Source organism: Lutra lutra, chromosome 4, assembly GCF_902655055.1.
Source record: "Lutra lutra chromosome 4, mLutLut1.2, whole genome shotgun sequence".
NCBI classification, from domain to species: Eukaryota; Metazoa; Chordata; class Mammalia; order Carnivora; family Mustelidae; genus Lutra; species Lutra lutra.
The window spans coordinates 43,281,293-43,353,381 of NC_062281.1; the positions used below are offsets into that span (position 1 = coordinate 43,281,293).

General features: G+C 38.0%; 2 protein-coding genes across 11 annotated transcripts; one reads left to right on the forward strand and one right to left on the reverse strand.

Moving 5' to 3' along the window:
- The first annotated feature begins 215 nt into the window (after positions 1-215).
- On the forward strand, positions 216-18,304 carry RBM12B (RNA binding motif protein 12B). 9 transcript variants are annotated; one of them, XM_047727857.1, is made up of 5 exons: positions 276-475; positions 940-1,572; positions 4,005-4,124; positions 4,214-4,261; positions 4,826-8,527. In XM_047727857.1, exon 5 carries the CDS (start codon positions 4,854-4,856, stop codon positions 7,881-7,883), a length of 3,030 nt encoding a protein of 1,009 aa, XP_047583813.1. In that variant the 5' UTR covers positions 276-475; positions 940-1,572; positions 4,005-4,124; positions 4,214-4,261; positions 4,826-4,853; the 3' UTR covers positions 7,884-8,527. The 9 variants fall into 9 exon arrangements, 8 of the variants coding, with proteins under 8 accessions (XP_047583813.1, XP_047583814.1, XP_047583816.1 ...); XR_007126943.1 differs by lacking the exons at positions 940-1,572; positions 4,826-8,527 and adding an exon at positions 18,214-18,304 and having other exon boundaries at positions 216-475; XM_047727858.1 differs by lacking the exon at positions 940-1,572 and having other exon boundaries at positions 276-493.
- Positions 10,792-40,582, reverse strand: CIBAR1 (CBY1 interacting BAR domain containing 1). Of its 2 annotated transcripts, XM_047727863.1 has the most exons (9): positions 40,444-40,582; positions 39,683-39,917; positions 37,306-37,374; positions 36,075-36,176; positions 33,279-33,284; positions 31,993-32,097; positions 21,868-21,981; positions 15,069-15,188; positions 10,792-13,259 (listed from the first exon to the last, which is right to left on the reverse strand). In XM_047727863.1, exons 1-9 carry the CDS (start codon positions 40,467-40,469, stop codon positions 13,170-13,172), a joined length of 867 nt encoding a protein of 288 aa, XP_047583819.1. In that variant the 5' UTR covers positions 40,470-40,582; the 3' UTR covers positions 10,792-13,169. The 2 variants fall into 2 exon arrangements, with proteins under 2 accessions (XP_047583819.1, XP_047583818.1); XM_047727862.1 differs by lacking the exons at positions 33,279-33,284; positions 36,075-36,176.
- Between the last annotated feature and the right edge of the window lie 31,507 nt (positions 40,583-72,089).

Below are 72,089 nucleotides of genomic sequence, written 5' to 3' on the forward strand. Positions count from 1 at the left end.
TCTGCTTTTCTCTGCTTTCCTTAACTCCTGGAAATCACGAACGTTTGTGCAACGTACCTCAGGAGTTATTTGTTGAAGCTTCTCATTACCACAATGAGTCGACCCCGAACTTTGTCTAGGAATCTCTCCTCTCTTTGGTGGAGACTCCCGGATTGGATGGAATCTGAGCATGCGCAGAAGCTCATCAAACCCTGGGCGGGACGGCGCGCTCGCGGGCTCCGCCTCCCTTCCCCTGACAACGGGAAGCGGGTGAGCGTCAAGACGCCTGCGCAAACGTGGCCGGGGTGCCGGGGTGGTGGGTTACGCCTGGAGAGCGCATGGGCAGACAAACTGTACGTCCGTTTGTCCGGAGCGGAGGGGAGAGTGGGCGCCATCTTCTTCTAGGCTTACTGAGGGCTCCACCTGTACTGGGCAGGCTGCTGCGACGAGGAGTGCCCCCCGACTCCGGCCTTGTGTGTCCGACTCGGCAGCAGTGGTGTGTGTTTATTACCAAGTGCGAAGCAGTTACCCTTCGGGCGTCGGGGGTGGGGCGGGGTTGGCGATGGGGAAGGAAGAACAGGGAAAGGTGGGGTCCGCAGCCGCGCCAGGAGCTAGCGTAGCTTCTGCCGTTAGGGCACCCTCATTCCTTGCTAAACACCGACTCTCCCGTCAGTCTCCATGTGGTGTTGTGTGTGCGCTGCCCAGTTTTCTTAAGAGTGAAGATATCGAAGGATTTTATAGGTATTTTTTTCTTTGCTATGTCATCGTAGTCAGTGGTGGCAGAAAAGCGCTGAAGGCCCGGCTCGTTAGGCATTAGAGTGGCCCAAAGTGTTTGAGTTAGGTATGGGGCAGTACACCGTGTGGCGAGTTAGGGTGGAATGTTTGCCCTTGGGACGGCGTAACGGAAAGGCACGGAGGTTGGGCGGTCCAGGTTAATTTGAAGGCTGATTGTGGCTGAAGGTCTGGCGACAGCATCGGATCCCACGTAGCAACTTTGGCCTGGCGCGAAAGAAGGAAGCTCTGACCCCTGGGAGTATGGACAAAGGCTTTGGGCTATAGAAGCAATGCCTTCGGATGATCCCCATTTGAGGATGATGGATGTTATGGGAAATCCTGTGCCGTGTGGATTCGTCTTCATTTCCAGTTCCTGTTAAGGACTATGGCTCTGTGTCGTCATACCTTTGGTTTTTATTTTAACCATCTACATTATAAAATGATAAAAGGCAGATTTTCATAAAGAATAATTGCGGACTGGGCCAGATTATTTTCTGCAGGGGAAACTCCTGTGTTTAGAATTTCGTCATAACTTTGGGTTTTAAAGAATAGTCATTTTCTTTCCCCCACCATATCTGGAAAATGACTTGTTATTCGCTAGTTAAAATCAGATAGGTCTGAGATAATAATACCTATTTAAATTTAGTCTCTTGTTTCCCTTCAGACTTGATTAGAAGATGCACATTTTGTATTGTTTAGTGGATAATGGTGATCAAGTGGGATGAATCCTGGATAAAATCAGCAAGATTATTTAAAATGAACTTATCAGTGACTTGCCCTTAAAGGAGCTTTTAAGGACTCACTTCCATCTTTTCATAGGTTAGAAGTTCTAACATGATGGTCTTTAAATCAACACAGTCAAAAGAATATGTGTGTTGCCTTCATAAGTAGAAAAAATTTTAAGTGCAGTGATCTTTGGGTATTTTGTGTATTTCGATTTTTGTGTAATGTTCTAAGGGTAGAATTGCTGAGGAGTTTGCTTAAGGAAATAACATGGGAACCACAGGAAAAGTGCTCATTTTGAGAACTGGTCTCTTATAGGTGGTCTCTCAGGTATGTCGTTGAGAGAGAAAATAGTACATTTCCCTCCCATCCAAAGGGCAGAAAAGTTAGGTGTTAGTTATATGTGACAAATTAGAAAAAAATATATTTTCTGTTTGAATAGGAATCATGAGATTTGTACTCATGGAACTATTTAAAATACTGTTTGTAAGTAAGGGAGATAAGAAATTTTGAAATTTTTTGAATTTGACATATTCCTTGAAACATCCCTAGGTATCTTGTAGATATATTTATGTTCTCTGGGCAAATCCGTTTTAAATCTTTGAAAAAGTTTAGGAGAGATAAAATGGTGTGTATCTTACTTTCTAAAATATAAAAGTAAAGGAGCTAAGTCAGTTTGCATAGGAAGGAATCTTGAAACTTTAGTGGGGACTATTCTAGAAGCCATTTATAGTTTTTTAAATGTTGGTGTGGATATTGGTTTGTTGAAGGAAACAGGCTTGTACTCATTTTTTATTTTTGGTACTGTGCACGTATTTTTTTAAATAGACCATTTTTTAGAGCAGTTTTTTAGGTTAACAGCAGTATGGAGCAGAAGATACATAGATTTCCCATATACCCCTGGCCCCACACATGTATCATGTAAATATATTTTTTTAAAAGATTTATTTATTTAACCGAGAGATACACAGGGAGAGAAGGAACACAAGCAGGGGGAGTGGGAGAGGGACAAGCATGCTTCCTGCAGAGCAGGGAGCCTGGCACGGGGCAACTTGGGGCTCGATCCCAGGACCCTGGGATCATGACCTGAGCCAAAGACAGATGCTTAAGGACTGAGCCAACCAGGCGCCCCTCATGTAAATATTTTAATAATAAATGTCATTAATATTTCAGTACCAATTTGGCATTGGTAATTCAGATGTAGAATATGCCAAGTAATTTCTTGATAACTTTGTTAGTTTAGCTTGTAGTTTAAAAAGTTGAATCATTGGGCCATTTTCAAAGGAAAATAAACCTTGCAGACTTCAAAGAATATGTCTTTGGACCACCCTTTGTGGAAGAGTGATACTTAAGTGTAAATACTGAATTAAAGCAGCATTTATTGGCACATCAAAAACAAATTTATAATTATTTAGCACCTCTTAAAGACTTATTAAGACTATATCGCATATTGTTACTTTGGGTATCTCTGAAAATATTAGATATAAATTTCCTTAAGGAAATACTAAGTTAAAATTTTTCAGCAGTTAATACTGATAATACCTAAACATTCTAAATAAATGTGCTTTTATTCTATTTTCTATATGTCATTTGGATTTTCTCAATGCAGGACTGTTTGAAATGGAATAAACTTGTTAGCATAGTAAGATTCTATATTGGAACACTCTCGGTTTGGCTTAAGGTGAATTTTAATAGTAATTGTTTTAGGAGTTTAAGATAACTAGTAGTTGAGATTTTTGTTTGTTTTAGAGGTATTTTATTTTCTTTTTAAGGATTTTATTTATTAGAGAGAGAGCAGTGGGGAGAGGCAGAGGGAGAGAGAATGCAAGCAGACTGCATGCTGAGCCTAGAGCTCAATGAGGGGCTTGATCTTATGACCCTGAGATCATGACCTGGGCTGAAACCAAGGGTTGAATGCTTAACCGACTGAGCTACCCAGGTGCCCCAATTTTAAGGGTGTTTTAGTATTTGCCTTAATTATCTTAGAATCCGGAAACTTGGTTCCATGTTTGAAAGTGTGAGCTGTATGTGTAGAACTTAAAATTGTATCCAAAGGGGTAGTCATTGATTTTGATACATTGCTTTAAATATTGGCTTTTGAATTCAAAACATTAGTGTCTTGTTCATTTATTGTATCATTTTGAATCGTTGCCTTACTAGTTTGATTTGGTCTTATATTTTAAAAGGGAGGAAAATTGCAAGAGAGTTGGACTTACTGAGCTAGGTGCTTGGTCTTTCTTTTCCTGAGTGGAAGTGATAGGCTTTTGGGGAATTTTTGGTAACTTTAAATTGTCATTTTACTTGTAGAACAGCTGCCTTTTTTTTTTTTTAAGTGGATGTAAAATTTATATACCATGAAATGCACAGACCTTAAGAATAGTGCTCATTTAGTCTTGATAAGTTTATACCCATATAACCAACACTCTAATCAAAATGTATAACATTTCTATCACCCTTTTCCTTGTGCTACTTCCAATCAAGGAGCTGTTTAATTTCCAGAATTTTTTTTGTTTTAAAATAATTCGCAGATGTCTACTTGGAATTTGTACTTCGTTTTTGCTGAAGGATGATTAATTTCCTCTGGAACAAAGAAGACCATTTTGTAATGCCCATAGTTGTGGTTCCTATTATTGCTTCACTTTTAATAGGTAATTCTGAAGTGAATATCCTAATCTGGCGTTGTTTAAGATCAATTACAGGGTCAGAGGATTAATTATATTTCATTTTCTTTCCACAGTTAAGTTGCTTTTACAGAATTAACAGGTCTCCAAGAAATTTTAAAAAGGTAAGATATTCAGAGCTTAAGGCTTTTCACAGAAGCTTGACAAAAAAATGTAAAGTAGAGTAGGACATGTAGGTACACGTGGTTTCTGTACTTTACCTCTGGCTAGTAATGCACTAGTAGACCGTTTATTATCATAAGCAAAAATTATATACTGACCATAGATGGCTTTTCGAATATGTAAAACTCATTTTGGTTGGTAAAATTCCTTAACCCGCGAAGCTCTCTCTCATGCTTCAGTAGAAGATACGCTTCTAAGTGAAAAATAGTTTGGTCTTGTTGTGAAGCAGTGCTTGGCAGACTTACAAAGATTTGATATTTTTGATGCTCATATTGTATAGGATAGGTGATATGAAAGATCTTCGAAATAGTTGGTTTATTTGTATGTTTAGATGGGAGAAGGTTTATTCTTTAAGAAATTAGATATAGCCTATTTTTTGTGAACTCGTACCTTGTTTTCATTTATAAATGCTGAAGAAGGTAGGAACCAAATAATTATTAAGTTTAGTCTGGGATAAGGGACTTCAAAAATAAGACTTGCTATTATGTGTACCTTTCTGTCTGCAGGTCATTATTGCTGTGGTTTGAGCTCAGCATGGCTGTAGTCATCCGTTTACTGGGGCTTCCTTTTATTGCGGGGCCTGTGGATATTCGTCACTTCTTCACGGGATTGACTATTCCTGATGGAGGAGTGCATATAATTGGAGGGGAAATTGGGGAGGCTTTTATTATTTTTGCAACAGATGAAGATGCAAGACGTGCCATAAGTCGTTCAGGAGGGTTTATCAAGGATTCATCTGTAGAGCTCTTTCTTAGTAGTAAGGCAGAAATGCAGAAGACTATAGAAATGAAAAGAACTGATCGCATAGGAAGAGAGCGACCAGGATCTGGGGCGTCAGGGGCTGGCAGCTTGTCTAACTTTGTTGAGGCTATTAAAGAAGAAGCAAGTAATTCTGGATATGGCTCTCCAATTAATCAAGATGCTGGGTTTCATACTAATGGTACAGGACATGGTGATTTAAGGCCAAGAAAGACACGGCCATTGAAGGCAGAGAATCCTTACTTGTTTCTGCGAGGTTTGCCTTACTTAGTAAATGAAGATGATGTACGTGTCTTTTTCTCTGGTTTGTGTGTGGATGGCGTGATTTTCTTGAAACATCATGATGGCCGAAATAATGGTGATGCCATAGTAAAATTTGCTTCATGTATTGATGCTTCAGGAGGTCTTAAATGTCATAGAAGTTTTATGGGTTCAAGATTCATAGAAGTAATGCAAGGCTCAGAACAACAGTGGATTGAGTTTGGTGGTAATGTAATTAAGGAGGTTGACATTCCGGTGAGAACTGAAGAACATTCTCCACCAAGAGGAATTAATGATCGACATTTTCGAAAACGATCTCATTCAAAATCTCCCAGAAGAACACGTTCTCGTTCTCCTCTTGGATTTTATGTTCACTTAAAAAATCTGTCCCTAAGTATTAACAAGAGAGATTTAAGAAATTTCTTTAGAGATACTGATCTGACTAATGAACAGATTAGGTTTTTATATAAAGATGAAAGAAGAACAAGATACGCCTTTGTGATGTTCAAAACTCTGAAAGACTATAACACTGCTCTGGGTTTACATAAGACTGTTTTACAGTATCGTCCTGTTCATATTGATCCTGTTTCTAGAAAACAAATGCTGAAGTTCATCGAATGTTATGAAAAAAAAAGACCAGTGTCAATAGAGAAAGAAAGGCTTGGACATACTTCACAAAAATACCCTCAAGAAGGCTACCCTGGCCAGAAACTGTGTATATATATAAGAAATTTTCCTTTTGATGTTACAAAAGTGGAAGTGCAAAAGTTCTTTGCAGACTTTTCTCTTGGAGAAGAGGACATTTACTTACTTTATGACGACAAAGGAGTTGGTCTGGGAGAAGCATTGGTGAAATTCAAAACAGAAGAACAGGCCATGAAAGCTGAACGTTTAAACCGGCGGAGATTCTTGGGGACAGAGGTATTGTTAAGACTTATATCTGAGGCACAAATGCAGGAGTTTGGTGTAAATTTTTCCTTGATGCCCACTGAGAGAATGCAAGACCATTCACAGTCATGTGATAGAGATGACCATTCCCATTCATTTGACTCAAGTGATCTACCAATATACTCAGTTGGCCCATCTGAAAACTTTAGGCATCAGCAAGAGGACTTGAGGCAACTGGACAATTTCAGGCAAACCCAGGCGGATTTCCGACAGCTTGAGAGGAGCCTTCCAGAAGACTTTAGGCATTCCCCAGAGGACTTCAGGCACTCCCCAGAAGACTTTAGGCGCCCTCGGGAGGAACATTTCAGGCGGCCTCTTGAGGATTTCAGGCACCCTTGGGAGGAGGATTTTAGGTACCCTCGGGAGGAGGACTTCAGGTACCCTAGAGAGGAGGACTGGAGGCGGCCACCTGAGGAGGATTTCAGACGGCCTCCCAAGGAGGACTTCAGGCGACCCCCTGAGGAGGACTGGAGACGGCCCCCCGAGGAGGACTGGAGGAGGCCCCCCGAGGGAGACTTTAGGCGGCCACCTGAGGAGGATTGGAGGCGGCCTCCGGAGGAGGACTTCAGGCGGCTTCCTCAAGGGGAATGGAGACGACCACCTGAGGAGGATTTCAGACGACCACCTGAGGAGGACTTCAGACGACCACCCGAGGAGGACTTCAGGCAGCCCCCTGAGGAGGATTTCAGGCGCCTTCCAGGGGAAGACTTCAGGCGACCTCCGGAGGAGGATTTCAGGCGTTCTCCCGAGGAGGATTTCAGGCGTTCTCCCGAGGAGGATTTCAGGCGACCACCCCCTGAACACTTCAGACGGCCGCCCCCGGAGCACCTAAGGCGGCCACCACCGGAGCATTTCAGGCGGCCGCCGCCGGAGCACTTCCGCCGGCCGCCTCAGGAGCACTTCCGCCGGCCGCCCCAGGAGCACTTCCGCCGGCCGCCCCAGGAGCACTTCCGCCGGCCGCCCCAGGAGCATTTCAGGCGCCCCCGAGAGGAAGATTTCAGGCACCCACCGGATGAAGATTTCGGAGGCCCTCCTGATGAAGACTTTAGGCATCCTCCTGAGGAGGACTTCAGGAGCCCCCAGGAGGAAGATTTTAGATGCCCTTCTGATGAGGACTTCAGGCGGCTCCCGGAGGAAGACCTCAGGGAACCTCCAGAGGAGGACCCTAGACTTCCTGACAGTTTTAGACCTCCTGGTGAGGAGTTTAGGAACCCACCTGATGACTTTAGAAGTCATCGCCCTTTAGTGAATTTTGGTCGCCCAGAAGGTGGCAAGTTTGATTTTGGAAAGCGCAGTATGGGAAGTTTTCCTGAGGGGAGATTTATGCCTGATCCAAAATTAAATTGTAGTTCAGGTAGAGTAACACCTATCAAGATAATGAATCTTCCATTTAAAGCTAATGTTAATGAAATTCTAGACTTTTTCCATGGTTATAGAATCATACCTGATTCAGTTTCGATACAGTATAATGAGCAAGGATTACCTACAGGGGAAGCCATTGTTGCTATGATAAACTATAATGAAGCTATGGCTGCTATTAAAGATCTAAATGATAGGCCAGTTGGCCCTCGAAAAGTTAAGTTAATTTTGCTCTAGAGAGCATTTCTAAATTCAGAGTTACTTCCCCACAGTATTGATGCAGTAAAATGCATTCGTTTTTTTTTAAGTGTTTATTTTTAATGATCTAATGAAAAGAAACATTTTAATTTGACTTGTGAGTAGAACAAATGTAAATATTAGAATGTGAATCTGGTTTTCTTTTGCTTGCAAACTGCCACTCTTTCTCATTTACAATTATATATGGCTTTTTTTTTTTTTTTTTTTTTTTGGACAGTTGGGGAGAAAATTACAAGTGCATTAATTTTTGTTGATGTCATGGGTAAACCTCAAAACTTGTATAGTAGAGCTGTATTTGGGGAAGATAAATTTTATATTCGCTTTTCGTTTCCCTTCTGTAGTCTACATCTTATACTGTATAAGGAAATGGTCAGTGACTGATTGTTCAGGTTTAGCATTTTTATTGCTAATTTGCCTGCAGAATTAATGCCCTCTTCTTTGTCCAAGATATTACTGTGTTAGCCTCCCATTAATTATAAATAGTTGAAAATAGACTGTGAATTTGAAGTTTACTTATGTAAAAAGCTTAGGAGATTCTTGAAGTTTCCATGTTCATAACTTTGCAAAGTTTTATAAAAATAAAAAATTGCAAATGTATAGACCAACTAACTTTACTTGTATTCGTATAAAAAAAAAGAATTACAGCTTCTTCTGTGAAGTTTTCAACAGCTACCTTAGTATTTATGATAGAACGGACCAAACATCCTATAATAATAGCATAGAGAGTTATGTGTAGATCTGTGGTTTCCTCTACATTTCATCAACCAAACTGCTAAGTTTTACTCAAAATACTTAAAAGACAAAAAGTAACTGTAGCTATAAAGGATATTCAGGCTTCTGCTGGGAAGAATCTTGATAATGGATATAGTTTGTTTTTAGGAAGAATTTAGAATTTAGTCCTTTAGTAGGTTTTTTTTTTTGTAGTTTTTATTAGGTTCTCATTTTTAAATTTCAAGACTTTGAATCCAAAGACTCAATAACTAAATATAATCAGACTTTTATGAGACTGAATTTTGACTTCTTCGATATTTAGTGTGGGCGTTTATATTATAAACACTGGATTTGGCTTTTTTTTATAACCCATAATATAATAATGGCTAACATTTATTAGGTACTTACTGTATGCTAGGCAGTGAAAGTGCTTTACATGCATAATCTCAGTTTAAATATTCCCTAGGAAGTATGGACTATTATATCTATTTCAGCAAGTGAGATCATGAAGTTTAGAGGTTAAGTAACTTGCCTAAAGTCATAGCTAGTAAATCATGGAGCTAATTTCAACCCAGACCACTGATTCCAGTTCATGCTCTTAACACTTTTGCCTACTAACTTTGTTAAGTGGTACTTCTAATTTTAGTAAGATCATGCTGAAGATATTTTGAAGAGTAAACCAGTATTTTCTTTACACATTGCTGCTTTAAAAATAGCATTAAAAACAAAATTAGTATGCTCATTGTTCATAAAAGACAAATTAACTTTAAAAGTTTTTATGTATCCAGGGCTTTCTTGGATAATAACATTAGAAATTGACTCCTAATTAAAAATTGTTTATCAAATATGATTTGATTTTGGTTGACCTTTTAGTTTACATAAAACCAGGTTAATTTTTCTCAGTTCTGTGATCCAGAGGTTTCCTATTTATTCTTACTTCCTGAGCAAGTAAGAATAAAATTTGAATTTACATATGGTAGTTTAGTCACTTAATAATAGGATATAGCAGAAGTAGAATACTTTGTCAGCACTTAGCTATTTACTACCATTTTGGATGAATCTTCAGTGATTTAAGAAGTCTAAGAAAAACCAACTCAAGTTTCTGTGTGTTTAATTCTAGTGAATACAACTTCTAGTAGAATGAATAAACTGGTAATTTGGTTTGAAAAAGCACATCAGTACGGCTCTTCAAACTAGTAAGTTTATAAATAGCTAGGAGAATGATAAATTAAACTAAACATCAACAAAATAGGAAAAAAATTATATTTTTGAATGCTCAGATTATATAGATGAATCAGTCAGTCTTCTTGGGGAATGTATGGAAGACTTTAAAATACTTCTCAAATAAATATCAGTAAGAGCTAAGATGAAGCCTAACAGTGAAATACCCCATAATATGGAACTTTTTCTTAAAATGGGCTGGGGTATGATGGTGGTAGTAAATAAAAGGTCAGCAGTAGTAAACACAAGCTTTGTATTTTGATTGTAAACTAAATGAATTGATAGGAACAGTTAACGTTACCCCATAATCATTTAGTTCATAACCTTTAAAAATTAGAAGTTAATTACAGAAAACTGGCTTCTATTGGTTAGGAACCATTTATGCGTATCTTTTCCAACTCTGCTTTCAGTGGTATGTTGGTGACTTAAATTGGCCATGGTAGAAGTTCTGATGCCACGGAAGTTGGCAAATGCAACAAATCAGGGCATTTTCCATGTTGGAGAGCCAGTTTACGAAGCACACCACCAATTTCAAACACATAAAAGAGAATACTGTGCTAAGTTCTTATACACCCATTGATACAGTTTACCTTGAACAACCTGGGTTTGAACTGCAAATATCCATTTAAACGTAGAATTTTTTCGATAAATACAGTGTAACACTAGGTATTTTCTATGATTTTAATGATATTTTGTTTTCTCTAGCTGACTTTATTGTAAGAATACAGTATATAATACGCAAAATACACGTTGATTAACTGTTACTGGTAAGGCCTTTGATCAAGAGTAGGCTATTAAGTTTGGGGGGAATCAAAAGTTATGTGGATTTCAACTGCACAGAGGTCAGCACCCCTGACCCTGGCATAGTTCAAGGGTCAACTGTATCAGCCAGTTTTGCCTCCTCTTTCCTACTCCCATCAGGTACACTAAGAGCATACTGGTTCTCCAGCTAAATATCCAGCGGCATTTTAATTATCTTAAAGCCAGACGTTTTTGTCAGAAGGTATCTGGAAAATACAGTTTATGTCTAGAAAGTAAAAATAATCCCATAAACAAAGAGGTAGTTAATCATTACATTGGGAGTACACTTATCACTCATTGAGAATACTGTCCAGAGCAGTGGCTCTTGGTTCACATATCACCTATTAAGTAGTGAACCCATTACTTCCATCTTTGTATTAAATGTTAGTTATTACTGAGCTGCATTAGATACTACATACTTATGATCTATAATTATGAATTAACTATATCATTTATTCTCAATAACGCTAATAAACTTATTTTGGAGAGAAGAAATGGAGGCCTATATGGACCATTTACCCCAAAAGTAACTGGTTAGGTTACCTGTTTTTTTTTTTTTTACAAGGAAGCTGAAAGAGGTTTTACGTTTTTAAAGGTGGTTACATTTTTCTGTGTGTGTGAGTAAAGCAATAGAAGTTTATTAAGTGAAGATACAGAAAAAGCCTTCAAGAGTGAGAGGTGTCCCAACAGGGTTGCCTTGCTGATGAGGGTCTTTAGGGTTGGTCTTTTATAGAAAGCTAACCAGGGAACTTGGATCCTTTTTAACATCTCTATTGATAACCCCTTCAATGGCTTACTTCCTTTTTAGGGGCTCAGTTATTTTTTTTTGTTGGTCACAGGTGATTATCATAAGACATCCACCCCAACCACCTAGGGTATAAAGGTGGTTACATTTTAAATGATTATATAAGTACCTATGTAATAGCGTTGATTGTGTTTTCTCAGCACACAAATACTTACTTTAGCCCTTTAAGAAAAAGTTTGCCAACCTAAGTCTGATCTACAAGAAAATTTTGCATTGCTGGAAGTATTATGTATAGTAATCCTTTTGTCTTTTTTTTTTTTTTTTTTTTTTGAGATTTTATTAGCATGAGCAGGGAGGAAGGGCAGAGGGAAAGGGAGAAGCAGACTCCCCACCAAGCAAGGTGCCTGATGTGGGACTTGGATCCCAGAACCCTGCGATCATGACCTGAGCCACCCAGGCGCCCTACAATATTTCTTTGAAGTAGGCAGAGAATTCATTTTATATCAGAACTATTTGCTGACTGCTTTATGTATCAGGCACTATTTTAACTTTATAGATAGGGCAGCTAATGCTCAAGAGACACGAGCTGCTATTACAAACAAGAAATACTATAACTTTTTTTTCCTCCCAGCTACAACACCACAGTTACATACCAAAAAATAAAAATGCAATAGCTTGAGTGTCTTAATTCATTTAGGTTTTAAAACATTTTGAGTATTTTGTTTAGAAAGTACTGAAGTAATTTTACCACTTAGGACTGTTCTCAGGAAGCAATGTTTTGTTAAGAACAGAACCATGGAAAACAAAGTCAAAAAGCTTTCTGTAAAGTCTTTATTTGTCTGTTATGAATAATTGTTTTTTGTGTTATCCCAAATGATTTAAAAATTTCATTATTTTTATATGCCTGACTAGTATCCATGAAATATCAAAAGTGCAGTCCCCGTCCAAAGAAACAAATGGGCATACTGAAAGGCTCTGATTAAATTGATTATTTTCAGGAATAAAAGTAACTATATCCTCTTTCATTAATTAGATGGTGATTTGGTTTAATGATTTTCCATGATGTTTTCTTAGCAACATTCTACCAAATTACAGCTTTCCAAAAGTTGTAGTTTTGGGTATAATTCTTTAGTCTGATAGCATTTTCATTCTGAAACCCGAATCAGGCTGAATGTAGCTTTCTTTGTCAATCTAAAATTTATGCTAAATTTTAACCTAAAATTTAAGACACTGATATCCTAGTGCCCATTACCTTTAATCAGAAGTAATAACACTCTTGTTGAAAACTAAATTATCAAACAATGAAACTTAAGGTTATAGTAAAAGTGAAAATGAGGAAAGGAAAAAAACCCTTGTCTTTTTTATTAAGGCTTTATGGAATAGAATTTGTATTTAATCAGAATGACTAAAGACCCTTTTTTGGCAATGAAAGCAAAAGAAACAAGTCAAATTGTTAGATCTCTTGTTTTTTCTCACCTAGTTATATTGCAACCTCAACTACATTTAGTGCATTAATATGAAATACTTTTGAAATACATAATTTTTTAAAAAATGAAACCTATACAAAAATCACATACTGTTGGATAGGATGTTGAAATGACTGGTGTGTACTATTTTTTAAAACCTTCAGTTTTTGTCAGCACAAATTTCCTTTAATTTTCATTTCCAGTGGGATTTCATTTTGAAGTTTATCATGTATGAAGCCAGTATAAAGTTTTACATTGTATTAATTCTGGATTCCAAGTCATTTAAGATGAAAACTGAAAGGTGGAGTTTACTTAAGAAGATTAATTTTCTTCTTCTGTGACATCTAAGTCTTCATCCTCTTCATCATCATCTTCTGCCTGTTGATCCTTTCTTAGTCGACAGGTGGATACCTGTTAGAAGTTAACACATTAAAAAATATATTAACTTAAAATATTTTTACATGCTTACCTTTTTAATATGCCCCTACAGAGAAGGGCACATAGAACATATTTCAGGAAGTTAATTTTTAGTAATGAAACTTTCCTATGAATTACTGTATTTTTTTTTTTTTTTAAGATTTTATTTGACAGAGATCACAAGTAGGCAGAGAGGCAGGCAGGGGGTGGGGGGTGCTGAGCAGAGAGCCCAATGCAGGGGCTTAACCCACTGAGCCACCCAGGTGCCCCTAAATTACTGTATTCTAAGGCTGAAAACAGTCACAGAGTTTCTTCATTCATTTATCATGTTATGTTTGAGCAAAAATAGGAAATTAACCATTCCATTTCAGTTGGATACCAGCACTTCAATAACATAAAATACTTCAAAGAAAGGGTACAGATTCAGGATATTATGTCAAATATATTTTAGGTTAAGTAATTCCTCGGTCACAAGGTTTTTGTAAACCGGCATTTCAGTGAGAATCATCAAAGGTATAGGAAAAACTTTCAAGAATATTTCAGCTATGTAGCTGAAATACTAAAATTTAATACTGTGATTTAAATGGAATGAGTTGAGAATCTGAATTCACTACTTGGCTTTAAGTCCTGATCATTGCCACTTGGGTCATCTTGCTTCAGACCTTTCTGAGGGTCATCTGGTAATGTCTGGAGTCATTGCTGTCACATCTAGGGGGGTGTGTTTGTGTGTGTTACTAGTATCTTGTGGGTAGAGGCTAGTGATGCAGTTGAACATGTTTAGAATGCACAGGACATTACTCCCCATTCCCTTGCCAAATTATCTGGCTCAAAGTCAATAGTGGGAGGTCAAGAAACCCTAGAATGATGTACTTTTAAAGTACTACACAGATGTTAGCTCATTTTGGTAACATTAGTACCTGGAAATGGAAACAAACTTTGTATGTACTATGATACTAGGTATATGGAACTCACGTGTAAGAAACTTTACGCTGGAATAATAAAAATGTTAAAAAGTTGGTTCCGGGAGAGAGGCATACAAATAAAGCAGTAAATAAATGCGTAGAGGAAAACCAAATGAAAATAGAAGGTACTGGGTCACATTTACCGAAAAGTTAAATTTTGAAAGTATTTTGCTCTATTTTAAATTCTGAATACTGGATGTGAAAAAGGGTATAGATCTCTAGATCAGAAGTTGGCAAGTGTTATACCCCAGTTTCCCTCCTGTTTATGTAAATAAAGTCTTACTATAACAGCCCAGCGGACTTGTTAATGTATTGTTTATGGCTGCCCTTACTAGGGACATAGACCATATGGCCCATTTTTTCTCCAGCTTCTTAGAAAGCAAGGTTGTTCACCCCTCCCCATTTTAGATCTCAGATAACTCAGGCTTTCTTGATGTGGAAGAAATGAGAAAATTGATTCTTATCTAAAGATATGTGCTTCTGTATCTAAGATAATGTTCAGCAAAAAGATCTTTTTTAGGAATAATTTTTAGTAAGTCATGATAGTGGAATTTTTAAACCCTAAGCAGTTTGACTTCAGAATCTGGCTCTTCATATTATACTGCAGAACAAATCTAGATTAGCATTCTCCTGTCCTCTCCACCTCTGCTCTCAAATGTATACTATGTGCTATAGTATACAAAATAAGAAGAGAGCTGCACCTAGTGTAATCTTCCATCATTTTATATAAGAAGGTAGGAGGGTAAATATTAAGTCAGGACTTAAGGTAAACATTTTTAGTACTGAACAACAAAGGCAGCTGCTTAAATTCCTTTAAAATTATGTATGGTTTCTAGCTTACCTGTCCTGTTCCAGATATACACTTAGCCGAGAGTGATCTTTGAAGAGGCGACTTTGAATTTGCTCTTACAATATCTAAACGGGATGAATAATCTGGTGGATACACAGAATTTCGGAAAACCTGTTGGGACGATAAAGCAACATTATAACAGATAGGAAACACTGGGAGTCCAGAAAGCCATATTAAGTTCCTCTTAGTTCAGATTTTTTTTAAGCAACGACATCCACCCACCCACTTCCACCTCCCAGGACAAAATTTCTATTACTATTAATTTAAAAAATTAAATACAAAAAATGTATATTTTAAAACATTTATTTACTTGAGAGAGAGTACATGCACAAGCAAGGGAGGGGCAGAGGGAGAGAGAGGATCCCATGCAGGCTTCATGCCCAGCAAGGAGCTGGTTTCTCAGGGTTCCATTTCATGACCCTGAGATCATGACCCGAGCCAAAATCAAGAGTCAGACACTTGACTGAGTCACCCAGATGCCCCAAAAACAAACAATATTTTCAGTTGTAAAGATGAAAGCTAAAAAGTTTATTTGAGCCAAGTAAAGTGACAATGGGTCCTAAAACCATCACATGAGAGCTTTTACTGAGGAAATGTGTAAGTTGCTACCCTCAGGATTCTTGCAAGTACTGAGGCTTCAAGTCAGTCATACCTTTGATTCTTTGTCTTCTGCCTATCTCAACTCTTACCAATTTAACTTCACTGCAGTATTCTGATAGTATATCACCTAAGTTGGAGCCAGTATAATTTATGCATTCCAATTTCACTAGAAACTGGAATACTTTTGTCAGTTTTTTTTTTTTTTAAGATTTTTATTTATTTGACAGACAGATCACAAGTAGGCAGAGAGGCAGGCAGAGAGAGAGAGGAGGAGGAGGCAGGCTCCCTGCTGAGCAGAGAGCCCGACGTGAGGCTCGATCCCAGGACCCTGAGACCATGACCTGAGCCGAAGGCAGAGGCATTAACCACTGAGCCACCCAGGCGCCCATCAGTTTTTTTCCTTAAAGCAGCAGTTCCAAATACCACTCTCTTAAGCCTGTCTATACCTTTGTCTTCTCCCATTTCTCTAACATACAAATAGGTACAGTTACCATATGTGAATTTCTTCAGCTTCACTCCCCTTTTCCTCAACTCTTCACCCTTCCCTCCTCCCGCCCCTTTTAAGCAAATGTCATTCTGATTCTTTCCACAGTGCGTATTTCCTGTATGCAAAACTTGAAACCAAAAACACTTGCTTTCTCCACAGGTTCTTTCCCCCAGCAAACAAGCTCAAGATAGTCTTTTTTAATATTCTACTTCATCTCTATTTGTCAAAAACATACCTGAAAAAAAAGTAGGCTTTCACCTTCCACTGAGATGGCTCTTGCCAAAAATCACCAAGGCCATCTTGATCTTTACTGAACTGGTTATGAAACTTCTTTTCCATGCATGCCATCTCTAAACTCTTCATGTGCTAGCTGCCCTATTTCTTCACATCTCCTTTTCTACTGCTTATACCTTAAATATATTTTTTTTAAGATTTTATTTATTTATTTGACAGAGAGAGATCACAAGTAGACAGAGAGGCAGGCAGAGAGAGAGAGGGAAGCAGGCTCCCTGAGGAGCAGAGAGCCCGATGCAGGACTCGATCCCAGGACCCTGAGATCATGACCTGAGCCGAAGGCAGCGGCCCAACCCACTGAGCCACCCAGGCGCCCCCCTTAAATATTTTTAAAGGGTTTCCCTTAGGCCATTTTTTTTTCTTTTTACACCTTTCTCTGAAAGATCTTATCTATATAGTGTTTAATGCCCACCTTTCAATGAATTCTCTATAGGCTTTCTCCTGGTAGCCATACTTCTGTGCCCAACTACCTTCTGTTCTCACAGACCAATACCGTCTAGTAGCACTTTCTGAGGTGATGGAAATGCTTGCTATTTTGTGCTGTCCAAAATGGCTACATGTGGTTACCATGCCCTTGAAACGTAGTTCATATGAATGAGGAACTGAATTTTTAACTTTAGCCACATATGCCTAGTGGCTACTGTGTTGGACAGTGTAGTTCTACATTAACCTTTACAATGAAAGATGTTACCATACATTTAGTAAAGCAAACTAAACCCTGGACATTGTCCCTCAATTTCTCATCTGAGGTACTTCTATTTTAATTTATTGACTCTACACATCTTTCTTTGTAGCTTACTTAGAATTATCTTACTGAAGACCAAAATATATTATTAAAAAACCTTCTGGGCTCCTGACTACCCAGGATCCAAATTCTTTAGGTGATATCGAAGGCTTAAGACCACTTAACCTACTTATTAACTTAAACCTACTTACTACTCTTCATTTCTAGCCTATGAACCTACATGTAGAACATATTCTACTCTGCCTTTGCAATGCTGATTTCTCAGCCCACAATTCCAGCAAACTCACCATTCAAGAGCCAAGTCAAATACCATCTTCCAGTTTCTCCTATTCTCTAGCCAGTCTATTTCTCCTATTCTCTAGTTCCTATTGTTCATACTTTCAACACAGCTTTCATTTCATTGTTCTGTAATTACATATCTATCTCTCCTACTAGTTTTAAGTTCCTCTAGAGCAAGGAGCCTTGTTTGATTTTTCAACTCCTCCCAGCTTAAAACAGTAACATAAGTGAATGATGTTAACATGACCTTAATCCCCATGTTTTGGGGGGGAAAAAAACCTCAAACTAAGGGATGTCTCTGCACATTTCTTTAAACCTTAGAGCAGTGCAAGACACCAAAGAAATCGATGAAACCTAGCTCCACAGGTGAGACTTGTGTTTTAGGGCAATTCAGCCATGCTAATTAGATTATTTACATGTTACTGAGGACTGAATAACGTTTTGGTGCCAGATATGAACACTGGCACCCAAGTATGATATAAAAACTAGGTGACTCATTAACCAACTCATTAACCAACCAACTAGTATTTGGAAAGGATATATTTTTGTTAGAAAAACATTCCTTTTTTAACTGCCCTAGCAAAGATGAGGTTCAAAGTGGGAAATGGAAGACAGTATACATTCATGAGATTAAAGTTCAAACCAGGTAAATATTAAAATTATCTCAGTGCAAAACAACAGATTTACAGGAATATTTATTGGCAATAATGCATTTCCCAATATGGTCCAAGATCTCTTCTAGGAGTAAGTCTCAAGATGTTCTGAAGTGATTGCACAGAGGTGATCTTTTGAAGGGGAAATGAGCCCAACAATGCTTTTTTAAACTTTTTTTTTTTAACTTTTTTTTTTTTTAAATTTTTATTTATTTGTCAGAGAGAGAGGAGAGCGAGCAAGCACAGGCAGACAGAATGGCAGGCAGAGGCAGAGGGAGAAGCAGGCTCCCCGCCAAGCAAGGAGCCCGATGTGGGACTCGATCCCAGGACGCTGGGATCATGATCTGAGCCGAAGGCAGCTGCTTAACCAACTGAGCCACCCAGGCGTCCCCCCAACAATGCTTTTTTATGTGAAGAACAAATAAGGTAAGATGGTTTGTAATATAACTAGATGCCTAACTGCAAAAAATTAGCTGCTACCAGAATAAGTCTCAGCAGTTCTCGTAAAGCATGGACTACCTAAGAAAAATAGCAAGTTTATGGGGCGCCTGGGTGGCTCAGTGGGTTACGCCGCTGCCTTCGGCTCAGGTCATGATCTCAGTGTCCTGGGATCGAGCCCCGCATCGAGCCCCGCATCGGGCTCGCTGCTCAGCAGGGAGCCTGCTTCCTCCTCTCTCTCTGCCTGCCTCTCTGCCCGCTTGTGATCTCTCTCTCTGTCAAATAAATAAATAAAATCTTTAAAAAAAAAAAAAGAGAAAAATAGCAAGTTCTTTCTCTGTTCTTCAGATATTTTCTCTACTTATTTCCAAGAAATGTTTATTGAAAGGATACTTTTCTCCTTGGTACTTGTTTGATACCATTTTACTTCCTCTGGTCCCACAGCTGTCCCTAGACTTAACTCCTCCCTTCTCCATGCCAGTCTCGATAGCCACAATATAGTTTATTCTTATAGTCTGTTATGCCTCAGGATCTTTGTGTAGCTGTCTGTATCTGTTGCCTGAACAGTGTTGCCAGGGGTTCTCTACACCTCCCTCAAACTTCTCATTGAGAAATCATTCTTTGATTTCTCTAGACTATTTAGAATCCTCTATCACATATGCTTAAAATACACTGTATTTTTTATGAGACTGGTCATATTATAAAACTTAAATAGTTACACAGCACAGGCATACCTGGTTTTATTGCATTTCACTTTATTGTAGTTCAGATACTCTGTTTTTTACAAACTGAAGGTTTGTGGCAACCCTGCTTCAATCAAGTCTGTCAGTGCCATTTTCCCAGCAGCATTTACTCACCTCCTATCTCTGTGTCACATTTTGATAATTATTGCAATAGTTTAACCTTTTTCACTATTACTATGTATGTTATGGTGACCTGTGAACAGTGATTATGACTCACTGAAAGCTTAGAGGATGGTTAGCATTTTTTAGCAATAAAATATTTAATTTAGGTTTGTATACTTTTTTAAAGATCTAATGCTATTGGATACTAAGAGACTATAGTATACAATACCATATATTAACTATACTGGAATTAAAATTAAAAACTTAAAAAATAGATTATAGTATAGTATAAATATAACTTTTTTAAGCACTGGAAAACTGGAAAATTCATCTGACTTGCTTTGTTGTGATACTCCTTTTGTTGCAGAGGTCTGGATTGCTGCAATCTCTCTTGAGGTATGCCTGTATGTTTTTTAATGTGTGAACTCCAAGGTAGATTTTTAAGTTTTTGCTCTGACAGATCCGATCATTTCTAATTTACAGTGCTAAATCCTCAGAACTTAGAATGCTGCCTGCCATATAACAGGTGCTCAATAAATACTTGTTCAATGAACATTTAATGAGGCAAATACTTTATCTCCATTTTAGGGATAAGGAAGCTGAAGTATGAAAAACTTACTCAGTATTGCCTCACTACGAAGTGGGGACTTTGATACTTTGTTGAAAATATATCTACCACACAGCCCTGAGATCCTTAGGTTTTCTTGAATCTCTCCTCTCTCGAGCTACCTAGCTAGCTGATTAATATTAGTAAGAGAAATGGTGTGACAAAAAAACCTAGCTAGGACCTCCGGAATGAGAAGGAAGATCTTGGGGTCCAAAGGAAATGAAGGAACTTTAGTGACCGTTAACAAGTTGCACGTCAAGGGCATTAGAAAAAGGAGAATGGAAATACTTGTGAAGAGGAAAAGTGGGGGATTAATTCTGAACCTGCCATTTAGTGCAGTGTTGTTTCTTGTAGGGAATGGTGCACATCACTCACCAAGAACCACACTCTGTGCAGGACAGAGAGGGTAATACAAACAGTGTCAGTAGTCAGACTTCCGGGTTTGGTCCTAGCTATTTTACTTATTAGTTATGGGACCCTCTGGGAAGTTTCTTAACCTTGTTCTGCCTAGCTTTTCTCTTCCATAGATATGAGGACAATAAGTACTTCTATCAAAGTTGATGGGAGAATTAAAATATAATTAAAATGCACAGATCAGTAGCTGTCCAAAGTAATCACTATATAAACATTTTCTATTTTATTATTTTACAAATGACAGAAGCTTGGTCTATTTTTTTAAAAAACATAGTACATGAAAGGAGTGAAAATTAAGAAACCTTAGCTTTAGTATTTGGAAAGAATGGACACTTAGGAAACCATCTATTGATAAACAGAAATATGATCATATATGCATAACTGATAACAAACAGGGAGGTGAGATGTTGGCACTGGAAAACATATACACACATATTAAAAAATGTGCCTTTCTTCATTTTAGACAAGCTGTAGTCTGTTTCAGTTTCCTGGAACCAGTGGAGTAGTGAGAAGGCCCAGGTGATTGCTTTATGATGGACAGTTAATAAATAAACAACTTGGGGAATCTTCACAATTGTCAAATGGCAGACACTCCCAAATTCCATCACTTATTAATATAGAATTCCGGTTATATCTTGAAACTACCTGGCCTTTTTCACTTCTACTACAGAGATAAAATATGGATAAAGTATGTCTCCAATATTTTACCTGTTTTAGCAAAAATACTTTTCTTTTTTCTTCCCTTGCAGAATGTAGGAGGGTAAGATATTTACTCTTCAGATGTGCTTGCTGAAGCCAGGCTTAGATATTTAGGTGTTCTGACATTAGCTGGTCAATTGGATTTGCACTGAACTCTCAGTACGAAGCAAGTTTTAGTATAAATCTACATTTATTTCATAGCATACTGATTAAATCACACAAAACTGGTCAGAATCCTGATTCTACTATTTATAGCTAAGCAGCTATGGTCAAGTTAAGTTACTTAAAGCCTCTAAACCTGTTCTGATAGTTGTAAAATGAAAATAATAACAGCATCTATCTTATAGGATTGTGTGAGGAGTCAATGAGAAAATGCATGTGAAGCTTTGGGTACTCTGCATAGCATAAGCACTCAAATGTTAGCACAAATCAATGTCATGATTAGTATACTTAAGTGACATCACCAGTCAAAAATGATACATTGTTTCACATAATGGCCTTATTAACCAGCAATTAATAAATTAACTCTTGGAACTTTACCATGGTTAATTTGAAAAGTTAAAAATACATACTTAGAAAATCATAAAAGTTTAGCTGTTTGGGACTGCACACAGTAATATAAACCACTGTAGTTGAAATTTAAGATATTTTTACCCATACAACCTAATGCTTTCTTTTAAATATTTCCATCTTAATAGAAGAACTGAACTTGGATAGACATAGTCCTACCTCCAGATCTTCTTCTTCATCAATCTTTTGTATGTTTTGGTAGGCAGCAGTGTAGACCTCTAAAGCTTTGCCGTGAAATAACATTTCAATAGTGATAAATTCTGAAAATATAGTCTAAAAAAAAAAACACAAAGATTTTGAATTTAAACAATCATCAATTTGTAAAATCAGTAAATTTATTCCTTACTGTAGTCTTGGCATTTTATGAAATACAGAGGTATCTCTTTCCACAGGGCAAATGAAGTACAAAAGATAACAGGAATAAAAACAGTTGCAAAGACCTTTTACAGCACAGCCTTGAAATTATACAAAATACTTCCTATCTTACCATTTACTTCTTATTTTTTAAGTTAGTTTTTTGTATACCTTATAATTGACATTTGTGATAAAAAGATCTGACTAAAATGTATATACCATTATGTACTCTGTTATCATTTGTCTCTAAGTATTAGATAAAGCAGGTCAGTTCTAAACCTGGTATTTTGTAATTCCAACTGATATTTAAACAATAGAATGTTTTTTAGACAGGAATTATATCCCATCATATTTCTATGTGTTCTTGTATTCTCTAACCACAAAGGAATTACTTGCTAATTATATTGTTACCACTGATGATAATATCATGCATTTGCATAGCCTTCTAGTTTACAACATGACTTGTCTAGTGTTGCTCATAGTAGAATGTTGAAACTTGGGTCTGATTCTTCAATGGTTACAGTTCTTATTGTACTGTGCTATTTTTGCTGGAATCAATCGTTTCTTTCATAAATAAACTGCATGTAAACCCTGTAAGCTTGATAACAACTTAAGACAAGGAAGATGATACACTAAGAGAATGAATGAAGATGTACATGTTGATCTAAGCAGGGGTGAGATCATCGGTAGGTAAGGAAAGGATACAAACCAGACAAGTTTTCAATAAAATAGGATCTTTTCCTTTTGTTAACTTGTCCCTTATCAAAATAAAAAATCAGAGCATTAAAGTAGAAAGAAGTGGATGAGGTAGAAAATACTCAAGCATTGTCCTTAAAGGGGCAAGAGAGAAGAGATGGGATATAGAAGACAAGGGTCAAATAATAGAAATCGTCCTGTACTTTGGAAGACAGTGTCACAGATATCCTTTAGTGTCCTTTAATTCCCCCCACCCCGATCCCCATTCTTTCTTAAGGATTAAAAGAATAATTTAAGGGAGTACTGATAGGCTTCTGATTACCACTCAATGTAAACATTGTAAATGTAAACAGTTGAAAAGTGTCCCTTCTGGTCTACGAAGATTGGGCTCTGGGTTAAGACACAATTATGACTCAACAGTGACCTTTACTGTCAATTCCTATAGGTCACAGAGGATTGTGGTATACTGTAATGGCAACTAATAAGCAGCATTATGCCTAAGAATCTCCAGATACCCAGGAGATACCTTCGAGGTGAACTGGCTTTTGATTAGGACTGAGACTTACTTAGTTGTCAGTCTTCCTAAGATAGCTGCCTAGCTAGAAAGCAATCAAGTGCCCTTTAGGAGTGTGGGAACTCCTAGAGGGAAAACGGTGGAACAGTCAATGATAAGCCAAAACACTGAAGACTCCTACTTGGTTCTGGTCCGCAGCTCATTTTAGGTAATGGGAACAATCAAGCACAACCTTGCATCTTTCCTTCTGAATCTTAAATTTAGAGATTTTCTACATTTAGTAAATAAAGAACTATATAAAAAATATGTAGTTTGACTTTCTTTTTTTTTAAGATTTTATTTATTTATTTGATAGAGATCACAAGTAGGCAGAGAGGCAGGTAGAGAGAGGGGAGGAAGCAGGCTCCCTGCTGAGCAGAGAGCCCGATGCGGGGCTCGATCCCAGGACCCTGGGATCATGACCTGAGCCGAAGGCAGAGGCCTTAACCCACTGAGCCACCCAGGTGCCCCAGTTTGACTTTATTTTTATTCAAGGCTGGAACAGAAAACTTTTTCATTTAGTTATGCTTAGAATTATACAATAAACCCTTAAACTTGTTTCAGGTAAGTACAGAGAGGTGGAGAAGCAGATTTTACAATGTTACATAGTCAACTATGTTTTAGTTTTTCTTGGATATTTACAGACCATCTGTTTACTTATGTGGAGAGATAAGAGAAGGTATTTATCTTATGCTATAAAAGTATCTGAGAAATAAAATAGCCTCAAATAAGGGATTTAAGCTTAATCAAGTGAGGTGTTACTCCTCTTTTTAAATATTTTCACAGATGTATATTCTAAATCTTTAATAGACACACTATTTAGTAACTAATGAAATCCAAACATTTACAACCTTATTACACCTAAGTCTGTAGATTTAGGTCTAATTCAAATCTGTTCCACTGTTGTAACTTTGTAGAATATGCCAACATTTTAAAATATTTTCAAATATGTGAACATAGTTATTAAATTCCTGATGGTCAGAATCTCTGAATGTGTCATCTCTGAACTAACAATTATTTAATACTGCATTTTATAGGATTTATAGTCCCCTTAGTTCATAAGCCCTGAAAAATATGTAGGTATGTCTGGCAATACATTATTTTTATTCATTATCCCTGATAAGAGAAACTACTACATTCTCATTTTAAGACACTGATCAGCTTTTAGTCTGTTACCATTTTCCAATCTCAAAATTTAGTTTCAATTAACAATAATTACTTTACAAATTATCTTTATAAATGGGTATTATTTACTATGTGGAAGGTGGGAGGAATCATTCTCCAGTTTTGTGATATTTTGGTTTAATCCTCTATGGTTTGAACTTTTCTTTTTGTTTTTTAAGATTTATTTATTTATGTATTTATTACAGAGACACAGCGAGAGAGGGAACACAAGCAGGGGGAGTGGGAGAGGGGGAAGTAGATGTGGACTTCATAACCAGGACCCTGGGATCTTGATCTTAGCCAAAGGCAGATGCTTAACGACTGAGTCACCCAGGCACCCAAACTCTTATTTGACAAAACCTGTATTATAACACCTAAATAAGAGGAGAGTGGCCCTACTGATTGTTTATACTGTTTATTTTTGTCAGAAATAGTAATGGGAAATCAACAGTACTGGTAATCTGGTATCCCAGACTTGGAATTTTTGACTCAAGAGTCATGAAGCCTAAAGATTATCACAGAGGAGAGTTAAATCCTCAAGTATAGTCAGAAGAGAGTACTGCCAATCATACTCTTTCTAGTTAGAATTTCACAAAATATCTGAAAATAGGCAGAAGGAGAATAACAGCAAGGAACAGCAAAAGTTAGATGACAACTAATGTAAGAAAGAATATAAAAAGCATGTTTTTGAAATAAAATATTTTCAGTGAATGACCAGAAGGGTGGTGGAACTTTCTAAGAACCAATTATATTTAGAAATAATTTTCCTCAAATAAATATAGCTAACTTTCAGTGATCTCATGTAATCTTACCTGGAATGGGTCAGTATGATCAGGGACAGAAGCATTAATGATTTTTTTCCCCTTTTCAATTTTATTTATTTATTTCTTAGATTTTATTTTTTTGTCAGAGAGAGTACAAGCAGGCAGAGGCAGAGGGAGAAGCAGGCTCGTGTTGAGCAAGGAGCCCGATGTGGGACTCCATCCCAGGACCCTGGGATCATGACCGGAGTCGAAGGCAGCCGCTTAAGCGACTGAGCCACCCAGGCTTCCCTTCAATTTTGTTTTGTGTGACTTGAAGGCAATTTGGGCACATACTCAATTTTCATTGGTGGGGATGGGAGAGCTAATGTGAAATTCTTACCTGTTGACAAGTATTCTGTAAAACAGAGTATAGTAGTAAAGAATATGGGCTCTGGATTAAGATAAATCTGGGTTCCAATCATACAAACATAAGGGCTATATAATATTAAGCACTTTATCTATTCTTTTCTCTAGTTTTTTTCATCTGTACAATGGGGAGAACAACAGTACCAACCTCATAGATTTTGGGGTTAATGATTAAATGAGATAACCTAATACAGTACGGTAACTGGGTGCTCAAAGCAAGTTAGCTATTTTTATTACTCAAGAAGTACACTTGCTAAGTTAGAAAATGTTCTTTTTCCTAATATTAAAGCCTCCAACTGATTTAATTAGCAAGCAAGACTTTTAGCAAAAAACTCATAAAAGGTCTTACTAACATTTTGGCAAATAAAGGGGAAATAATGATTCTCCAGATTAGAGGCTATTCAATAAATGATGTCAAGAGTAAGTTTTTACTTGAAAAGAATGAAATTAGATATCTACCTCATAACCATATGTAAAACACAACTACCAGATAAAATGCTTAAATATTTAAAAATTATTAGATATCACAAATACTTGAAGAAAATATAAGCAAGTATTTATATAATCTTAAGGATAAAAACAACCTTTGTAAGCATGACACTAAGTCATGAAATCAAGTCAAGAAGTCAAGAAATCAAAAAGGAGAAGACCAACAGATCTGGCTACAAAAATGAAACTTTAAGGCAAAAACACATCATAAACAACAAAATGAGAAAATACTTTTGCAACATAGCTTCTCTTTAAGAGTTAATTTTCTCAATATAAAGACTTTTTATAAATTCATAAGAAAACTACCAATATTTAATAAAAATACAGGCTAAGGGCAAGTGTGGGTAATTTACTAAAGAAGAAATAAATATGTCATTAAATATATGAAGATAATTTTGTCTTAATAGTAGTAACTACAAATTAAGATGACACTGATTCTTTCACCTGTCGGATTAGTTATTATTAAAAATACTGCTACATTTCATTGGTATACTGAGCTGCTCATGCAAGGTTTTATAGAAATGCTAGTTAAAATTTTGTGGACAGAAATTTAAAGCTTTGTGGACAGGGGCGCCTGGGTGGCTCAGTGGGTTAAGCCGCTGCCTTCGGCTCAGGTCATGATCTCAGGGTCCTGGGATCGAGCCCCGCATCGGGCTCTCTGCTCAGCAGGGAGCCTGCTTCCTCCTCTCTCTCTGCCTGCCTCTCTGCCTGCTTGTGATCTCTCTTTGTCGAATAAATAAATAAAATCTTAAAAAAAATAAATAAATAAAGCTTTGTGGACAGACAGTATCAAAATTTAAAAGATGTATGCTCTTTGAGTCAGAAGTGTCACTCCGATAATTTATCTCAAGAGAATATCTGGATCAAAAAAAGGCCAATGTTTAATGATACAATGAGATTTATAATTGCAAAAGTAACCTAGATGTCCACCAATAAGGAATGGTTAGATACAATAATATATCCATAACAAAATACTATGAGGATACCAAAAAGTATGATATGCATCTGTTTCTTAGCAAATATGTCCATGATATATATTAAATTTTAAAAGGATGTTTGAGGAATAAATGTTTATCCACATAAAATGTGTAGAATATGTGACATAGTCAATACCTAAGAAAATTGGTTGCTATTATCTCTTGTGTATATATGCATAGAAAAAAAAAAGTTGGAATGCTATAAACCAGAATGCTAACTGATTATTTCTGACTGGTAGGATTATTGCATTTTTCTCAATACTTTTATGAAAAATTTATGGTGACTTTATATTTAGTTGTAAGAAAAATAAAGCTTTTAAAAATTAAATTTAGATGTTTCTTGCTCATGTCAGCTACTTTGCCATATACTGCATTCCTGTCCCTCTCTGTTGGAGGAGTGAACCCTGGTCAAGATCGTTTCTATAGGTCTGAAATTCCCTTGAGATTCATTTTCCAATTACATGGGAAACAAAGAGGATTGTGATTTTTTTTTCCTTGAAAGACAGGAGGAGGAATGAGCAGGGGGAGGGGCAGAGAGGGAGAGAGAATTTTAAGGAGGCTGTATGCCCAGCATGGAGCCTGCTGTGGGGCTCCATCTCATGACCCTGGGATCATGACCTGAGCCAAAATCAAGAGTCGGGATTTTTAACCGCTTAACCGAGGAAGCCACTCAGGCACCCCAGGGACTGTGATTTTTCATTCACATTGTGTACAGTAAGTTCCATAACTTTTCTCAGAAAGACAAATATTTTGCAAGGTTCCTATGAAAAGTATCTAAAAATTGTGCTACCTTGCTGATTAATGCTACCAAAATTCAGATGGACTTATAAATTAAACCCACCCTGAACACACAGTGCTCACTCATTTCTACCCCCAGAGAGGTTAAGGAAGGAGCCAGAAGGTCTGTTCCCATCTGATGCAGTAGCCTGATTACAGGTAAGAATAAGAATGTTCTATGTTTCTCTCAAAATTATGAGTGGCATCCAAGATTTTTACTTTTCTAAGAATTTTTCTTGTAAATAGAAATGTGACACTAACATCAACAAGGCAGGCAGCAATCTAACTCTTTTTGACTTGTCTTTGAAGCTTCTGGTATGGGATTTGTGTATCTCTCTTCATCATGAAAGATCTCAAATGAGGCCTGACTTGGAAAAGAAACAATTTGATACTAAGGAGGAAAGATGTATAAAATGGAGATTTAGAACCGTAACAGAGTTTAATGTTGACTTCTGGAAACCATTTCTGGAAGTTTGCTAGATCACGGGAGTCTGCATTTAAAGTGTAGGTTGTGACAGATGACATCTTATATGTAGAAAATCCTAAGGAATCCACTAAAAAATTATCAATGCTCATAAATGAGTTCTGGAAGGTTGCAGGATATAAGATCAGTGTGCAAAATTAAATTATTTCTGGGTACATTTGCAATGAACATTCCAGAAATGAAATTAAATAAACATCCATTTACAATAGCATCAAGAATTCTAAAATACTTAAGAAAAAGTTTAAGAAAAGAAGTACAAAACTTATACTCTGAAAACTACAAACATGGTTGAAAATACATTAAGGGCTATTTAAATAAATGGAAAAATATTCCATGTTCATGGATTGGAAAAACTTTAAGATGGCAATACTCCCCAAACTGACTTACAGAGTTGATGCAATCTGTACCAGCATCCCACCTGACTTCTTTATAGAAACTGACAAGCTGATTGTAAAATTCATACAGAATTACAACAGATCCAGAATAGCAAAACAACCTTAAAAAAGAACAAAGGAAAACTCATACATTCTGATTTTAAAATTCATATAAAGCAATGCTAATGAATAAAGTGTGGTACTAGCATAAAGAGAAATCTATAGATCAATGAAAGACAAACCAGAAACAAAACCATGTCAACCGGTCTTCAAAAAGAGTTCCAAGACTATTCAATGGGAAAGAATAGCTTCTTCAGCAAATGGTGCTTGGGCAAATGGACAGTCACATGCAAAAAGATGAAGTTTAAACTTCAGTTCACACCATACATAAAAATTAACTCCGATGGATTAAAGGCTTAACCGAACCATGAAAACTATACAACTATTAGAAGAAAATAGGGATAAATCTTCAAGATCTCAAGATTTGGCAGTGGACTGTTATATATAACACTAAAAACATTAGCAACAAAAGAAACATATATTGGACTTCATCAAAATTACAAATTTTCTGCTTCAAGGAATACCATTAAGATACTGAAAAGAACCCGAAGAATAGGAGAAAATAATTTCCAATCATAGATCTGAAAAGGGACTTGTATCCAGAATAGAAAAAGAACAACTACCACTCAAAAAGAACCCAATTAAAATATGGGCAAAGGATCTCAATGGACATTTCTTCAAGGAAGACATACAATGGCCAATAAGCATTAGCAGCAAAATGCAACTCGAAACCACAATGAGATACCATTTCACACCCACTAGGATGGCTGTAATGAAACTAATGAACAGCAAGTACTGGTGAGGATGCAGAAGAATCTGAACCCTCATATACCACCTGTTGGAATGTACATGGTGCAAGTTTCTCAAAGGATTAGAGAGAGGGTTACCATAGAATCCAGCAATTTAGATATATGAGTAAGAAAAATGAAAATATATATCCAAACAAAAACTCTTGTCTTATAGCCATATAAGGAAATATTTGGCCACGAAAAGGAATGCATGACACTAGGATACATACTATGATATGAAAGCATATATATAGCTAATATACATACAACACATACACACATATATGTAGCTAATAATAAAAGATTATGCTAAGTCAAAGAAGCCAGTTACAAAAACCATGTTATGATTCCGTTCACATAAAATGGCCAGAGTAGCTGAATCCATATAGACTTCAGATTAGTGGTAGTTGCTTAGGGCTGGGGTGGTGGTGGGAGGGTTGGGGTGTGGGAAGCAGAAAAGTACTAGGTCCTACTTTGAGATGGTAACAATGTTCTAAAATTGAGTGGTAATGGCTGCACATACTGGAACACATTAAAACCACTGAGTTGTACATTTTAAATGGGTGAACCGTATGGTGTATGAATTCTATCTCAATTTATTAAAAAGTAGGTTTCTTCTTGTCTTATACTTTTGGTGACCACTAAGAGACTTCCTCCCAGGGCAACCTGGAAAGCTTGAAAGCCCTTTTCTTCTTTGTGCATCCTCCACTGTGCAGTCCCTCTATGTCCTCATGCTTCAGCCAATCCCAGGTAGTAGAACTATAGTTGGGAATTTTGCACTCACTTTCTCTCTGCCCATTTTGTAACTGGTGATTGCACAGGGAATTAAAAACATCTGTAGAGGGGCGCCTGGGTGGCTCAGTGGGTTAAAGCCTCTGCCTCCGGCTCGGGTCATGATCCCAGGGTCCTGGGATCGAGCCCCGCATCGGGCTCTCTGCTTCGCAAGATGCCTGCTTCTCCCTCTCTCTCTCTGCCTGCCTCTCTGCCTACTTGTGATCTCTGTCTGTCAAATAAATAAATAAAATCTTAAAAAAAAACAACAAACATCTGTAGAGGTAGTCTGAGCCTGATGTGAGCCCAAAGATCAGAGACACAGACTGCCACATGTGAAAGACAGTCTTGGAGGCATGCGGGGCAGTAGGAGTGGGGAATCAGACTGCCATCACTAACAAAGCCCTTGGGTGGCAGTGGAATCAAGCATACCTCACAGGTCTCCATTCTCATCCTTCACGTTAAAACTAATTATTTTAATAACCTTTCCTTTCTCCTTCAAGTTAAGATATGATGTCAGCAAGTATAAAACATCCTAGCTTGCCCACACTCTCACCTCAGTAAATGGGAGTCTGTTGCAGGGCAGCTTTCTGAGATGCTCTTCATGCAGTGTACAGCAGAGTACCAAGTGAATCGAGAGGCTTTAGGAGAGAGAGTTTGGGTCTTCAGGACCAAACCAGAGACCTCTGAGCATGGCTATCAGAAATACCAAAGTTCTGAAATTGTTTGAAACTATGATGGGGGGAGAAGAAGTGCAAATGAATGTTGACTCACGGACTGTAAAAAGGAATGATTATTAAGTGGCAGATGCTTATTTTATTGATGAGAACATAACTTTTGAAGGATGTGTTCTTTGTTAATAGTTATAAAATGACACAATACTTTTCTTTAAAGCTTGATCCCGGAAAATCTGCAGTGAGCCAAAACACATCCTAGATGACTTGCTTTAAAGGACTTAATTTAATTTGGTCACAAGCAATCCTCCAATCTGTCCAGGCGCCTATGACAAAGTCACTGAAGACCTTCTGAAGTCCATGATCCCAAAGGTGTCAAATCTACTGGCTTTTTACAATAAAATAAGGCAATTCTTGTGATACCATATCATGGTGGATGCAGCTTGGCAGATGCAACTTTATGTGACTGGCTACTCTTACCTGTTCATTTACTTGGTAACATGTAGTTACTAGAGAGCACTTAATGAGAGTGTGTTCTAATGGAAAGCACAGATTTTTAAATACATTATTGGTTTTTAGTTCAGATTTTTGGCTATGATACTTTGGGCAAATTACTTTATATCTCTGCTTAGACTTCACATAAGATATGGATAACAGTACCTAATTCTTATGAGGTTGCTATAAAGATTAAAAGATAATACATATATAGTACCTGTAACAGCACTGGATGTACAAAAATATAATAAATGTTAGTTTCCTTTGATTAAATAATACTTGTAATAAGCTGAATATCTGAGGAAATGGGAAAATAACATTTGGTATTTTTTATTTATAGTATCTTTTTCATATAGACTATGGGCTAAAAAAATCAGTAGTTTCAATTTTTCATACATTTAAATAAAACAAAAAAAGGTTAGAAAACATGTTTTGAACTTTAACAGTTACTTTGTTTACCTTTATATCCTTTATTTTCTGCTTTTCAAAATTGTCAATAGTTTCCTCCAGATGACGAGTTGTTCGGGTAGCATCCATTGTAGCTCTCTGCAATTCAGTTTCTGCCTGCAAAAGAATTCCCCAGCCAAAAGTATAAAAAAATGCAAGTTAGAATCCATTCAACTGAGTCTATTCGGAAATGTTATCATTGCACTACTGGCTTTTCAGCACAACAACCATAAACTGTTCAATAATATATTTCACCATATAAAATAAGATGATCTATGTAATAAGCATGTGCAGAATAAAGAAATCTTTAAATCTGTTAAGTGACATGATTCCTGACTTTAAACCAAAGAAAATAAAACTCCCCTTTCTTCCTACAAAACCATTTTTTTCTCCTGTACCACCTTTGGATTATTTACTGTAAAACAATTTTCTACTGTTTTCACCTATTTCACTTTCTATGCCATTTATCATTTGTTCTCTTTCTTCTCATTCTTTCCCCTTTAATTCCTTCTCTCCAAAAAAGGACCTGTGACTTAACTATTTTCAATTTTCTAGTTCTCCAAATGCATTATGTTTCTAATCTTGTAATATCCTAATCAGATATAGTAGAATATACACTACAAATATTTATTTCAGCACAGGGTATATTTTATATTCTTAGAAGCTCACAGTATTACACTATTACCATTGAGTTAGTGCTTAGTACAAAAAATATACAAACTGGCAACAAATTAGATGGCAAGTCTAATGCTTTGCTTCATATATTGTAACCACAAGCATTCATACTACCTAGATCGGTGTTGTATAATCAATATGGTGGCCAGTAGCCACATGTGGCTGTTTACATCAAGATTAAATGAAAATTTAAAAACTCTGTCCTCATTTATCCTAATTGCATTTCAAGAGCTCAATAGCCATATGTTGCTAGTGGCTATAGTAAAGGGCAGAACACTTCCAATCTACTCACGTATTTCTCCTAAAAATTATCTCTTACTTGAAAACAGTTGTTGCCCAAAAATATTTTGTTAAACAGTAGAGGTTTTAAAAAACATAGCCTAATTTTCTGATTAAATTCTAATAGTTTTGTTTCCTATACTAATGCAGTATATTTACTCAAAAGTATCAAATATCATCATTTAATAATTAATCCATGGAGAAAATATGCATTTCTCATCAAAGTGTAGTGACATATATTATTCTAACATCTAGCCCTTGCTTTCAAGAAAAGATATAAATTGAAATAAATAAAAGAGTTTACTATAAGGATCCATTTCTTGACACACCACTTTATTACCCACCTGTGACTGAAATTTTTCATAAAGGAAAAAATACATTTCAAGGAGAACAATTTTTTAAAATAAAATCATATGCTCACGGAATTATATAATCTTGCAATTAGATTACACATTAATTATAGCTTCATGGTGATTATTCTTACATTTAGATTAACTCAAATGTACGACTTTAAGATACTAGGTGTAAAAAATACTTTAATACATGTTTGTATGTGTACATTTGCCATATAGGGTGTAAAGTTTTTTAAAATCATATAAACTTTTAACTTTTAATCACACCCAGTAATCAAAAATAATCTTCTAGGGGTGGCTGGGTGGCTCAGTCGTTAAACGTCTGCCTTCGGCTCATGTCATGATCCTAGGGTCATGGGATCGAGTCCTGTATCGGGCTTCCTGTTCCGCAAGGAGCCTGCCTTCTCCTTCTCCCACTCCCCCTGGTTGTGCTCCCTCTCTTGCTGTGTCTCTCTCTGTCAAATAAATAAAATCTTTAAAAAATATAATAATAATTTTCTATTATTACTGGGCTTGAAGTTTTTAAAAATGTAACTTTATCACAGCAAATTCTAAAGTAAAATAGAGCTCCTTTATAGATTTGTATGAAAAATTTCTAAGTTATTTGATACACATTAACTTACTAATGAGAATATTCTAGCAGACTAATTTCTTACTAATAGTACATGTGACCCATACAGTTCTTTACTTGTGACTACTTTCGTTTGACTTATGTCTTTGCCCTCCCCATTTTATCAGAAGTTTCACATTTAAAAAAAAAAACAGTTTTAAAATTTAGACGGGTAGGTAGAATTAGCTACACCAGGGGAGAGTAGGGAAGCAGAAGCTACAGCTGGGCCATCTTAATCTTCCACGACCCTCCAGCAACTACTTTTCATTTCTGAAAGTCTCAAATCCTTTTACATTGGGATAGCAACTCACCCAAAATTACACAGCTATTTTTAACAAAGAGGATATGGGTTTCTATTTCTTCTTTTTTCTGAAAATTCTTCAAAATCCTATAATCCTATAATGGATCAAGTTGAGTAGGAAATGCTTTTGATTAAGATACTATGCTACAACTCTATGAGTAGAGGTGTCAGTGTATTTAATGAAATTAGTCCTGAATGCAAAAGGGCTTCTGAAATGGTGAGCCAGAGCCCTGAGATTCTTCTTTACCCTATCTTCTTCTATCAGTGCTACTCCATGTTATTCTACATACTGAACTTTAACATGCTTCTTTTGAATTGTCAGATGAATTTTAGGGGTGCATCCTGGTAAATATTCCGTAATGCAATGACTGAACATTTTTATATTTACATTGAGTATGTTTATATCTAGACTGTCCTTTATTTTCTAGTCTTAGGTTGTCAAAATCCACTCATTTCCCCAGTGAGCACAGCAGTTCTCCTACAGCAATAATCTGTTCCTTTGTTGTATTTATTTTCCCCCACATGATTCCAAATCTAGTTTCATATACAGTATAAGACTCCTCTCCATGGCAGTGTTCACAACAGACCATCTAAGTCAGAAACATTTTTGTCTTAGTGATATTCATTTCTGTGTTGAGTCTCCAGACCAGTACCTCTGATTCAATCCTACCAACCTGCTCAGGATACCAGATGTGACCTTTTTCCTGCCTTTATGTATTTCCCTCCAAACAAAACAATAAAATTTTGACCTCTGATTTCTTAAAAACTGGTGACAACCTGGTCTCTCCCTTAGTCCCTAGTTGTCAGTCATAAATTTTCCAGCATTCTCTGGTTTGCCTGACTTGCTTAAAACCCAGACTCCATACTCTAGTTGTAGATCTTAAGCCTCAATGAGATGTTCCTGCCCCAACCTCCACTAGGCACTCCCAAACCTATGGCTGGCCATTTTTGTTTGTTGCAAGGTTGGGCATATGTACCTTTAGTCCAAAGGAAGAAGGACCAGGCAATTGGTGCAGCCCAAAATCACTGCTCAAGGGATTCCCCTCAGGAACAGAGGTGTTCTGGAACCTCAAATGCCCCCACAGAGCCACTCCTCATGTGGTTTCTGGCTGAGCTGGGCAGTAAAAACCTCCAGTAAGTAGGAAGGAGATGTAAGAAGGAATGGTAAGAGAGGCAGTGGATAAACAAGTACTTTCTATACAATTGCACTTACCCCAATTGCTGGCAATTAGCCAGGGACTATTTTCTATTCTTTTCTTTAGTCATGAACAGGGTATGTTCTAGCTTAAGAAACAGTCATTCTTAACAGAAGAGCCTTGTTACAGTAAACAGTCCTTTCTAGATCCTTTTGTGTCCAGCTATGAACCTCAATTTTACTCTACAATCTCCTAAGGGTCTTTGGCTGCTAGTAGTTAATTGCGGTTTCACGTTGTTATTGTTTATAAAGGTGAAGGGAATTATACTGCGGCAAAATGACCCTTTTTTCTCAAAAGTGGGGCAGACAGGGCATTATTATATTAGGATTCACGACAGACAGATCTTTAAGTTAATTTTATAATTAATATTCAGCTATGTGGAAAAAAAACCCCAGAATTTTGAACTTACTTTTTATACAAACATCATTAGTTTTAACTGTTTTATTTTTTTAAATATCTATTATGGAAAATAGTATGAAGGAATTGAATTAGGTGGTGTATTCTCTTTAAAATTAGTTGATTTTTATATACTGAGAATTTGTAAATGCATGTGTTTTTCAACTGTTATATTCAAATTTTCTGCACATTTAAAAGTAGAAAGGCATAATTTCCATATATATTTACTTTTGTACGGCATACCTTACAAAGCACATTTTTAAAGATCAAAAGTCAAAGGATACAATGACATGTCGATCAGATGGGTTTCGCTGACGTGTTCTTTCTAACTGAGTTAACTGTTTAGCTTCTCGATTCCTTGCTGTTAATGTTGCTTTGAGGTCATCCTGAAAATAAGCATTTTGATTAATGAAAATCTCTGATTTAAGAAATAAAATGCACATACTCTGTTTTAAGAATGGGAGAACACTGTTTGGTCCAGGCATTATTACTACTGCAAAATTAGTGTGTCTTTGTGTGAGTGTGTGCACATGTGTGTTTCTTTAATACCCTCTCAAATAATGACACAGACAAGATAATTTCAATGCAAACCTCTAACCACATATATATAAAATTTTGATTGTGGTGGTAGTTACATGTGTATACACATTTGTCAAAATTCAATGAACACTTAAAACAGGAGAATTTTATTGCCTGTAAATTATACGTCCAAGTTGGTTGAAAAAATAGAATCTGGGGTTGTAACATACAATATGGTGACTATAGTCACTAACACTGGATTGCATATTTGAAAGTTGTTATGATTACATCTTAGAAGTCCTCATCAAAGGAAAATAAAATTTCTAACTATGTATGGTGATGGATGTTAACTAGACTTGTGGTGGTCACTGGACAATATATACAGCTATTGAATCATTGTATTTACACTTAAAACTAATATGTCAGTTATACCTCAAAAAAAAAACACAGAACTTTGTCACATTCACTTTTAGTATACATGTTATTGCCTGCTTTAAAAAGAAAAATATAAACCTATTCATTTAGTAAAATAAGTTCTTCATGATTATAAATATTAATAGTTTAAAGTTTCTGTAATAAAGTATTGCTTCATGTTGCTACGGTTTACTTAGTAAGCTCACTAAAAATATTTCATTTTTCTCAAGATTTTTTTAAAGATTTTTTATTTATTTATTTGAGCTAGAGAGAGCATGAGCAGAGGGAGCAACAGAGGGAGAGGAGAAGTGGGCTCTCCGCTGAGCAGGGAGCCCGATGCTGCAGGGACAGGGGGCTTGATCCCAGGACCCTGGGATCATGACCTGAGCTGAAGGCAGAAGCTTAACCAACTGAGCCACCCAGGTGCCCCCATTATTCTCAAAGTTCTAAGAAATGATGCATTACAGAGTGTGTAAAAAAAACTGGGTAACAACACTGTACTTTTTATCAAGAGGACAGATTAGAAACCTCACATTCTTTGCCATAATAATTAATAATAGCAGGAAAAATGAATTTACTTACTCGTTTCATTTTTACAATGGTTCCATAAGCTTTCAAAGGTTCAACTACTTTGGCTTCAAGTCTTTCAACCTATTGAAAATTATTATAAAATATAACTGTAAAGAAACATAGACATATCAAAATTTAAATTTAAAACCTGGGCTATTTAACCTGGACATAATAAAGAGTAATGTTTTAAAATGTTTAAAATATCACAGTTAATAAATAAAAGAATAATTACCAGAAATTAATAAAACTCAGAATCTAAAGTCAAACACAATAAAAGCTGTTAAGATGTAAAGTAACAATGAAAGCAGAAAAGTTTAAACAACAACAAAAAAAAGCAAGCAGAAAAGTACCTAGTATGGAATATGGAAAGAAAACAATCTCAGGTTTCTAAGAAATTTATCTCTGCCATATGATCATCTCTGTATTATTTTTCTTCATTATAGTAGCTTTTGTGTAAGTTTCAAGACATCTCAAATTTTAGTACAGCTACCACTTGCAGTGTATTTAGGACAGTGTCGGATATTTTACATAAATTATCCCTGAAATGTAATAGTCCAACTTGCCAGATAAGAAAATTGAAGCTGAAAGATACAGCATATTGGAAAAATTTTAAGCAACACAATCCTCAAAAGCAAAAAAGAATTGTATTAGCTGCAATTGTTTTCTGGGAAGCCATTGTATATGACCAAAGCTTGGAGAAAAAGATAAATGGTCTCAGTGTTGCTGAGCTGTCAAACTGCATGGTTGATCTTTTTATTTAGAATTAAACTGTTTTTCTTAAACATTACAATTTTTATCACATTTTGAGTAATTATTTCCTTTAATTAACAGCACTAGTGGAAGGCAATGAAGAAATGGGTTTTTTAAAGGCAAATATAACAAAAGAAAAATAACTCCTGGACATTAATATTTTCTTCATCAGGACAAGTAATACAGAATGACATTATTTAATTGTTTAAAATGAACATGTATTATTTTTGCAGCAGGAAGAAGGCTTTTTTTTTGGATGATACATATTTATATAGTACATTTCATTTCATACTGATTTTTTTCTATAAACAAGATGTGTATGATTGTTTCGCTTTAAAAGATATTAGGAAAATGAAAAAAATCAAGTTCTCATTGAGCATTTATAAATATTAGGAATCCTAAAATCAAAACCATGAATACTCAGGATAGTTTAGCCTATACCATTTCAAATAATCCATACACCGATTATTCAGTGCAAGGATTATTCAAGTCTTTTTTTCTGTTCTCCTTTTTGTCGCCTACCTTTTGCTCATTGTTCATTAGCACCTCCACCATTTGGTAAGCAAGGGAAATAAAAAAGGAGAACAAATGTAAATCAATTCACTTTGCTATTTGATAAATAGCATAAAGGTTTTCTAAAAGGGGGCATTGAAATTATTGTCTTAACATGGGATTTTAGGGTTATCAGTGAGAATAAATTATTTTTGAAGTCTCCAGTTAATGTGTAACTGAGTTTATTACAGAATATCGTATGACAAGAACTCAACTTTTCTCAAAAAGTACCTCCAAATGTAATTACTACTCAAATTTCTGTATGAATAGCAAGTATAGGTTCAAAGATCATTATCTCCACTTTGTTTTTGTGAGTTTTTTTGATGCCTGAAATTTCTGTATTCGGCTTTTTAAAAGTACCAAAAGCACTCATAAGAGGAGCACAAGAGAAGTAATGCAGCTTCTAACTGGGAAACTTCTAACATTTAATCTGTATCTTGAAACCTAAAATATATATAAGTGAAAGTGTTTCTGAGGTATTAAAAAAAATGAGGTTTTAGAAAGAAAACAATTACAACACCACCTTCTTCCCTCCTTTCCATAGCAAAAACAAAACAAAACAAAAGCACCCCACAAAGTCTCACTAGTATCTGCGATATAAATCAGTACATCAGTGCTGCTTTTCTTCTTGTCAATGCAATATTGGTCAACTTTCCAGAGCACTGAAGCAACAAAGATCTCTTGTCCATTTATTACTTATCCACTCACATTACCACTCAACCATCTCCAGAAATACCTGAAAATATACTTACGTGCATACAAGACACAAGTCATGATCCTTTTCTTCCCCATGGATACTAAGTTTACTACCCCCTGTTAATAGCCACCCCTTGGCCAAAAGCTGGCAAATGAAGTGGAGAAATTGAGGACTTCAGGATACCCTGAAGTTTAGTTTGAAAACGGTACAATCACAAATCACAGGAATCTTCCCTTTAATAGACTCACACAACGTTACATGAAAATGTACGTTTGTCATCAGGGGTGCGTTCGCTACTGCAGTTAGGTGGATTACAAGTGAAAGTCTTCACGGGTCCTTCATCCACTACTTCAGGGCTCATTCATAACAATGACGCTGAGACCTCCATACCTCTGCTTGTCGATAATCCTGAAGTTTGGCAAACTCATCGGCAAAGTTTTTCAGGCCCTGCTTTAAATTTGGGGTCTCTGTAGAGGCATACACGTTTATTTCATTCACCAGTAGGTCTGCTTTGTCTCGCAGTCTGGCAGTTTTCCTTACATAAGCAGCAAAGATTTGGCACAGCTCTCCGAAATGCTTCTCCACGTTTGTGACAGCATCTTGCAGCTGTCTGGTTTGAGCGTCCCTAGGGAAAAGAGGACACAAAACGCCAATCATTCTCATTCGAGATGAGATGGCTTCATCTCCGTTAATTTGATATGCAAACATTCCCGGGGCATGTTTCAGCTTCGAAGGCACAAACCATCTCTGGGGATTGGATTCTGGTCCTCTAGGTCTTCCTTCGGGGCCTGGCTTTAATATCCGGACAGTACAGGCGCACGAAAAGGCCGGGCTCTTGCCAGCCGCGCCGGGGTGGCTGCGGCTCCGGCTGCTCCGCGAGGCCTGGGCGCCCGGCTGCCTCCCAGCCGTCTGCACAGCCCGCGGCAGTGCGGGGCCCGGGGAGCGTGACGCCCAGATCGCCCACCCCACCCTCGGCCTGCGGGGCTCGCTGCAGCCCGGGGAGGTAGGCCCCAGAGAGCAAAGGTCTCGGTCCACACCCCGGCCGGGGGTCGGAATTCGGCGCGGAGGCCCCCAGGAGAAAGGCGCCACTTCCCCCACCCGAGCCCTCGCATGTGGGAGGCCCTGGCCAGCGGAGGCCCCGGGACTGTTACCGGTTTTCCAAGCTGCGCCTCAACATCTTGGCTTGCGCACCGTCGGAGAACCGGGCTGGGCCCAACGACCTGGGCTCGGAGGCGCCCGAGCGTGCGCCCGGGCGCGAGCCGCCACCTCCCGGAGCCTAAGAGCCCGCCCCGCGCGCCGCCGCGCCGGCCCCGGCGTTTCTACGGCAACGCGGCGCGTCCCCGCGCTCAGGGCCTGAGTCGGCGGGAGCGCGGCGAGGGAGGGCCGGGGGCCGAGGCGCCCACCCCGAGACCCGCCGGCGCGTTCGCCTGGCGCGCTCCCTCCCGCCGCGTGTGGCTGGCGCGCCGCGGAGGCCGGGGCCCGCTGCCGGGACTTTCATCCTGGCGGAGAGCCGCGCTTACCAGACACCGCCTCCGGTCAGTCCTTCCAGCCTGGATTGTGAGCCACGGAGGGAAAAGGCCAATTACCAGTAACTAGGACGGAGAGTAAAACTAAAGGCCAATGGGGCTCAGTTACTGCTTCTGCGCCATTTAGCCTGAGAACATCTGCTCTGCGTGTCCGCTTCCCTGTGTTGAATCTGAAAATGTGGGCTCTTTGGAAAGCTGCCTTTGGTAGGACCAGTGCTTACGTCTCATCTTTAACTTTTCTTTTTTTCAGCAAATATCTGTTGAGTTCCTGTTTTCTGGAAAAGATCGCGTTAGACACTGGACTAATAGATGAGAAGAAATGACCCTCATTCTGAAGGACCTTAGAGTTCGATGAGGTGACAGCCGCTTAAATTGTTGAACAACACGCCCTGAGATATATAACGAGCTGGAGACTTTCTTTTGCCTTTGAACACCCGTGTTCTTTGGGCTCTTTTGGCCTTCCCTTGGGCTGCTCTTCCAAGAAAATACTGTTAGTACTGCATTCGAACTTTCTGTCTCTCAAGAACCTTCTCCTGACAACCGTGACATTTCTGTCTTCCTGACAGGGTTAGGGGCCTCTTCCTTGGTAGTATATTTTCTTGATTTTGTACTGCCCCCCTAGTCTAGACAGAGCTCTTGGAAGCAGAGGAAATGTAATTTTGGTCTTACATTCCCCAGTGCCTTTTGCTGATAAAAAGTTTTGCTTTGGACAAATGGATGTCTCCAGTCCTTTGTTACCTCTCAGGAAACTGCCCTTATTCTCGTATGTTACAATGTATTCCTCTCTTCTCGCCCTTGCATTCGTTCAGCAAGGTGCCTGCTGAATGCCGGTTGTATTCCAGATACTATGCTGGGCTCTGATTGTGGAGTGGTAAACTCAAATCAAAGCAGTGTTTGCTCTTTTAGAGCTCACGATCTCCTCAGAGGGACAGACAGTAACCAAACACATAGATGTAAAATTACAATTGAGGTATGTGCTCCTCTACCTACTTTTGCTATGTAACAAACCATGGCAAAACCTAGTGGCTTACAGCAGTCCTTTAGCCAACTCAGCATTCTGTGAGTGGGCTGGGTGGTTCTTGGATTTTGGTTGGCTCAAGTGGGCTCTTTTATATCTTTCTGGTCATCTGTGGGTCAGCCGGTGGCTGGATGAGCAAGGATGGTTTCACTCACAAATCTAGGAGCGAGTAGGGGTGAGAAGGCCATCAGGGAGGGCAACAGAGGCAACATGTCAGTGACCACTTTTGCAGTACAACACAGGTGGTAAGGAGAAGTGCCTGGTGCCAAGATAGCATACACTTAATAGCGAAGTTTGGTGTGAGCTAGTTGGGAAAGTACTTCATTGAGAAAGTGACATTGGAACTGAGATCCAAAGATTGGGGAGGGGTTAACTAGGTGAAGAAGGACGGAAACCCAGTCCGGAGAGAGGGACAGTATAGGCAGATTCCTTCCCTCCCACCCCCAACCCATTCCCACCTCCCCTAATTTCCGTGTTTTGGAAAACAGAACTACTGTCCCACTGATTATTCAAGTCAAAAACCTAGGAATCACCCTGTCCTTTCCCCAGGCACGCTGACAATTTCCATCTATTCCACCTCCAAAACATATCCTGAATCGTCCTTTTTCTTATCTTCTGCATCACGGTAATCCAAGCTACTATCACCATTCCCTTTTACTGCAGCCCTCTTGTTGGTCTCTCCACACCCACAGTTACACATGGCAATGCAAAATAAAAAATGTAGATCAGATCATGTCAACCTTTCAAAGCCTCTGCTGAATCATCTGAATGTTTACGTCTCCCCAAAATTCATATGTTGAAAGCCTAGCCGCTAATGTGACAGTATTAGGAGTTGGGGCCTTAGGGGAACTTTATTAGTGCCCTTTATAAAAGAGACTCCAGAGAGCTCCATAGCTCCCTTTGCCTTGGTAACTGAGACAAAGGCTATTAGGAAGGAAGAGGCTCTCACTGGACATCGAATCGGCCAGTGCCTTCAAAACTGTGAGAAGTAAAAAGTTACAGTTTTGTTTTATTTTCATAAGCTACCCAGTTAACAGTAGTGTTTTGTTTTGTTTTGTTTGCTGTAGCAGCTTAAATAGATTAAGACAGACTCCCACTACACTACTCTGGCTGTAAAGGCTTTACCTCAGTCTTACCTATATGTCTTCTTTCACTGCTCCACTGTTAGAGGTATAATATCTTTCTTTCTGTTCCTAGCATATCCAGCTCATTTTATTTTTTGTATTTTATTTATTTATTTGAGAGACACAGAGATAGTGACAGAGATTGCAACGAGTCTGGTGAAGAGGGAGAAGCAGGCTCCCCGCTGAGCACGGAGCCCCGTGCAGGACTCGATCGGGCTCTGAGATCATGACCTGAGCTGAAGGCAGATGCTCAACCCGCTGAGCCACCCAGGCACCCTTAAGTTCATTTGAAGAGCCAGTTTTTTGTTTTTTTTTTTTTAAAGATTTTATTTATTTATTTGACAGAGAGAGATCACAAGTAGGCAGAGAGGCAGGCAGAGAGAGGGGAAGGGAAGCAGGCTCCCTGCTGAGCAGCAAGCCTGATGCGGGACTCGATCCCAGGACCCTGGGATCATGACCTGAGCAGAAGGCAGCGGCTTAACCCACTGAGACACCCAGGCGCCTTGAAGAACCAGTTTTGTGTTTGTTTTTTTTCTCTGCCTAGAACACTCTTCCCTCCGATCTTCACATGGCTGTCCCCTTCTTACCACATAGATTCTGTAGGCATGGAGTGAGGTTTTCTCTGGTCACTTTGTTACACTGTATCACTCTGTTTTATTTCCTTCGGAAGCACATGTCACTCTCTGAAGTTAACCTGTTTGTTTATAGGCTATTTTTGTCTCCTGTGACTAGAATATATTCTGCATGAAAATAGGCACTTTGCTCTCTTGTTCGCATTGTATTCTCCACAGCACCAAAGTCCTTTATTCACCGTAGGAACTCAGTAATTCGTTGAATTTATCGATGAAAAAAATGAGTGAAACCCCCCAACAGCAAGAGCATGGTGTGTTTGAGGGAATGGAATAAAATCAATGAAGCTGGAGTGGAGGTGGTGGGCATCAAGATATGTGATGTAGTTGGAGAGGTAGGGAGAGGCCAGCTCATGTAAGGCATTTTTAGCCATGCTAAGGATTTCATCCTTGCTTCAGAGAAACAGAACCAATAGTGTATAGGTATATATATTCTAAATACAGTGTGTGTATAAATATGTGTTTTTATTATCTATCCATCCATATGGTTTATTGTAAGGAACTGGCTCATGTGATAATGGAGGCTAAGTCCCAAGATACGCAGTCAGCAAGCTGGGGACCCCGGAGGACTGATGGTATGAATTCCAGTCCAAAAACTGTCAGACAGGAAACTCCACGAAGAGCTGGGATTTCTGGCTGAGTCAAAAGGCTGGAAAAAAAGCAATACACCAATTTAAGCAGCCAGGTGGGAAATATTCCTTCTCCCTCAGCTTTCTTGTTCTAGTGAGGTCTTTGAGTGATTGGATGAGGCTTATCTATGTTCAGGAGGACAATCTGTTTTACTCAGTCTATCAAGTCAAATGTTAATCTCATTCTGAACTGTCCTCAGAAACACACCCAGCATAAAGTTTGGCCAAAAGTCTGGGCATCCTGTGGCCCAGTCAAGTTGAGGCAAATTAAGGATCACAGTCCTTATCTTAGCATTGATGTAAAGGTATTTATATGTTATAGCAACTACTGTTTATTCATTATGTAACTTTTAAATCATTTAGCAAATGCCTCATGTAAAATTTTTGAACAAATATGTATATGTTTCAGCCTCCCCAGCATATGGAATGAATATGTTCTAGGAACCCTTCTCCTGAGCTCCGAGCCCTTTGGTCTCTCTTTCTTGTTAATAGACATTTCAAAACATGTATCAACATAATTGTTTTTAAATCTTTTTACTACTTGGAGGCACTTTTGAATAGGCTGTACTTTCTCCTGGTACACATCATGCCATAGAAGAGAAGCTGGGGGCCTGAGAAGACCAAGGGCTTTGGCCATAGTTAAATAAAATTGTAGAGAAGCTGGAATTAAGTCCTTTGTCTTCTCTTTCCAGCATTCTTTCCACTCTGCCAGGATTGGTCTCTCTAGAAATCGATCTCTCTCTCTCTCTCTCACACACACACACATACATTTTTTCAAAGTTCTTAAACAAATTGAAACATTACATAAATTAGTTTAAGTAGCCAATGAACGACATTCCGTATATGGAATAAGGAGGGTGTATATCAGTGATTAGTACGTCAGAGGTATAGCATCCCAAAATCTCTGGAATTAGTTTCAAGCTACAAGTAGTATAACCTGTCTTTTCACTGACTTTTCTTAGACTATTACATATTTGTATCTTCATAGTGAAAATAGCACAATCTTAGTTTGTATAACATTGAATGAATGCCAATTTATTTAGGTTGGTTTAAGAAAGGTCCAGTGGAGGCAAAGAGTTACATTAACTTCATTTATTCAGCACTGTTTGCTGAGAACTTGTCATGTACCAGGATTTACCATTCTTTAACCCAAGTGCCCTGTGTAAGGTGGAAGAAGACAGCTATACACATAACTGGATCTGTTATTGAGGTGATGATATAGTTTAAATTAGATTTTATGTCATTTTTTAATGTGAGTATCCACTTTTAATATTTTATATATTTGTCAGAATGAGAGAGAGTGCACAAGCAGGGGGAGCAACAGGCGGAAGTAAGCTCCCCGCTGACAAGGAACCTGATGCAGGACATCCCAGGACCCTGGGATCACGACCCAAACCAAAGACAGACACTTAACTGACTGAGCCACCTAGGCATCCCATATTCTTTTCTTAATCTTAGCTCTTTCCGCTTTGTTGCATTTTAGAAATGTTAAGTGAATAATCATAATGTAGTGCATTTATAGGCCATTGTTTATGCCAAAACAATATAACTTCAGATGTAGCAGTTCCATGTTAGATAGTGCCGCTTCCAGTCGCCGAACGGGAGAAGAATTAGGCACAAACAAGTCAGCTGCAAGAGAAAGGGAGCAGGGGACAAGAGTCGAAAAGACACTGCACCAAGCAACTCCTCAGTCTCACTTTTATTAGACAGAAACAATCACCAACAGAAGAGTCAATGGAGGTCAAACATTAGTCACATGTCTTGTGGACAAACAAGAAGGGGGATAAAGTTTATAGTTAAACAAGCACATTCAGGGACGCCTGGGTGGCTCAGTGGGTTAAAGCCTCTGCCTTCGGCTCAGGTCATGATCCCAGGGTCCTGGGATCGAGCCCCACATCAGGCTCTCTGCTCAGCAGGGAGCCTGCTTCCCTCTCTCTCTCTGCCTGCCTCTCTGCCTACTTGTGATCTCTGTCTGTCAAATAAATAAATAAATCTTAAAAAAAAAAAAAACAAGCACATTCAAAGGACATATCTAACTAACAGGAACTTTTGGGAGGAGAAAGGAGACACAAAGGAAAAGAGAAGCAGGCGACGTTCTGCCCTGAGCTAGCCGAGCATCCCCAGCTCTCAGCTTCAAGGTCGTATATCGTCCTTTCCCCCAAAGACCTGTTGCCAGTATATGTTTTTCTTCAGGCTGTATCTAAATGTGCTTGGTAACTAGTTCAGATCGTCCAGGGGTTATAGTTTAAGTAATACATTGTTCTGAGGGGCAGTTGCATCTCCCCCTTTTTGTTTGTGAAGAAGTAGAAAAGTTGATTTTGCAGCTTCTTGATTCTTCAGTCATTGGAGGGATTTCCGCGTGCATCTAAGGACTAAGCATAAAAAGATTATAGCAATCAGAATCATCATTCCACCTATAATGCGAGACCAGTTTGTTCGATCCCAGTGAAAGGGTTTAAATCAGACAGAATATCATTAATTCTTTGAGTAAAACTCACTCCTGGAACTGATTGTGATGATGAGTGAGTAATACTTAGAATAGTATCTTGAAGTTGTCTAATATCTAAAGTTAGATTATCACCATAATGGTTAGTAATATGCCGGTGAATTTTGCTCCAAGATATTTGATTCATTATAGGCATGGGGAGTAACACAGAAAGAAACAACATTCCAGTCACATAAAATATGAAGTCTAAGCTTTATATTTTTAAGATCATCTCATATAGATCATGGCTATTGCTAAATCAGAGATACTTCCATCTAATTTTTGATCTATGATCATTTGTTGATTCCAAGCCTCGCTAGCATTCTCGTGCCACTTCTGTACAAATTCTGTAGTTTGTACAGTTTGATGCAAGGCTATTCCTGCAGTGGTAGCTGTAGCAGTAACGCCTATAATTCCTAAAATAGCTGTTACAAGCAACCCAAGAAATCTTTTTGTTCTATGGACCCAGTCCTTCAAAACTGTTAAAAGTATATGTGTATCTGGAGAGCTTTCCCAAACACGTTGGTGTTTCTCCGGTAACCAAATGCCTATTCTTCTAGCTATGAGAATGATAGAATTGTCTGTATAAACATTCACATCTACACAGGTGAACATTTTACATTTGAGACAGTTTATTTCTCTATTGCTATGATCAAAAGTCATTTTTCCAATAACAAAAACATAGGGATCTTTAACACAAGCTTTTACCCATTCTTTATCCATTAGGAAAAGAGAAAATGCATAGCCATTAGACTGATGAATATAAGAGCAGTTCCAAACTCCTATGTGATTTAAAGCAGTGGTGACCTTCCATAAATTCTTTTGTCTTTTATGATAATTAACAAAAGGGGAAGGCATAGAAAGTCCTTGCCCAAGCCAGACCAGAGGTGCATCTCCTGAGGTTAAGGTTTGTGGTAAGATGAGATCTTCAAAAACTTGCCATTTTAAATTTCTGTGAGAGGAGCAGAGTCTCCCAGTGCAATTGGTGACTGCCATCCCCTTAGGGGACCAGTCCCATACAATTCCATAGGAATCATTAACAACAATACTGGGGTGAAAAAAACTTGACAATCCTCCCATAAAGGACGAATTCCCTCATCAGACCATATTTCTGTTAGTTTGCATTTGGGAATAGGGGGTGCTGCTGTGTTATAGCTAGGACCCTGATATTCATTGGCTAGGAATCCTGTAGTGGAGAGTAAATGTAACTGAACTTAGTCAGATAAGTATCAGTAGGAAGTCCACCAACCAACCATCTCTGATCATCAGGGATAAGACAACTGGAATAATTGCCGATACATCTTGGTCTATTTTGATATCCTAAGGTAAGATTAATATTTGTGCCCTCCTCTAAGGGCAATAGCGACAATCTAGGATCCAAAATTCCAGGTACCCATTTTGAGGCATTTAAATAAATTGGTATTATATCTTCTCCCCACTCTACTGGACAGGGCAGAGGAGGATTGGGTATGTAAGCCCAGTAAGTAAAGTTATGTATTTGTGCATCCAGGAAAACTTACGGCTACCGTGATGAGAGCCATCATAGTTACCGCCATGTTGTTAGGCGTGAAAGGATGCTGCTCATTCTCCAGAACTTCCTCTACTTTCTTGGTCAGCTTCTTTATCTGGCCCCAAGTTGGGATCTTTGCTCTGTCTGTCCCAGGTATCAGGACTCGAGTGTTCTTTAAGGTGAGACCCTCGGAGCTGATGATCGGTGGTGGGACTGGTTCGAATCCAAATTTTTTCCTCTCACTCATGATGAAACTTTATGAAACGAGAGGGCACCCATACTGGCTCGACGGCCTCGTTGGGTAGTACACACGCATATCCCTTTCCCCAGGTAACTAAGTTACCAGGAAGCCATTGATTAGAAGTAATATTTCTCCACCAGATTGGAGGATAAATTTTGTCTTGTTTTTGTTTACTAAAATGTCTTTCTATCACTGCAGTGTTTTTATCATCACGATTCAAAAATTTAAAAGTAAATAAAAGTTGTGCAAATACGTCTTGAGGAGGACCTTGTATTTTTTTATGAAGTTGTAATTTTAATATTTGATTAGCCCATTCTAGAATTCCTTGACCTTGAGGATTATATGGGATGCCAGTGGAACGTTTAATATTCCATAAATTTAAAAAGGATTGTAACTTATTGGAAACATAAGCAGGTGCATTATCAGTTTTTATGGCTTTAGGCATTCCCATAACTGTTAAAAGCAGAGTGGAGATGTCTGGTAACACGCGCGGCAGCTTCTCCTGTTTGAGCTGTAGCCCAAAAGAAGCAAGAATGTGTGTCTATAGTGACATGAACAAAAGATTGTTTCCCAAATGAAGGGATGTGAGTAACATCCACCTGCTGTATCTCATTGGCTGTTATGCCTCGTGGGTTGATATCTGCTGGCTGTGTAGGCAGATGCACATGAAGGGCAGGAGTGGACAACAGAATTTGCTTGCTCCTTAGTAATAGGGAATTTGTGCCGAAGTCCTTTTTGGTTAAAATGTGCAAGAGAGCGAAAATCGGAGGCTTCCTGAAAAGCTGAGAAAATAAGAGAATCAGCTATTTCATTACTTCTAGTTAACGGCCGAGGAAGGCCGGTGTTGACTTCAGATATGAATATAGAAAGGAGCAGAATGCTGATGAATGAGGGATTGTAAATGATGAAATAATGGAGGGAGACATCAGAAGTAGAAATAGTAACAGTTTCAATATGCTGTAAAACATATACTGTATACAAAGAATCAGATAACAGATTAAATGCAGAACGTATGTCTTGAAACAATGCAATAACCACCATTAATTCTGATTTTTGTGCTGAGAGACGGGTAGTAGATATGACCTTCAAAGTAGGCCCAAAATAACAAGCTTTACCTTTGACAGAGCCATCAGAAAAGTAAGTAGGGCATCTGTTATTGGATTTTTAGAAGTAATTTTAGGAAGGACAAAAGCAGTATGTTTTAAAAAGGAAACAACAGGTAAAGAGGGATAATAAGAAGAGTTTCCAGTAAAGCCACTAAGGGCAATTTGCCAATTTAAATTATTTTGGAATGCCATTTCAATTTGTGTCTTATTTAAAGGCAGAATAAGGGACGCCTGGGTGGCTCAGTTGGTTAAGCGGCTGCCTTTGGCTCAGGTCATGATCCCAGTGTCCTGGGATCGAGTCCCACATCGGGCTCCTTGCTGGGCAGGGAACCTGCTTCTCCCTCTGCTTCTGCCTGCCTCTCTGCCTGCCTCTCTGTCTGCCTGTGCTCGCTCTCTCTCTCTCTCTCCCTCTGTCCCTGACAAATAAATAAATAAAATCTTAAAAAAAAAATAAAAGCAGAACAATAACCTGTGGATCATACCCCTGTATTTGCTGAATCCTTTTTCTTCCTAATTGAATAATACTGTCAAGATGGTCTATATAGGTAGTGAGTGTTTTAACACTATTATTTGGGAGAAAAATCCGTTCTATAATTAATTTTTCCTGAATAACCCAATGGGTGTATGTGAGGTATGAAAAATGAGAAGATCTAACGGTGTCTCAGGTTGGACTCTCTCCGTTTGCATTGAATGAATCTGGCTTTCAACAAATTGTAATTCTTTTAAGGCCTCTTTTGATAGGGTCCTAGAGCTGTTTAAATTAGGATCTCCCTTTAAAGAGGCAAATAGGTGCTGTAAAGCCTAAGTGGGAATTCCAATTTTAGGTCTTATCCAATTAATGTCTCCCAATAATTTTTGCAAATCATTCAAGGTTGTAATTTTATCTCTATGGATTTGAAGTTTTTGTGGTTTAATTGAGGTCCTGTCCATAATGAACCCCAAATATGAGAAAGGTGTGGTGACTTGTATTTTTTCTGGTGCTATAATTAGTTCATGTTTTTCAAATTGCAATTGGAGCATTCTGAATGCATCCTGCAATTGCATGTTGTCAGAGGCTGCACATAATATAGCATCCATATAATGGGTAAGATAAATTTGTGGGAATTGATTTCTAACTGGCTGTGTTAACTTTTGCTACATACTCCTGACAGATAGTGGGACTATTCAACATTCCCTGTGGAAGAACTTTCCATTGATATCGTTTGGCTGGTTCTTTTAAATTTACACTGGGAATAGTTAAAGCAAAATGGGGACAGTCTTCCTTAGCAAGTGGTATAGTATAAAAGCAATCCTGTAAATCTATGATAATTATTGGCCATTCGCGTGGGACTAGATTAGGCGAAGGCAATCCAGGCTGGAGACACCCCATGGGTTGGATAGCAGAATTAACCGCGCACCAGTCTGTCAAAAGTCTCCATTTTCCTGATTTTTTCTTAATAACAAAAACTGGCGAATTCCAAGGACTGTGAGATTCTTCAATATGTCCTTTTTTAATCTGTTCCTCTACTAAGGCTTGCAAAGTAAGTAATTTCTCTTGCGTGAAGGGCCACTGCTCCACCCAAATGGGTTTGTCATTCTTCCAATTTAACTTAATGGGTTCAGGAGCAGTGGCCCTCAGTGAAGAATCTGGGAATCCTCCTTAGGGGAAGGTATAACCAGAGAGGCTTCCCATTGACTTAGTAAATCTCGCCCCCACAGGTTAATGGGTAAGTCTACAATATATGGCTGTAAATAACCCTTTTGACCCTCAGGTCCTTCACAGAAAAGAATATTGGAGCTTTGACGCACATTGCCAGCCTGTTCTAATCCAGTAATAGTAACAGAAGAGGAATTATATGGCCATTTTTTAGGCCAATGTAATGAGCTTATAATAGAGACATCAGCTCCAGTATCAATTAGACCTGAAAATTCCTTTCCTTGTATTTTAAGATGACAAATCGGTCTATCTTGATAAATTTTCTCAGTTAAATATGCTCCAGTTTTTCCAGTACTTCCAAAACCATTGGAGTTTCTTTGTTTTTAGATTGACCCTGGAGATAGGGTAAAAGTAACAACTGGGCAATGCAATCTCCTTTTTGAAAACGGTATGGAGCCACAGTAGTTAACATCACTGAAATTTCACCAGTATAATCTGAATCAATAATGCCAGTGTGAACTAGTACTCCCTTTGAAGTAAGGCTAGATCTCCCCAAAAGTAACCCAGTGGTCCCCTTTGGTAAAGGGCCATAAATATTAGTTGGAATTTTAATGGGAAGCTTGGTAGGCATTAAAAGATAATCTTTGGGACTGGGGATATCTAATCCAGTATTACCAGGCTCTTAAACAGCAACGCCAGAGCTGCTCAATAGCTTGATCATTCATTAGTCCCTGATCTTCCACGTGGGCCCATGGCCCAATGCCCATGAGCTGTTCCATGGAAATAGGAACATTACAAACTCTGTTATGGGCAGCTGCGGTTTCTGCATGATCTTGCCACCATGTTTTAAATTGTAAGAACTCTCTTGGAGATAGACTGTTTTTGCTAGCAATGACCAATCAATCGGAATAAGTCAATTGCCTTCTGCGAGGCCTTCAATGATTCCCGTTGTAAATGGAGAATTAACTCCGTAGTTTTGTACTGCTTGTTTTAGTTCCTTCAATAATTTGAAGGGAAGTGGCTCATGTTTGGCCTCATAGATACCATTAGCGCTATTAGGATCATGTCCTGGAAGGACATGTTCTGTAATAATAACTGGGAAATTAAAATGTAAGGCATCTATGTCTCCCGCTCACTGTGCTTCAAGGAGGCCTTTCTAAATGGCCGATAGCATGTATTTTTCATCTTTTTCATTAAATGGTGCCTTCTTATAAAATGGTGGAGCCGATGGCGGAAGTGCCATTTGCAACTTTTGTTCCGTTATTGGAGGAGGAGGAGATTCCTCCTGTATTTCCTTTCTGATAACCTTAGTATTTTCTTTCTCCTCTTGAATGGCATGTTCAGGTTCCTCTTTTTTAGTTTCTCCTGAACATTCATTATCGTTCTCCGAATCAGGGGTTTGTAAAGGCTCAAAAATGGAGCGAATGAGGGTCCAGGTAGGCCATATCGTAATTGGGATTGGTTTTCCTTTGGTATACAAAAGTTTTAACTCATGATCTACTTTTTCCCATGTTTGTAAATCTAAAGTCCCTATAGGGAACCAGGAGCAATGTTCTTTAATTACCTTTAAAAGCTCCATAAGTTGGCCCTCGATGACTTTTGCTCCTCCCGCCTTTAGGAGCCGTCTCAGTAAGCCAACGTAAGGTTGGTAATCATTTGTGCTCTCTAGATTACCCATACCCTGCGATAAGTACCCACAACTCACCAGCGGGAAAAAGGCACGACCGTGCAAAAACTCACGATGGGGCTTCTTCTCCTGTTTTGTTTCTGGTCCCTGTCCAGGCGCCACTTGCTGCTTCCAGTCGGCGAACGGGAGAAGAATTAGACACAAGCAAGTCAGCGGCAAGAGAAAGGGAGCAGGGGACAACAGTCGAAATGACTGCTGCACCAAGCAACTCCTCAGTCTCACTTTTGTTAGATAGAAACAATAGCCAACAGAAGAGTCGATGAAGGTCAAACATTAGTCACATGTCTTGTGGACAAACAAGAAGGAAGGTAAAGTTTATAGTTAAACAAGCACATTCAAAGGACATATCTAACTAGCAGGCGCTTTTGGGAGGAGAAAGGAGAGACAACGGAAGAGAGAAGCAGGCGACATTCCGCCCGGAGCTAGCCGGGCATCCCCAGCTGCTCAGCTTCAAGGTCGTATATCATCCTTTCCCCCAAAGACCTGTTGCCAGTATATGTTTTTCTTTAGGCCGTATCTAAATGTGCTTGGTAACTAGTTCAGATCGTCCAGGGGTTATAGTTTAAGTAATACATTGTTCTGAGGGGCAGTTGCAGATAGTTTTAGCAAATTGTTTTTATGCTGCTACACAGGTTAAAAAAAAGAACCTCTTTCTAGCGAATGGTTTTGTTTATTATTTGTTTGATTTTGTTTATTTTTACTTTGATGATTCACTATTTGAGGGGATATAAGGACTCCCTCTAGTGGTAAATGTAGTACTTGACATTATTTGGTCAGGCTCAGCAAGCCAAGGGCAAAGGATGAAACTGCCCCACCTCAGACTCCCATTTCTTTATGATCAGTTTTTGAGTTTTTGAGAACTCGCCTACAATTGGCTTTCTTAGTATATTAAGGTGGGAGTATCATTAAGTGATTAAGCACATGGGCTTTGATGGGCTGTAAGGTCTCATCCCTAAATTGAAAGCCCAGTTTAATCACTCTCTAGAGGGTTGATGTGCATGAGTCATCTAGAGGGCATGTGAAGACACAGCCTTCTAGGCCCCAGCCTGCGTTTCTGATTTGGAAGTCTGCAGTGAGAGCCAAGAATATACATTCATAACAAATTCTCAGGAGATACTGATGCCGCTGATCCAGGGACTGTAGCCAGGGCCTGAGGAGGCAGGAGCAGCCGGCTCCAGGGGTCCCAAACAGACCAGGTTCAGCCACTCGCCTCTATCAACATCCAGAGGCAGAGAGACAAGGTGGTGGAACAAGAAAGGGATTTATCCCTGAGATGGACACTGAGAAGACAGCAGACTAATATCGCAAAGACTGTCTCCAAGGTGCTGAAAATACTGCTAGATTTATGTAAGGAAAATGGGGGACAAAGGTTGGTGGGTCCATGTAGGTGGGCAATACCGGTCAGGTCAATCATTGTCTTAGAGTTGATCATGGGGAGTCTTGGCGGCATCTGGGCAGTCCTTGTTGCTTGGGGGCAGGGGAGAGTTTGATTCCCATCAAGGGATGCTTTGCCGGCTGGATCTTTTGCCTCTGTTCAAAGTTAAGTCGGGAGGAAGTTAAATCAGTTGGAAAGTACAGATTAAGGAAAAAAATGAAAGTAAAGTTCTCTTTCAAAATCATACTTTGAGAAGCACGATCCTTAACTCCTAGAGCGATGAAACTCAGCCTTACATTCCTCAAGGGTTAGCCACAGGGATGTTGTGAGGGTTAATGAGGCAGTAGATGCAAAGTGCTTAGCAGGATACGTGACATAGTGAGTGCTCCACAAAGGTTAGTTCCCGTTAATATCACAGACCAGCCAGGGGTTTCTAATTTGGAAAATTCAAAAAATAAGATAGGATTTTAAAAATAATATTGTTGAGCTAATATTGTTATTAAGTTGTATCAGTAATTTTGCTTTTGATTAAGGTCTTTGTGCTCCATATGGTACTAAGCGCTTTTTTTTTTTTTTTAAGATTTTATTTATTTATTTATTTATTTGAGAGCGTAAGAGAGCAAGTGCACAAGCAGGGGGAGAGGCAGGCAAAGGGAGATGGGGTTCTCCTGCAGATCAGAGCCCGATGCAGGGCTTGATCCCAGGACCCTGAGATCGTGACCTGAGCCGAAGGCAGATGCTTAACGGAGCCACTCAGGCGCCCCAGTACTAAGCACTAGTAGTAGATCTATTAACATCTCTCTCATTATTAATATCTGAACCTTTTTGCATATTGCTTTGAAAATTTGATAACAAAAAAACCCACACACTGAAAGGAGGTATGTCAGATGAACACAAGGACCAACTGAAAGAGCTTCCAGTGGCCAAAGCTGGAAAAATATGAGCAATAAAATACAATAGTGATGGATTATAACCTGAGGTGAAAAACAAAGGTCCCTGAGTCCGTGTTGAGATCAACGATCGAATGAATGAAGGAATGAATAAATAAGGAAGGGGAAGGGGGACAGATGTCCCATGCAGAGAATACCAAATAATTTATGCAGGTTCTCTGCCCTCAAAAAGCATTAACTACCACTCCTTAAATGTAGGCAGCTCGTAGTGACGTCTTTCTGAAGAAAGGGAGAAAAAGAGTAACTTTACAGTGAAGAAACATGACAAACACCACCTCAACCAGGTGATTAAGGTTGATATCAACGGTGATAAGTTATGTTACAAGTATGTACCTTTTATGGGATGTAATGATAATGGTAACTTACACTTGTGGGCTTCCTCCTCAAAATCCTTAACCCCAGGGTGATTGTGAGAAACACATCAGATGAATCCAAATACAGGGACAGTTTATAAAATATCTGACCGGTACTCAAAACTGTCAAGGTCATCAAAAATAGGTGAGTCTGAGAAACTGTCACAGTCAGGAGGAGCTTAAGGAAATAGGACAACTAAATGTAATGTGGTTTCCTGGATTGGATCTTGGAATAGGAAATGGACATTAGGTAAAAAGTAAAAACTGAGGAAATCTGAATAAAATATGGGAAAAAATAAAGCAAAGTTCTTTGACTTTTAGAAAAAAATGAATATGTTTTCATTATTAGAAGTTCCATCAAAACTTGAGAAGTTTAATAAAGAAAAATTGACAGCATTATGTGATAAAATATTATGTTAATATTGGGTGAATGTCTTCTAGTCTATTTATGTATCTATTTTTCTAGAATGATTTATCTATCTAGCTATCTGTTAGGTAGAGTTAGAGCTTGTATATGTATCCATATATACACTTACATACATATGGTAAACATGAAGGCAATCTTATAAAAACAGGATTTTTGTGTGGGTCTTAAATTTTTATTTTGGGCATTATTTAATGTTTTTTACTTTATGAAATATATCAAACATACAGAAAATAATTAACTGACCCCTTTATAATCATTAGGTAGATTTTACCATATTTGCTTCAAATTTTTTTAATAAACAAGAGTTCCAGAGAAGTTAAAACCCTACCCCTTCATCTTGTTCCCTCATTCCCTTTTTCTTATAATAATCACTATCTTCAAAGTGCTACATATTCTTTCCATGTCTGTTTATACACTTCTATCTTATATTTATGTTTTCATCAATGATATGGAATTTTTAATGTTTTTAAACTTTTTATAATTGGTATAATACTTACATACCTTTTTGAAATTTACTTTTTAAAAAGATTATTTATTTATTTATTTGACACAGAGAGAGAGATCACAGGTAGGCAGAGAGGCAAGCAGAGAGAGAGGGGGAAGCAGGCTCCCTGCTGAGCAGAGAGCCTGATGTGGGGCTCGATCCCAGGACCCTGAGATCACGACCTGAGCTGAAGGCAGGCAGAGGCTTAACCCACTGAGCCATCCAGACACCCCTGAAATTTACTTTTTAACACATTATGTTTTAGAGGTTTCTTTAGTGTTGTGTAGATTTCTATTGTATAAATAGTGTTTGTATTCTTCTGATGAATATTGGTTGTTTCCAATTTTTTATGTTATAAAGTATGCTGCAATGTATATGCACTTTATTTTCTCTAGAGTGTCTATAAGAGATGGCTTATCTTTTCATGTTGTTTGTAATAACTTTTGCAGAACAAGTTTTTAATATTAGACTTTAATCTAGTTGGAATCTTTTTTTGTATGTACCAGAAGGGAAGGATCTAATTTTATTTTCTTCCATATGGATAACTAGTTGTACCAGATTAATTTATTGAATTATTCATCCCCTCCCCCCATCCCAGCTGATTTTTATGTGTCACATGTCAAGTTCCCATACATAGTTTGGCCTTTATTTATTTATTTATTATTTTTTTAAAACAGATTTTTTTTTTAAGATTTTATTATTTATTTGACAGACAGAGATCACAAGTAGGCAGAGAGGCAGGCAGAGAGAGAGGAAGGGAAGCAGGCTCGCTGCAGAGCAGAGTGCCCTACATGGGGCTAGTTAGACCATTTTAACTAGGGATATTTTGAGTGGATCAAATTACTTGAAACCAAGAGAAACTTGCCTATAGATGTGTAAGACAAATCAAGTTGGCATTAATGTGAAAGAACATTTTTAATGGATATGACTACAATTTATTTTCCTAAACCTCCTTTTTAAGATAGTTTTATTGAGATATAATTTATATACCACATAATTCACCTATTTAAAGTGTGCAAGTCAATCATTTTTAGTATATTCACAGATTTGTGCAACCGTTACCACAATCAATCTAGGGCATTTTTATCACCCCAAAAAGAAACATACACATCAGCAGTCACTCTCCATTTCTTCTCAATTCCCGCAGCCCTAGGCAATCAGTAATCTACTTTCTGTCTCTATAGACTTGCCTCTTCTCAATATGTCCTATAAATAGAATATAACCTGTGGTCTTTTGTGATTGACCTTTCACTTAGGATAATGTTTTCTTTTCTTTCCTTTTTTTTTTTTTAATTAACATATAATGTATTATTTGCCCCCGGGGAACAGGTCTGTGGATCATCAGGCTTACACATTTCATAGCGCTCACCATAGCACATACCCTCCCCAGTGTCCATAACCCAGCCACCCTATCCCTACCCCTCCACCCCCCAGGATAATGTTTTCAAGTTTCATTCATGTTGTAACCTGTATTAGTTGTTTATTCTTTTTATTGCTGAGTAACAGTCCATTGTATCGATCTGCCAATTGGATTTACTCATTCATCGATTGATAGACATTTGGTTTATTTCCACTTTTTGGTTATTATGAATATTGCTGCTATAAACATTTCTGTACAAGTTTTTGTGCAGACATATGTTTGTATTTCTCTTGAGTATATACCTAGGAGTTGAATTGTTGGATCATATGGTAACAGTATGTTTAACCTTTTGATGAACTTCCGGACTATTTTGCAAAGTGGCTGCACCATTTTACATTTCCACTAACAGTGTATTAGGGCTCCAGTATCTCTAGATCCTTTGCAACATTTGTTATTTTCATTTTAAGATTTTATTCATTTATTTGAGAGACGTAGGGGCAGGGGAAAAATTAAGCTCCCTGCTCCCTCAGTTGGTCCCAGGGCCCTGGGATTATGACCTGAGCCAAAGGCAGATGCTTAACCAGCTGAGCCACCCAGGTGCCCCACAACATTTGTTATTTTCTGACTTTATTGATTTTAGCTATCCTAGTGGGAAAAAATTATAGCTCACAGAGGTTTTGATTTCCATTTGCCTGATGGCTAATAATAAGCATCTTTTCATGTTCTTATTGGCTATTTGTCTTTTTTTCTTTATTTTTAAAAATTGAAGTATAATTAACATATAGTGTTATATTAGTTTCAGGTGTACAATGTAATGATTCAAAAATTCCATATATTACTCAATGCTCATCACAAGAACTGTACTCTTAATCCCCCTTATCTATTTCACTCATTTCTCCATCCACTTCCTCCTGGCAAGCACCAGTTTGTTCTCTGTATTTAAATCTGGTTTTTTGTTTGTTTGTTTGTTTGTTTGCTTGTCTCCCTTTTCTTTGTTCATTTGTTTTGTCTCTTAAATTCCACATATGAGTGAAATCATATGGTATTTGTCTTTGTCTGTCTGACTTATTTCACTTAACGTTATACCCTCTGGGTTCATCCATGTTGTTAGAAATGGCAAGATCCCAATTCTTTTTTACCACATCTTTATCCATTTATTTATGAATGGATAAGTGGGCTGCTTCCATATCTTGGCTGTTATAAATACGTTGCAATAAACACAAGGGTGTGTATATCTTTTTGAATAAGTGTTTTCATTTTGGGGGGATAGATACCCAGTAGTGGAGTTACTGGATCCTATGGTAATTCTATTTTTAATATTTAGGAGAATCTCCATACTGTTTTCCACAGTGGTTGCACCAATTTGCCTTCCCATCACGAGTGCACAAGGGTGCCTTTTTCTCTACATCCTCACCAACACTTGTTATTTCTTGTCTTTTTGATACTAGCCATTCTGACAGGTGTGAGGTAATATCTCATTGTGGTTTTGATTTACATTTCCCTGATGATTAGTACTATTGAGTATTTTTCATTGGTCTCTTGGCCATTTGTACACCTTCTTTGGAAAAATCTTTTCAGGTCTTCTGCCCATTTTTAATTGGATTATTTGGTTTTTTTTCTGGGTTTTTTTTTGTTTTTTTTTTGGGCATTGAGTTGCATAAGTTCTTCATATATTTTGGATATTAGCCCCAATAGGCCATTTGTATATCTTCTTTGAAGAAATATCTATGTAGATCCTTTGCCTATTTTAAAAATTGGTTATTAGTCTTTTTATTACTGGGTTGTGAAAGTTCCTATTTTTTAAAAAATTTTTTGTCCCTGCTGGCATGGAAGTTCTTTATATATTCTAGATACAAGTTCCTTATCAGATACATGATTTGCAAATATTTTCTCCCATTATATGAATTGTGTTTTCACTTTCTTGGCATCTTTTGAAGTACAAAATTCTTTAATATTGACGAAATCCAATTTATCCAATTTTTCTTTTGTTACCTGTGTTTTTTAGACATAGATGGCTTTGTTTAACCTAAGGTCATAAAGAATCACTCCTATATTTTCTTCTAAGAGTTTTCTAGTTTTGATACCTCATTTCTGTCTATGGTCAATTTTGACTTACTTTTTATGTATGGTGTAGGGAAGGAGTTGAATTTTACTGTTTTGCATGTGAATATCCAGTCATCTGAGAACATCGTAGAAGAGACTATTTTTTCTCTTACTGAACTATTTTGGCATTTCAGTGTTGAAAATCAACTGGCCATTAGTATAAGGGTTTATTTCTGGATCTCAGCTCTTTTCCATTTATTTTTATGTTGCTTTATCTGATTTATATCCTAATCTCTATGCCAGTACTAGGCTGTCTTGATTACTATAATTTTGTAGTAAGTTTTGTGCTTGTAGGTTTAGAAATTGGGAGAAAATAGGATACTTTTTAGAAATGGTTTCTAATTAAAATAACAAATTTTATTGAATTTAATGAGAGAGGAAAAAATAGAGCATAAGGATGTCTTAAAATTCAGAAAATAAATTTGCCATCCCACAAGATGTTAGCTTTTAGAAGATCTAAGATTTAAAAAAGGAGATATTACAGAAGTCATTAAGAATTGAAGTTTTTGTATTTTGTAATTATGTAGTTCAGTTTCAGGTTCTATGATTAACTCTGCTATGAAGAATAAAGAAATTAGCATCTTTATACTTTCTATCACTTCCCTTCCCTCACATTTTGTATTTATTAATAATACTATTTTTTATATTATCAACTTTATTAACGATATATTTGAAACTGTAACCCATACAGTGGTTTAGTTTCGGTTGTACTTTTACATTGACTCAATGCTCCCTATTAGTCCATTTCACCTAGGTTATTGACTTTATAAGTTCACAATTGTATGTCATATTCCATCATCAGTATTTTAATGTCTATGGGACCAGTAATGATGGTCCTTCTTTCACTTATGAGATTTGTAATTTATGTCTTCTCTCTCTCTCTCTTTTTTTTTTTCTATATTAGTCTGGCTAGAGGTTTATCAATTCTAATGATATTTTCAAAGAAGTAGCTTTTGGTCCCATTTGGTTTCTTTTCTCTCTCTACCTTTCCCTCTCCCTTTCTTTTACTTTCTACCTCCTACTTGTTATAGGATTAATTTGTTCTTCTTTTTCCCCCTAGTTTGTTTGTTTGTTTCTTCCTTTCTTTTTCTCTCAGATTCTTTTTTTATTTATTTGACAGAGAGAGACACGGCAGGAGAGGGAACACAAGCAGGGGGAGTGGGAGAGGGAAAAGCAAACTGCCGGCTGAACAGGGAGCCCAATGCAGGGCTCGATCCCAGGACCCTGGGATTATGACCTGAGCCAAAGGTGGTCGCTTAACAACTGAGCTACCCAGGCACCCCTTTTTCCTAGTTTAAGATAGAGGCTTATATCATGGTATTTGAACCTTTGTTCTTTCCTAATATATGATTTAATAATATATAAATGCTATGCAGTTTCCTCAAGTACTCCCTTTGCTGCATCCACAAATTTGAATATGTTGTGTTTTTCTTTTCATTCAATTAAAAACATTTTTTAATTTCCCTTGTGGATCCCTCTTTTGACTCCTGGGTTATTTAGAGGTATATTGCTTAATTTTCAAATTTTACAGATCTATTTGTTACTGATTTTTTACTTTAATTCTGTTATGATCAGAGAATATACATCTTATGATTTTGATGTCTTCAAATTTGTTGAAGGATTTTTCTTTTCAAAGTAATCTCTGTCTCTGTGCCCAACGTGGTGCTTGAACTCATGACCCTAAGATTAAGAGTTACATGCTTTACTGACTGAGCCAGCCAAGCACGCCTGAAGGATTTTTTAATGGCTCAGAATATTATATATTTTACCACCTCACACCAGTCAGAATAGCTAAAATTAACAAGCCAGGAAATGACAGATGTTGGTGAGGATGTGGAGAAAGGGGAACCCTCCTACACTGTTGGTGGGAATGCAAGTTGATGCAGCCACTCTGGAAAACAGTATGGACGTTCCTCAAAAAGTTGAAAATAGAGCTGAACTATGACCCAGCAAGTGCACTACTGGGTATTTACCCCAAAGATACAAAGGTAGTGATCTGAAGGGGCACATGCTCCCCAATATTTATAGCAGCAGTGTCCACAATAGCCAAACTATGGCAAGAGCCTAGATGTCCATTAACAGATGAATGGATAAAGATGTGGCATATATATATATATAGAGAGAGATAGATACCATGCAGCCATCAAAAGATGAAATCTTGCTTTTTGCAACAACATGTATGGAACGAGAGGATATTATGCTAAATGAAATAAGTCAATCAGAGAAAGACAATTATCATATGATCTCACTGATATGTGGAATTTAAGAAACAAAGCAGAGGATCGTAGGGGAAGAGAGAGAAATGAAACAAGATGAACAAGAGAGGGAGACAAACCATAAGAGACTCTTAATCTTAGGAAACAAACTGAGGGTTGCTGGAGGGGTGACAGGGGATGGAGTAACTTGGTGGTGGACGTTGGGGAGGGTATGTGCTGTAATGAGCACTGGGCATTATGTAAGACTTTTGGATCACAGACCTGTTCTCCTGAAACAAATCATAATTATATGTTAATTAATTGAATATAAATTAAAAATAAATTTTAAAAAGAAAATTAAAATTAAAAAAGAATATTATCTATTTTGGTGAATGTTTCATATGCTTTTGAAAAGAATTTGTACTCTGCTGTTGAATGTTATATAAATGCTAATTTGGTCAAGTGATTGGTAGCATTGTATTATAGATTTTCTATAACCTTACTGAATTTCTTTTTACTTTCTCTGCAATTTGTTGAAATAAGAATGTTGAAATCTCCAGCTGTAATTATATAGATTTTTCTTTTTCTCCTTTCAGTTCCATCAGGTTTTGTTCATTCATTTTGAATCTGTTTTGTGTATATATGTGTGTGTGTGTGTGTGTGTGTGTGTGTGTATGTATATATATATATATGTTATGTAATGTACTGATACATTTTCTTGATGAATTGATGATTGCACAAGTGTATACAATTTGATGATTGTATAATACTGTTCTTTATCTCTGGTACTATTCCTTAATGTGAAGACTATTTTGTCTGATATTAATATACTTTTCATTAGTGTTAGCATAGTATAACCTTTCCCTTCCTTTTACTTTTAACTTATCTATGTCTTTATATTTAAAATGGGTTTCTTATATAGTTAGATTTTGATTAATCCACTGGATAGTCTCTGTCTTTAATTGATTTGTTTAGACCATTTACATTTAATGTAGTAAATCAACCATTTCCTAGTTGGTTTTTTTTTTTGTGATAGAATACATGTATTTTTTTTATTAATTTTTTATTTTTTCAGCATAACAGTATTCATTATTTTTGCACCACACCCAGTGCTCCATGCAATCCGTTCCCTCTACAATACCCACCACCTGGTGCCCCCAAACTCCCACCCCCCCACCCCTTCAAAATTCTCAGATCGTTTTTCAAAGTCCATAGTCTCTCATGGTTCACCTCCCCTTCCAATTTCCCTCAACTCCCTTCTCCTCTCCATCTCCCCTTGTCCTCCATGCTATTTGTTATGCTCCACAAATAAGTGAAACCATATGATAATTGACTCTCCCTGCTTGACTTATTTCACTCAGCATAATCTCTTCCAGTCCCGTCCATGTTGCTACAAAACTTGGGTATTCATCCTTTCTTTTTTTCTTTTTCTTTTTTTTTTTTTTTTTTTTTTTTTACAGCTTTATAAACATATATTTTTATCCCTAGGGGTACAGGTCTGCGAATCGCCAGGTTTACACACTTCACAGCACTCACCATAGCACATACCCTCCCCAATTTCCATAACCCCACCCCCCTCTCCCAACCCCCTCCCCACATCAACCCTCAGTTTGATTTGTGAGATTAAGAGTCACTTATGGTTTGTCTCCCTCCCAATCCCATCTTGTTTCATTTACTCTTCTCCTACCCCCTCAACCCCCCATGTTGCATCTCCTCTCCCTCATATCAGGGAGATCATATGATAGTTGTCTTTCTCCGATTGACTTATTTCGCTAAGCATGATACCCTCTAGTTCCATCCACATCGTCGCAAATGGCAAGATTTCATTTCTTTTGATGGCTGCATAGTATTCCATTGTGTATATATACCACATCTTCTTTATCCATTCGTCTGTAGATGGACATCTAGGTTCTTTCCATAGTTTGGCTACTGTAGACATTGCTGCTATAAACATTCGGGTGCACCTGCCCCTTCGGATCACTACGTTTGTATCTTTAGGGTAAATACCCAGCAGTGCAATTGCTGGGTCATAGGGTAGTTCTATTTTCAACATTTTGAGGAACCTCCATGCTGTTTTCCAGAGTGGTTGCACCAGCTTGCATTCCCACCAACAGTGTAGGAGGGTTCCCCTTTCTCCGCATCCTTGCCAGCATCTGTCATTTCCTGACTTGTTAATTTTAGCCATTCTGACTGGTGTGAGGTGATATCTCATGGTGGTTTTGATTTGTATTTCCCTGATGCCGAGTGATATGGAGCACTTTTTCATGTGTCTGTTGGCCATCTGGATGTCTTCTTTGCAGAAATGTCTGTTCATGTCTTCTGCCCATTTCTTGATTGGATTATTTGTTCTTTGGGTATTGAGTTTGCTAAGTTCTTTATAGATTTTGGACACTAGCCCTTTATCTGATATGTCATTTGCAAATATCTTCTCCCATTCTGTCAGTTGTCTTTTGGTTTTGTTCACTGTTTCCTTTGCTGTGCAAAAGCTTTTGATCTTGATAAAATCCCAAAAGTTCATTTTTGCCCTTGCTTCCCTTGCCTTTGGTGATGTTCCTAGGAAGATGTTGCTGCGGCTGAGGTCGAAGAGGTTGCTGCCTGTGTTCTCCTCGAGGATTTTGATGGATTCCTTTCTCACATTGAGATCCTTCATCCATTTTGAGTCTATTTTCGTGTGTGGTGTAAGGAAATGATCCAATTTCATTTTTCTGCATGTGGCTGTCCAATTTTCCCAACACCATTTATTGAAGAGGCTGTCTTTTTTCTATTGGACATTCTTTCCTGCTTTGTCAAAGATTAGTTGACCATAGAGTTGAGGGTCCATTTCTGGGCTCTCTATTCTGTTCCATTGATCTATGTGTCTGTTTTTGTGCCAGTACCATGCTGTCTTGATGATGACAGCTTTGTAATAGAGCTTGAAGTCCGGAATTGTGATGCCACCAACTTTGGCTTTCTTTTTCAATATTCCTTTGGCTATTCGAGGTCTTTTCTGGTTCCATATAAATTTTAGGATTATTTCTTCCATTTCTTTGAAAAAAATAGGTGGGATTTTGACAGGGATTGCATTAAATGTGTAGATTGCTTTAGGTAGCATAGACATTTTCACAATGTTTATTCTTCCAATCCAGGAGCATGGAACATTTTTCCATTTCTTTGTGTCTTCCTCAATTTCTTTCATGAGTACTTTATAGTTTTCTGAGTATAGATTCTTAGTCTCTTTGGTTAGGTTTATTCCTAGGTATCTTATAGTTTTGGGTGCAATTGTAAATGGGATGGACTCCTTAATTTCTCTTTCTTCTGTCTTGTTGTTGGTGTAGAGAAATGCAACTGATTTCTGTGCATTGATTTTATATCCTGACACTTTACTGAATTCCTGTACAAGTTCTAGCAGTTTTGGAGTGGAGTCTTTTGGGTTTTCCACATATAGTATCATATCATCTGCAAAGAGTGATAGTTTGACTTCTTCTTTGCCGATTTGGATGCCTTTAATTTCCTTTTGTTGTCTGATTGCTGAGGCTAGGACTTCTAGTACTATGTTGAATAGCAGTGGTGATAATGGACATCCCTGCCGTGTTCCTGACCTTAGCGGAAAAGCTTTCAGTTTTTCTCCATTGAGAATGATATTTGCGGTGGGGTTTTCATAGATGGCTTTGATAATATGGAGGTATGTGCCGTCTATCCCTACACTTTGAAGAGTTTTGATCAGGAAGGGATGCTGTACTTTGTCAAATGCTTTTTCAGCATCTATGGAGAGTATCATATGGTTCTTGTTCTGTCTTTTATTAATGTGTTGTATCACATTGATTGATTTGCACATGTTGAACCAACCTTGCAGCCCTGGAATAAATCCCACTTGGTCATGGTGAATAATCCTTTTAATGTACTGTTGAATCCTATTGGCTAGTATTTTGGCGAGAATTTTTGCATCTGTGTTCATCAAGGATATTGGTCTGTAGTTCTCTTTTTTGTTGGGATCCTTGTCTGGTTTTGGGATCAAGGTGATGCTGGCCTCATAAAATGAGTTTGGAAGTTTTCCTTCTATTTCTATTTTTTGGAACAGTTTCAGGAGAATAGGAATTAGTTCTTCTTTAAATGTTTGGTAGAATTCCTCCGGGAAGCCGTCTGGCCCTGGGCTTTTGTTTGTTTGGAGATTTTTGATGACTGTTTCAATCTCCTTACTGGTTATGGGTCTGTTGAGGCTTTCTATTTCTTCCTGGTTCAGTTGTGGTAGTTTATATGTCTCTAGGAATGCATCCATTTCTTCCAGATTGTCAAATTTGTTGGCGTAGAGTTGCTCATAGTATGTTCTTATAATTGTCTGTATTTCTTTGGTGTTCGTTGTGATCTCTCCTCTTTCATTCATGATTTTATTTATTTGGGTCCTTTCTGTTTTCTTTTTGATAATTTAAGGCCTTGATTTCCTTGTTGATCTTTTGCTTGGATGATCTGTCCATTTCAGTGAGGGGAGTGTTAAAATCCCCTACTATTTTTGTATTCTTGTTGATGTGTTTCTTTGATTTTGTTATTAATTGGTTTATATAGTTGGCTGCTCCCACGTTAGGGGCATAGATATTTAAAATTGTTAGATCTTCTTGTTGGACAGTTCCTTTGAGTATGATATAGTGTCCTTCCTCATCTCTTATTATAGTCTTTGGCTTAAAATCTAATTGATCTGATATAAGGATTGCCACTCCTGCTTTCTTCTGATGTCCATTAGCATGGTAAATTCTTTTCCACCCCCTCACTTTAAACCTGGAGGTGTCTTCGGGTTTAAGATGAGTTTCTTGTAGGCAACATATAGATGGGTTTTGGTTTTTTATCCATTCTGATACCCGGTGTCTTTTGATTGGGGCATTTAGCCCATTAACATTCAGGGTAAGTATTGAGAGATATGAATTTAGTGCCATTGTATTGCCTGTAAGGTGCCTGTTATTGTATATTGTCTCTGTTTCTTTCTGATCTACTACTTTGAGGGTCTCTCTTTGCTTAGAGGACCCCTTTCAATATTTCCTGTAGAGCTGGTTTGGTATTTGCAAATTCTTTCAGTTTTTGTTTGTCCTGGAAGCTTTTAATCTCTCCTTCTATTTTCAATGATAGCCTAGCTGGATATAGTATTCTTGGCTGCATGTTTTTCTCATTTAGTACTCTGAATATATCATGCCAGCTCTTTCTGGCCTGCCAGGTCTCTGTGGATAAGTCTGCTGCCAATCTAATATTTTTACCATTGTACGTTACAGACTTCTTTTCCCGGGCTGCTTTCAGGATCTTTTCTTTGTCACTAAGACTTGTCAATTTTACTATTAGGTGACGGGGTGTAGACCTATTCTTATTGATTTTGAGGGGGGTTCTCTGAACCTCCTGGATTTTGATGCTTGTTCCCTTTGCCATATTGGGGAAATTCTCTCCAATAATTCTCTCCAATATACCTTCTGCTCCCCTGTCTGTTTCCTCTTCTTCTGGAATCCCAATTATTCTAATACTGTGTCGTCTTATGGTGTCACTTATCTCTCGAATTCTCCCCTCGTGGTCCAGTAGCTGTTTGTCCCTCTTTTGCTCAGCTTCTTTATTCTCTGTCATTTGGTCTTCTATATCGCTAATTCTTTCTTCTGCCTCATTTATCCTAGCAGTGAGAGCCTCCATTTTTGATTGCACCTCATTAATAGCTTTTTTGATTTCAACCTGGTTAGATTTTAGTTCTTTTATTTCTCCAGAAAGGGCTTTTATATCTCCCCAGAGGGTTGCTTTAATATCTTCCATGCCTTTTTCAAGCCCGGCTAGAACCTTGAGAATCGTCATTCTGAACTCTAGATCTGACATATTACCAATGTCTGTATTGATTAGGTCCCTAGCCTTTGGTACTGCCTCTTGTTCTTTTTTTTGTTGTGAATTTTTCCGCCTTGTCATTTTGTCCAGATAAGAGTTTATGAAGGAGCAAGTAAAATACTAAAAGGGTGGCAACAACCCCAGGAAAATATGCTTTAGCCAAATCAGAAGAGATCCCAAATCGTGAGGGGGGAGAAAGGGAATAAAAAGGGGTTCAAAAAGAAAAAAAAAAAGAAACTATTTAAAAAAAGAAAGCTGATAAAGAAAAAATATAAAAAGAGGAAAAAATATATATATATTAGATAAACTATTTAAAAAACGTTAAAAAAGAAAACGGTAAAAGTTAAAAAAAATTAGCAGAAGAAGAGAAAAAGAAAAAAAAATTAAATTAACTGCAATGCTAAAAAATCATGGGGAAAAAGGCATGAGTTCCGTGCTTTGCTTTCTTCTCCTCTGGAATTCCGCCGCTCTCCTTGGTATTGAAACAGCACTCCTCGGTAGGTGAACTTGGTCCTGGCTGGGTTTCCCGTTGATCTTCTGGGGGAGGGGTCTGTTGTATTGATTCTCAAGCGTCTTTGCCCCAGGCGGAGTTTTACCGCCCTTACCCGGGGCCGGGCTGAGTCATCCGCTCGGGTTTGCTTTCGGGAGCTTTTGTTCCCTGAGCGCTTTCCGTAGAGTTCTGGAGGACGGGAGTGAAGATGGCGGCCTCCCAGTCTCCGGCCCGGAGGAGCCGAGAGCCCGGGGCCCCACTCCTCAGTGCGCCCTCAGAGAACAGCGCCCAATGACTCCCGTCACCCTGGCCTCCGGCCGCGCTCCAAGCTGACCGAGCCTGCGACCGGTTCAAGGCAACCCCGAGCTGAGAGTCACTCCTCGGCTCTGTCTCTGCAGCCGGCTTCCCCGTTCTAATACCGGTAAGCTCTGCGACACTCAGACACCCCCGATCCTTCTGCGACCCTGTGGGACCTGAGGCCGCGCTGACCCCGCCTGGGCTTCCAGTTAAGCCTCTGTAGCGATGTCCCTCAGCAGAACAGACTTTTAAAAGTCCTGATTTTGCTCCGTTGCTCCGCCGCTCTCCGGGAGCCGGCCCCTCCCCCCGCGGTCTATCTTCCCGTCGCTTTGGATTCACTTCTCCGCCAGTCCTACCTTTCAGATAGTGGTTGATTTTCTGTTTCTAGAATTGCTGTTCTTCTTCTCTTCAATCTCCCGTTGGATTTGTAGGTGTTTGCAATCTTTAGATAAGCTATTTAGCTGATCTCCCGCTACCCGAAGTAGTCTCAGCCTGCTACTTCTCCGCCATCTTGACTCCTCCCTGTGCTAGTTGGTTTTTAAATATATTTTATATTTCCTCTGTTGGAAGACCTGGGTCCCATTTTATTTTGATGTCTTTGTTAATATCCTTTGTCAGGGCTTTCTCCATGTAATTGCAGTAGATCCTATGCCTATGGTGGGGGATATCTGCTAGCTCCAATTCAGCATGTGCCCATGGGATGCAGTTACTTCAAGAGATTCCTCTAGTGTAGTGGTGCTCAACTCTGGATGCATGATAGAAATACCGGAAGGGCTTTAAAATATACCAATGCCTGTGTCCTACCAATAAAAATAATAATTTATTTGGAATGCAGACTGGAATTGGTAATTTTAAAAAGCTTCCCAGGTGATTCTAATGTGAATTAGGTTGTAGGCCTTGGGGAAATCTTGCATGAAAAGTAAAAAATTCTACTGTCATTGATTTTCCTTGCTGCTTCTTTGAGCTGCCTATTTACTCTCTTTTCTCACTTCCCTAAAAATTTGGGGATAAAAGGGAGAATTCCCAGGACTTAGTTCAAGTCACTATTTCCCCTTATACTTATATAAGTTAAACCTTATAACTATCCATTGGAAGAAGATATGGAATTATGATCCAGTCATGGCTGAAACTTTTCAAGGTTTATGACATGACTTAGTATCCTTTACTATGTTTTACTTTTGCTTGTAATTTTTTTTGCTAGTTTGTTGTGATCTTTATTTATTTGCCTATTTTGTCAGATATCCGAGGGAAAGGATTCTGTGATCCAACTTTATTCTATTATCTTTACCTGGAAGTCCTTACATTTTTTATTGTATTGTACTACTTTCTCCAGTCTTCACAATGACCTTGTGAGGTAGTTGCTGCAACAACTACTACTACTATTACTACTGTAGTTATAGGTGTCCTCATTTTACAGATTCTTAGGCTTCTCATCTGCACAAAGGTGACAATATTGGTGTCCACCTCATATGTTGCTGTGGAGATTAAATGAAAACGTGAGACATTTGCACAATGCCTAGAAAACAACAAGTATTCAATGACTGCTAACTAATAATAATTGCTCTACATTAAATATCACCCATGAGGAATGCCTGGGTGGCTCAGTTGGTTAAGTGTCTGCCTTCTGCTCAGGTCATGATCCCAGGGTTCTGGGATCGAGGACCACACTGGGGTCCTTGCTCAGCAGGAAGCCTGCTTCTCCCTCTGCCTGCCAGTCCTCCTGCTTGTGCTCTCTCTCTCTCTCTCTCAGTCTCTCTGACAAATAAATAAATAAAATCTTTAAAATAATTAAATAAATATCACCTATGAATATGAAGACAATAGTTATATTCTATTCATAGCCCATTAATTTCATGTCTTGGTCCTATTAACTTTTTTTTTTTTTGGTCCTATTAACTTTTTAAAAGGATAAAACTCAATATAAATGACCATTTTTTTTCTGACAGAAATTTAAAATTTTTCAAACTACTATATTTTGGGCATACTTTATAACTTTTTTTCATCCTTTGGACTGAAAGATTATCTTTCTGAACTATAAAAGCATGTGTTAGCAACCAGTTGTATTTCACATATTAGCTTCATAGTTCTATCCATATGAATTTTTTTCTTTATTAGTTTTCAGTGTTGATATTGGCTTCTCTGAGTCTTCACAGATATTTTTAGTGAGCAGTTGGATTTTGCTTAGTCAAGGTATTACAAGTGATTGCAGCCATTATTCTTTTTGATGTTCCAATTACCCAAGAGTTGGCCAGTGGGAGCCCTTCCAGCTGGCTGCTGTGTTTGACATGCTCTCACTCTTAAATGTGTCTTAGGTTTTGGCACAAGATGTTCCAGACTCACCTTGTGCCTACTCTTCTCAAGACTTGGAATCAGCCTGTTCTCCAGGGAACAGCTAGACATCACTTTAAACTGAAAACTCCAAATTTCTCATTGAAGCATTTTCTTGAGATTGTTTTAGGAATAGTTAGCCTGCTGAGCAAAGGGTTGGGAGCATCTCTTTTGACTATTAGCTGTAATGGTCACTGAAACAATATGTTTATCTTTTTAACAAAGAATATCACAGTCAAAATCTGTGTTAAATCATAGCTCATTGTGCTCTTATACTTTCAACCTACAGAAGCAAATTTTTAAAATAGTCTGAGACTGTATTTGCATCAAAGACAATTTTGTGCAGTTTAACATACTCAAAGTCTCAGCCTAATGGGAAGAAAGAGTAATGTGTCATCAGATCACCAATTTTTGGAAATACTTTTCATTCGATGGTGAGCAGGATCTAATGAATACAGTGTTTCTATAACAAATACCATGGAGTGAAAAGTTCAGTCATTTATTAGAATATGTCCAGATCTGTATTCCAAAAGTAACTGAAGCATTGAAATAATTTTCAGAAACATTTCCTTTTTATTTAGATAACATTACAGAAAAATGTATATTTGATTATTAAAAAAGGGTACCTCAAATTTTTATTTTCTTTAAAAATTCTTACATATTTATTGCTTTGTTATTATAAAAGTCACAGTACTTTTTTTGTTTCTTTTTAGATAGCCTGCAAGATGCAGAACCACGGTTAATCACTTCTCTATTTGATAACCCATACTTCTCCTCAGTAGCACTGATCACAATTATAAGTACGGCCTTGCCTGGATAATGAGTCCAGTTTGTATCTGTCTGTTCTGCTAGCATGTAGACTACATGTGTTCAGACACCTGCTACCTCATTCACCAGTGCGTGCCCAGGAGCTAGAATAGTGTCTTACATGTAATAGACAGTCAATAAATTTTTGTTGAACAAATTATATTTGCTAAAAATATTTTTCACTAATTCGTAACTTAATTTTTGTGGTTTAAAACAA

Excerpts from the sequence above, each read along its gene's own strand:
- RBM12B (XM_047727858.1), top strand. The coding sequence starts at position 4,854 with ATGGCTGTAGTCATCCGTTTACTGGGGCTTCCTTTTATTGCGGGGCCT.
- CIBAR1 (XM_047727863.1), bottom strand. The coding sequence starts at position 40,469 with ATGTTGAGGCGCAGCTTGGAAAACCG. Across the intron at positions 21,982-31,992 it reads AGAAAATAAAGGATATAAAG|ACTATATTTTCAGAATTTAT; the intron begins GTAAACAAAGTA and ends TTTTTTTTTTAG. Across the intron at positions 15,189-21,867 it reads ATGAAGAAGAAGATCTGGAG|GTTTTCCGAAATTCTGTGTA; the intron begins GTAGGACTATGT and ends TCGTCCCAACAG.